This window comes from Homo sapiens, chromosome X (assembly GCF_000001405.40).
Source record: "Homo sapiens chromosome X, GRCh38.p14 Primary Assembly".
In the NCBI taxonomy this organism is placed as follows: domain Eukaryota; kingdom Metazoa; phylum Chordata; class Mammalia; order Primates; family Hominidae; genus Homo; species Homo sapiens.
The window spans coordinates 126,183,762-126,255,850 of record NC_000023.11 but is presented as its reverse complement, the minus strand read 5'-3'; the positions used below and the strand labels follow the sequence as shown (position 1 = coordinate 126,255,850).

General features: G+C 36.1%; 1 long non-coding RNA gene across 1 annotated transcript; it reads left to right on the top strand.

Moving 5' to 3' along the window:
* The first annotated feature begins 30,845 nt into the window (after positions 1-30,845).
* On the top strand, positions 30,846-60,221 carry LOC107985648 (uncharacterized). The gene is made up of 3 exons (XR_001755994.3): positions 30,846-30,943; positions 55,489-55,597; positions 57,264-60,221. It is a non-coding gene; the product is annotated as an uncharacterized LOC107985648 (long non-coding RNA).
* The last annotated feature ends 11,868 nt before the right edge of the window (positions 60,222-72,089 follow it).

Here is a 72,089-nt window from a genome sequence, read left to right as displayed (position 1 = left end):
GAAAACAACACCGCATGTTCTCACTCATAAGTGGGAGTTGAACAATGAGAACACATGGACACAGAGAGGAGAATAACACACACCAGGGCCTGTTTAGGGAGAGCATTAGGAAAAACACCTAATAAATGCAGGACGTAAAACCTAGATGACGAGTTGATAGGTGCGATAAACCACCATGGCGCATGTATACCTATGTAACAAACTTGTTTGTTCTGCACATGTATCCCGGAACGTAAAGTAAAATAAAAAAAAAAGGACATTCTGACACATGCTACAATATGGATTAGATATCTAAAGTAGTCAAATTTCATAAAGAGAAAATGTAGAATGGTAGTTGCCAAGGGCTGGAAGAGGGGAATGAGGAGTTACTGTCTAATGGGAACATTGTTTCAATTTTCAAAAATAAGAAAGTAGTGGTGATGGATGGTGATGAAGGTTGCAAAACAATATAAATGTACTTAAAACCAATACATTGAATATTTAAACATGTTTAAAAAGTATAAATCAAAACTGAGAAAATCCCTCAAAAGCATATAATTGCATGGAAATTAAACAAACTGCTTCTGAATGACTTTTATGAAAATGATAAAATGAAGGCAGAAATCAAGAAATTATTTGAAACTAGTAAGAAAAAATATACAACATACCAGAATTTCTAGGACACATCTAAAGCAGTATTAAAAGGGGATTTTATAGTGCTAAATGCCCACAAACACACACACACACACACACACACACACACACACACACACACACACGCATTTAAAGATTTCAAATTAACCACCTAACATTACCCCTAGAGAAAATAGGGAAACAAGAGCAAACCAACCCCAAAGATAGCAGAAGACAAGAAACATCCAAATTATAGCTGAACTGAAGGAAATTGAGACATGAAAAACCATACAAAAGATCAACAAATCCATGAGGTGTTTTTAAATAAATAATAAATGAGATTGACAGCTAGTTAGACTAATAAAAATAGACAATCCAAATAAACACAATGAGAAATGACAAAGGGGACATCACCACTGACCACACACAAATGCAAAAAAATAAAAATAAAAAAACTCAGAGACTATTATGAACACCTCTATGCACACAAACTAGAAAACCTAGAAAAAATTGATTAATTTCTGAAAGCATAAAACCTCCCGAGATTGAACCAGGAAAAATTGAATCCCTGAACAGACCAATAATGAGTTCTGAAATTGAATCAGTAATAAAAAAGCCTCCCTACCAGAAAAACCCCAGGACCAGAAGGATACATAGCCAAATTCTACCAGATGTGTAAAGAAGAGCTGGTACTGTTCCTAATGAAACTATTCCAAAAAATCACAGAGAAGGAGGAGGCCAGCATCATACCTATTCCAAACCTTGTAGAAACACAACAAATATCTTTGATGAACATAGATGCAAAATTCCCCAATAAAATTCTAGCAAACCAAATCCAGCAGCATATCAAAAAGCTAATTTACCACTATCAAGTAGGATTTATTCCTGAAATTCAAGGTTAGTTCAACATACACAAATCAATAAATGTGATTCATCACATAAACAGAACTAAAAACAAAAACCACCCAATCATCTCCATAGATGCAGAAAATGCTTTCTATAAAATTCAACATCCCTTCATGTTAAAAACCCTCAACAAACTAGGAATTGGAGGAACATACCTCAAAATAAATAGAGCTATCTATGACCAATCCATAGCCACATCATACTGAATGGGCAAAAGCTGGAAGCATTCCCCTTGAGAACCAGATTAATACAATAATGCTCACTCTCACCACTTCTATTCAACAGAGTACTAGATGTCCTAGTTGGAGCAATCAGACAAGAGAAAGAAATAAAATGCATCCATATAGGAAGTGAGAAAGCCAAACTCTCTCTCTTTGCAGACTGTATAAATCTATATCTAGAAAACCTCATAGTCTCTGACCAAATGCTCCTAGATTTGATAAACAACTTCAGCAAAGTTTTAAGATACAAAATCAATGTACAAAAATGAGTAGCATTTCTGTACATCCACAACATCCAAGCTGAGAGGCAAATAAAGAATGCATTCCTATTCACAGTTGTCACAAAAGAATAAAATACCTAGCAATACAGGTAACAAGGGAGGAAAAAGATCTCCACTATGAGAATTAAAAAATATTGCCGAAGAAAATCAGAGATGAAACAAACAAATGGAAAAATATTCCATGCTCATTGATGGGAAGAATCTATATCATTAAAATAGCCATACGACTCAAAGCAGATCCAATGATATTCCTATCAAAGTACTGATGACATTCTTCACGCAATTAAAAAAAATTTTAAAATTCATATGGAACCAAAAAAGAGCCTGAATAGCTAAGGCAATCCTAAGCAAAAATAATAAAGCCAGACACAACACATTACCTGACTTCAAACTGTACTACAAGGCTACAGTAAACAAAACACCATGGTACTGGCACAAAAACAAACACGTAGACCAGTGGAACAGAATGGAGAGCCCAGAAATAATGCCTCACACATACAACCACCTGATCTTTGACAAAGTCGACAAAAACAAACAATGGGGAAAGAACTCTCTAGTCAGTGAATGGTGCTGGGATTAGTGGCTCGCCATTTGCAGAAGATTGAAATTGGACCCCTTCCTTAAACCGTACACAAAAATCACCTCAAGATGGATTAAAGACTTAAATGTAAAGCCTAAAAATATAAAAATCCTGGAAGCTAATCTAGGAAGTACTATTGTGTAAATAGGCCCTGGCATCCATTTCATGACAAAGATGCCCAAAACAATTTCAACAAAAGCAACATTGACAAATGGGACTTAATTAAACTAAAGAGCTTCTGCACAGCAAAATAAGCTATCAACAAGTAAACAGACAACCTACAGAATGGGAGAAAATATTTGCAAACTGCATCCAACAAGTATCTAATATCCAGAATGTATAAGGAACTTAAACAGTGTCACAAGCAAAAAGCAAACAACCCCATTACAAAGCAGACAAAGGACATGAACACTCACTTTTCAAAAGAAGACATACGCTCAGTCAACAAGCATAGGAAAAAATGCTCAACATCACTAATCATAAGAAAAATGCAAATTAAAACCATAGTGAGATTCCATCTCACATCATTGAGAATGGCTGTTATTAAAAATTCGAGCAATAACAGATGCTGGTGATGTTGCAGAGAAAAGGGAACGTTAATACACTGCCAGTGAGAATGTAAATTAGTTCAGCCATTGTGGAAAGCAACTTGGAACTTTCTCAAAGTACTTAAAACAGAATTACCATTTGATGAAACAATTCCATTACTGGGTATATACCCAAAGCAATATAAATCGTTCTACCATAAAGACACACGCACACGTATGTTTATTACAGCACTATTCTCAACAGCAAGGACACTAAATCAACCTAAATGCCCATCAATGGTAGACTAGATAAAGAAAATGTAGTACATATATACCAGGGAATACTATGAAGCCATAAAAAATGAGATCATGTCCATTGCAGCAACATGGATGGAGCCGGGAGCCATTATCCTAAGAGAACTAATGCAAGAACAGAAAACCAAATACTGGATGTTCTCACTTATAAGTAGAAACTAAACATTGGGTACACATGGACACAAAGAATGGAACAACAGACATTGGGGCCTACTTGAGGGTAGAGGATTGGAAAACTACCTATGAGTTATTATGCCTACTCTTTGGGTGACAAATAATCTTTACACCAAAACTCTGTGACAGGCAATTTACCTATATAACAATCCTGCACATGTGCACTGAATCTAAAATAAAAATTAAAAAATAAAAATAAATGATCTCACTCGCATGTGTGGTAGCTGACAGACTGTTTACTGAAGTGTGTGTGTGTGTGTGTGTGTGTATATGTATGTATGTATGTATAGTTTCCTAGTTCTAGCTTCTTCATATGGAAGTCTCAGGATTCCAAATACAGCAAGAAAACAAGACCTAATGTGACAATGCTTTTTAACTTTCTGCTTATGTTGTATTTGCTAATGTTTTCTGGGATCGTAGAAGGCACATGACCATCCTTTATTCAAAGGATTGAAAAATAGTCCCTACCACTTGACTTAAGAAGCTGTAACATTTTTGTTGCTATTACTGCAATGTACCACAGAGCCATCAATTACAGTGAAATTATGTAAAAGAAAATATATTTGAAAACACTTTAGAGTAAGAGGCTTTACAATATTGCCAAATGTAGTCATTTATATTTACAATGCCCACATATAGGTCAGTCTTGAATATTATTTTAACATGTTTTATCAAATATTTTAAAGCAACTATGCAATGCTGGATGGTGATACTTTTCCCCTGATGTACTGTTTTTTTAAAATTAGAATCATTGTATTAATTTATCTTGACAAATATCAAAAATCTTACAATAGTTTACAGAAATAAAGCAAATATATAGTGGCTGTGTCTCAAAAAGATGATAAACATATACGTAGCTTTGTTATAATTGATTTGGGGTCATTACAGTAATTTACCATGTTCTATGGAATTTGTAATACATGTTTTCTTCTGAAAAGCTCATCTTGGAGACACAATTATGATTTAATATAAAGAAATCTAAGCTATTGTTGAACATTAACAGTAGACAATAGATTAACTTTATTGTTAAATGAAGACTAATTCTGTGAGTGAAGAATAATTCAATCATGTCATGTAGCACAGCATGGTGAATAAAAATACGCATTAACCGTGGAAACTTAAGAGGGCAGATTTAGTTTCTGATAATTGTGACGGTCGGTTGGATGGAATGTTCTGTTCTACCTCTTAACCACATAACTCTATCAATAAGCCCAACTGAAAAGGCTCATCAAATAGATGCCTTTCATGTTTGATGTTTGTAGAAATGTTTAGATGGATACAACAAAACCTTAATTAACTGTAATGATCAAAGAGTGTGGTGAAACATTTCCTTATTAATGAAATATTTCCCAAATGTCTTTTTTGTTAAATCTTGAAGTATTAATTATTTTTTCTAAATTGTGTAAGTCATGTTTTCTCCCTAAAATTTTGTTCCACAGAACTTTATTTCCAGGGAGGTAGCATGTGGAGCTCTGTGGATGCATTCCCCTGTGAAACAAACAAGGCTGCTGAAAATTATGAAAATAAATAACAATTTCAACTTTCTAGAAATTGTCATAAAAGTATACAGCAAATGAGGAAGCATTAATTCGTGAAAATATATTGTTATAGATTAAATTGTCTTCTCCTAAAATTCATAGGTGTAAGACAACACCCATACGTCAGAATGTGACCGTATTTGGGAATAAGGTTGTTGAAGATGCAATTACTTAAGATGCATTCATTAGGGCAGCCCCTAATCCAGAATGATTTGTGTCTCTGCTGAAAGAATGATTGTGATTTTGTACACAGACAAGAACACATGTAAACACTACCAGCAATTTAGGAGGCTAAGGGGGGTGGATCACTTGAACGCAGGAGTTCAAGACCAGCCCGGGCAACATGGTGAAACCCCATCTTTACAAACATAACAAAAATTAGCTGAGCATAGTGGCACTCACCTGTAGCCCAAACTATTTATGAGGCTGAAGTGGGAGGATTGCTTAAATCTGGGAGGTCAATGCTGTAGTAAGCCGAGATTGCACCACTGCACTGCAGCCTGGGTAGCAGAGTGAGACACTGTCTCAAAAACAAAAAACAAACAAACAAAAAACGTCTAAGGCAGAGATTGAGATGAAGCTTCCATATGGCAACGAATGCCAATGATTTCAGCAAACAAAATATGAGAGAAAAGGCATGGAACTGATTATTTCTCACAACTTTCAGAAGGAAATAACCCTGCTGACATCTTGATTTCAGACATCTAGTCTCCAGACCTGTGAGACAATACATTTCTTCTAAGGCATTCAGTCAGCAATACTTCGTGGTACTTTGTTACAGCCGCCCAAGGAAAATAGTACTAAAATAAGTTATGAAAAGAGGAGGTCTGTGGCATTTGAGTCATGATCCACCACACCCTCCAGCTCAAGTTGATTAAACTACCATTCTGGGAAGATGGGACCAGGAAGGCAGGGCTCATTCTCCTCTGAGCACCCAATAAAGAGCATCCCCCATATATCACTGAGAGGGGTAGTCTATCAGCATTTCTGATTCCCTAAAAGTCCAACTTGAAGAAGCTAAATTCCTGGTGAGTACAGCTGAGAGTTCAGGGTTTCCCTTTCTTAACCCTTCTCCATAGGACAGAGGCTCTACTCAATGTGTAGTAGGAAGAGAATACTGAGGCCCCAGTCATCCTTTGTCCAGCTTTACCTGTAGGGCAGAATTTCCATTCCAAGAAAGGAAGGTCAAAAATATCAGAGGCTACTACCTGGCCCAGTGCCCAGAGTAGTGGCTCAAGATTTTTCTCACGGGGAACAGGCATTTCATTTAAAAAGAGCTCTGAAGGTCTTTAACTTTACAATTTATTTTGGAGAAATAAATCTAACAAGAGGAGTCATTCTCTGAAAATGCAAACATGGTTATTTTCATATTCACTTCTTACTCCTTTTCAAATGTAAGAATTATTCTTTAATCAGTTTAATTACTATATTTCAATCTTTAGAGAATATTATTCATTATCCATTCAGATCCATCATGAGTTGTTCAATTCAGATGCATAAAATAAATAAGTTTCTGATACTCTGGCTGAATTTTCTGAAGAGTGCACAAGAATAAATATTAGGGAGCACACTGTATTTTTAATTGCTTTCTGTCTTTCTCCACTCTGAAGGAAGAACTTCCAGATATAAATACTCTTTAGACTTATGATCTTCATCATTTGTTTTTGCAACTCTCTGTATGCATGAAAGGTATTGCTTTGCCTAGTACAAGTGACATCAGGTTTGTTTTGTAACTTTGTTTTGTAACTTACAAGAGAAAAAACAAATACATATATGTCAAAATAACTGATCAGTGTTCTTAAAAAGAGTCAATGTCATGGAAGGCATAGAAAGATTGACGAAGTCTGACAGGCTGAGGGTAATGAAGCAGAAGAAGGAATCTTGGAAGAGAAAAAACACATTAGTTAAAACACGAGTACAATAGAAGTAAGTTCTGCACTTTATTAATAGCATTGTACCAACGTTAATTTATTGGTTTTGATCATTTTACTATTGCTATGTGTTGTGCTAATTGTAGGGGAAGCTGGCTGAGGGAAATTAAGGAACTCTTAATGATTTTATTAGTTTTCTCTAAGTCTAAAATTATTTCAAAATAAAAGAGCAGCAACAATAGCAACACGTAAAACCTCTCCAAGTTCTAGACTGAGTATCAGAGATTCATTAACAAAAAATTATGTTAGTAGCTAATTCACCTTATTTTACATTAATTTTACTCTAAATGCATGTGAATGACATTTTAAAATATATGCTCACATCGTATTTTTCATCTTAATCATAGCCACATAAAATATATGATAGTTGTGTCTAAAATGGCTGAAATTAATCATAGAACTAATCAAAATAATTAGGCCGTAACACAATGATGGGATTAACTGTTAAAGGCATGGCATTAGTCTCAGAGGAAAAACGAATTCCCTCCTTTCCTTTTTGTTTAACTATTATGTTCTTTAATGAGTAAATACAGGACAACAAATACATTCCTTAAAATGTAAGCATTGACTTACCTATGGCCTGGCAATTCCACTGCTACCCAAAACGAATGAAAACAAATGTCCACACAGAAACCTGTACATTAATGTTCATAGCGATATAATTCATAATATCCAAAAATTGAATGAACCCAAATGCTCAGCAACTGAGGAAAGAATAAATAAAATTTGATATAGTCATGAAGTGTAATACTAGTCAGCAATAAACAGAAATCGAGTACTTATACATATTGCAACAAAGATGGACTTTAAAAACATGCTAAGTGAAGGAAACCATTAGCAAAATACCACATATTATGTGATTCAATTTACATAAAATATCCAGAATAGGCAAATCCATAGAGACAGAAATTAGACTAGTGGTTGTAAAGGACTGAGGGCAGAGAGGAATGGATAATTAATAGCTGCTAATGGGTATGGTGTTTTTCTTGGGGTGAAAAAATTATTTTTTAATTAGTGGTTATGGTTGTATATCTTTGTGAATATACTAAAACTTCTGGATAGAACACTGTAAAGGGGTAAATTTTAAGATATGTGAAAATATATCAGAAAACATTACATGATTAAATAATCAGATCTTGCAGGACAACATTAAAAACACCAGAATTAATGATAATATATAGCATTTTTCTTCAGAGGGATCGTTAATGTCATGAAAACCTTGATTTTTTTCCACATTAAATATACACATTTTTTTCATTCTAATGTTTTAAAATTGAATGAAATAATATAAATTTTACATGGAACAATAAATATCATTAAATGCCAATAAAATTATATTAAAATTAACAAAATAGAATTACTGATTTAAGACCTTCTATATCAGATAGCTAAGTTACTCATAAGTTAGGTGGATAAGAATAGACAGATTAGTTGTGGAACATAATAGTGTAAAAATATATCTAAGAAATATTGAAAATTAAAATGTGACAAATTTGACATTTCAATTCAGTTGACAGAGCATAATTTACTTAATGGTGCTGGAAAAATTGACTATTCATTTGAGAAAAAAGTACACTACTTGACATAATCAAAAAACTAATTACAGATAACTAAATGTAACAAGTAAAATAATTAAAATATTTCTCAAAACTTAGGAAATGCTCAGACTATGGAAAGGGTAAAAGCTACTTAAACAAGACAGAAAAATAAAAGCCATTAAAATGATTAACAAATTCAATTCCCTAATAGTTTGGGAAAGAATATCATAAAATTCAAACAACAAACTGAGTAGTCTTGAGGAATCCCAGTTTAATTTGAATTTTAGACAAACAACAAATGTTTTTTAAAGTATGTCTCAATTATTTTCTAAGTTTGGTGTTAATTAGTTAATATGACTAGCCAAAAGATCTTGTGCTTATTAATAAGAAAACAACTAATTACCAAACAGAAAAATGCATAAAGATTATGAACAGCCAATTCAGAGAAGAAAATAAAAAATGCAAACATTTATTTGAAAAAAATATCCAATATCATGAGTGGTCAGGGAAAATTAAATTAAAGCAATGTAATTTTTGTTTAAACCTACCCAATGGTAAAAATTAACCATTTTTGCTGGTGACATTGAGAAATGCATGACTTAGAAAATCTTGCAATAACTAATAAAAGAAATATATACATATTGTTTGGCCCAGCAATCACTCTTTTAAGAATTTTGCCTACAAGAAAAATAAAAGTACTAGTATGTATGTACATATAGATATAGATATGCATGCATGTGTGTGTGTGTGTGTGTGTGTAATTTTTTTCAGCATTTTGGTAGCCCGAATGTACAATAGTGAATTAGTGGAATAAACTGTAGTTTATTTGGTGGTAATATTCAAAATATTTAGCAATCAGTATAACACAGGTATTGATAAGTCTCAACAGATACAGAATATTAACCTTGAGGCTTTCTATTGAATAGAATATTGTGCAGCTAATAAAAACAGTGAGCTGTATGTATATGTTGATCTGGATATATGTCAAAAATTATATGACTAAAAAATCAAATTGCAGAGTAATGAGAATAGTATATTCCTATTTGAATTTAAAATAAAGCAGCAAGAACAACTTTTGTGATCAGGTGTATTTGTGTGTGTGTGTTTGTGTGTGTGAGAGAGAGAGAGAGAGAGAAAGAGAGAGAATTAGTAGAAAAAGGATATGAATGGATACCATTACATTTTCATAATTAGTTACTTATATTCTGTAATTGGTTACTTTTGGGAGGATGGAATTAAAAGGTGATAAAGAAAAGAAAACAACAGATGCCCATGGAAATACATTTTTGAAAGTACAAAATGTATTAAATTAAAAGTTTTAAAAAATTCACCCCCTTCTCACATCACCAGTCTTATTACTTAATAAGTTTTCTGTTGCCAGTGATTTTCTTTTTTGTTGCCGGCGATTTTCACAATAACTATAAATAATATTCCTAAACTTGTATTTTAGTATGAACGATTGAGCTTAAGTGGCGTACTGAAGTCTTTCCATCTTCCAGTATCTGTTAACTACCTATCAGTTTTATCATTCTTCTGCTGGTTATCTTTATAAAGCCCTACTTCTTAATTTGCTAATTTTAAATGATAATCATTGACTCCCTAATAAATCGGATGAGAAAGTCAGTACAATCTTTATCCCGCCTTTTACATCTCTATTTGAGTCGATGTGAACTTTTTAAATAAATTGTTGATTTATAACCTATTAATCCTGCAATTTAAATATAGTTAAAATGTCCATATTTACCTATAGATTGTGAAAATTATATAAATATGTATATTTACACTTTTCCATATTATAATTGTGTAAATATTATTCCCAATAGAGCCAAGTAACGTGACTGGTTCCACAGAAATTGGATATAGCTTCCTAAAAGCGGATGCTTCAAGTATCAAAGTCAAATGAATTCTTTTATTTTACACCCCGTTTAAGGGTCAGAATCATGCCACATTTTAGTTGGCTTCATATTTGGATTATTACATTTTTGTAGAGGTTCTTTTTTTTATGTCGTAGAAGACCAGATTTTCTCTTCCTTTTGGGTTGTTGACATAATAAATATATGCCTTATTTGCCTAATGACTAAGATTATGCAAATTCTTAAATCATACTATTATAAGACTTCTTTATCCATATTTTAAAATAAAGTTTGCTTACACTGAAAACACTTAAAACATGAACCAAAATTTTATAGTCATGATAAAAATGGAAAAGGTTTTACTGAGATTTTGTTTTGGAAAAGAAATCTAAAACTTTTTTTATTTAATCTTGTATTGAACACAATTTATGCTTTAATTTTAAATATGCATATTTTTTGAGACAGGGTCTCACTCCTGTCACCCAGGCTGGGGAACATGGCTCACTGTTGCTTCGACTTTCTGGACGCAGGTGATTCTCCCAACTCAGCCTCCTGCGTAGCTGGGACTACAAGAGTGTGCCACCTTCTCCAAATTAATTTTTTCAAACAAAAAATGAATGAAAATGCATTGATTTATAAGGAGAGATTGGTGCAGAATTTTCCCAACCAAATTATAAGATGATATTCTACTATATTCCTCATTATACATTTAAATTCCATGGCACAAAAATAAAAAAAGGCAATTTTGCAAAAATAGTTATGAAGGCTTCATCTGTTTCTCAAAACATCTACCTAATAATTTGATACATAAATTATCCTCTTGTAAAACGCCTATCATGCATTATATTTATTTATTTTTCTTCAATTTTAACAGATACTCATTGACTAATGACTGTCACGTGATTCTTGCTATTTTCCAATAAAACTTTCATCGTGATGTCCGATATTTTTGCAACTTATTTTCCATTTAATTCTAATTTATTCTATTGATATTCTAATTTTAATAAAATTTAAACTTCTATTTCCTGCTTTCCAATTACTCTTTTCTTACAGCAACCTATTCTTTGTGAATGTAGGGATCATTTTGATTCTCCCAAGAATATTAATTAGAATAAATTTTAAAAGTTATTTTCTTCCAAGTAATGTCCAGATTAGTTATTTTTTTGCGTGTGCTTCTAGTTTTTCTCAAATGTCTGATGATGCTTGGTTTTCCACTCATACTCATAAGAGATGCACTTGATGCATTATTACTGGTAGCTACCAAGCAATTTTTCTGACATTATTGAGGTAGTCTTTTCTCACAGGCTTCCATCCTGAAAGGAAGTCACATATAACTTCAAACTAGTGGGTTATGTTTTAGTTTTTATGGCAGAAAACAAATGAGGATGGCTCTTCTCTGGAATATCAGCTACCATAATAAAAGCACTAAACTCTTCCTGGCAGGTTTCTCATTTCTTTGGAAAATGGCACTTCAGCCTCAACCTGCTGCTACTGCATATATAGAGGTGATGCTGACCTACATGGCCATAGCCATTTTACAGAAGCTACCAGTCTCAAAAAAAAAATCAATGATTTTACTATATTCTTTTTTATAGTATTTTATTATATATATCACATACATAGATTACTGTACATCTGTTTATAAAATATTGATAAACATAATATATTTCTTATTTTTGATATAAAAAAGTAAAACTGGACATTTTAATATGTTTTTTTGTGCCATATGAAATATGGATTGCCTGGGATGATCACACACAACCTTGGAGACCAATGCTGTAGGCCATCAATCATGTTGTTTTATAATTCTATTTCCTTTCCACTTATCTGATGATAAGCAACTCTTACCTCTTCTGCAGCACACTGTGCATGTCCTGAGATGTGGCTCTCTCCATTCTATATTGTCCATCAATATGGTCCCACCTTTCTCCATGTTCCAGAAATATGTCAAGGCTCTGGTCTTCTGATGCCTCTCATTGGGCATTCAGTGATGTCATTCAGTAAATTTATGGACTTAATGTCTTTAGTACTTCATTATTATTATTCAGAGGGGTTTTGCAAAAAAAAAAAAAAAAAGAAAAGAAAAGAAAAAAGACATATAAATATGTGCTGTCTGTCATCTTGAACCAGAAACTCTATCAAGTATTTTCATTCTTCTCAGATTAGAGGGCTCCATTTGTATTGTTAGACTATAGGCATTCAGTGATGTATCCAAAGGGAAAATCATTTTTATATTAATTAATAAAGATAAATACGCTAGTGTTATAACCTTGAATACAACTAGTAGGCAATGTCGCTAAATTGTGACATTTTTTATTTTAAAGAGATTATAAATGCTGAATTCAAGTAGTATTAAGAAACATACATGGTGTTAAGGAATTTTGTTGGATATAAGGAGCTTTATAATGCAGCATTTCTAGATTAAGATACAATATTAATTATTCAGTCTATTGTTAGTGTCCTCTCACACTTGCAGCCCCATAATAATAAGCATCCTCTTTAATGTTCAGGGCCCGCTGTGCCAATAGTACTTTTAACAAAATACATTGGCTTTAGGCTTGCTGACATGGCTTCACACTGAGATAAACACAATTAACAAGATCAATCTAAATTTTGGCTCTTTTGTAATTGTTTATTAATGGGATTTTGAGATTACTTTTTTTAATTTAATTTTTTTTCAAGCGGGGTTGTTATTTGCTGTGTGTTTTTATTTTTAATGCCCGGATATTATCTGTTTGATCCATTTCTCAATGGCAGGAAGGCAATAATTACCCTTGTAAAATGATCAAAGGATAATCTTTCCTAAGGTCTTTGTAGCAGAACAATTATAGAGAAACTAGGTTAGTTACAATAGGTTTGAAAAGCAAGTTATTCATAAATAAACTTAATGTTCAAAAATTATGTTAGGTTTTGTTTAACATATAGGAGCATCATATACTTTTTATTTATTTATTTATATTTAATTTTTGTGAGTGTGTAATAGGTATATATATTTATGGGGTATATGAGATATTTTGATACAGGCATACAATGTGTAATAACCACAGGTAGATAAATGGGGTATCCATTACTTCAAGAGGGTATCCCTTGCGTTACAATCTAAGTGTACTATTTTTTTTTATTTTTAATTTTTATGAGTGCATAGTAGGTGTATATATTTATGGGGTATATGAGATATTGTGATACATGCATATGATACATAATAACCACATCAAGGTAAATGGGGTATCCATAACTTCAAGAGTTTATCCCTTGTGTTACAATCTAAGTATACTCTTAGTTATTTAAAAATGTACAATTCAATTAGTACTGACTATAGTCACCCTGTTTTGCTCTAATTTTAAACCATGCTATCACTTGTCATCATTGAACTCGCAGTATGTAGCAAACCACATTATCTACCACAAACTGCCATGGGATAGTGGAACAGCCATTGGTTTTATTCTTTTCTTTTCTTTTTTTTTTAATTATACATTAAGTTCTAGGGTACATGTGCACAACGTGCAGGTTTGTTACATATGTATACATGTGCCATGTTGGTGTGCTGTACCCATTAACTCGTCATTTACATTAGGTATATCTCCTAATGCTATCCCTCCCCCCTTCCGCCATCCCACAACAGGCTCCAGTGTGTGATGTTCCCCTCCCTGTGTCCATGTGTTCTCATTGTTCAATTCCCACCTATGAGTGAGAACATGTGGTGTTTGGTTTTTTGTCCTTGCCATAGTTTGCTGAGAATGACGGTTTCCAGCTTCATCCATGTCCCTACAAAGGACATGAACTCATCCTTTTTTATGGCCGCATAGTATTCCATGGTGTATATGTGCCACATTTTCTTAATCCAGTCTATCATTGATGAACATTTGGCTTGGTTCCAAGTCTTTGCTATTGTGAATAGTGCTGCAATAAACATATGTGTGCATGTGTCTTTATTGAAGAAATGCTCATCATCACTGGCCATCAGATAAATGCAAATCAAAACCACAATGAGATACCATCTCACACCAGTTAGAATGGCAATCATTAAAAAGTCAGGAAACAACAGGTGCTGGAGAGGATGTGGAGAAATAGGAACACTTTTACACTGTTGGTGGGACTGTAAACTAGTTCAACCATTGTGGAAGACAGTGTGGTGATTCCTCAAGGATCCAGAACTAGAAATACCATTTGACCCAGCCATCCCATTGCTGGGTATATACCCAAAAGATTATAAATCATGGAACAGCCATTGGTTTTAAAGACAGTTGGATCTCAGCTCCACTAATAAGCTGTGTGACTTTGAGCAAGGCTTAACCACTATAAGTTTGAGTTTTCTCATATGTAAAATGGGAGTAATAACTATCTCTGAATTGCTCTGGTGGTTAAATGAGATAATATATAATATATAAAGTGATACAAAATCTTGGTAAATTTCTGGCTACTCAGCCATTCAATGTACTAGAATTTATTTTATTCTTCCTTCTTTAAGTGGTGTACTTGACAGTTCAGACAATTTTTTTTAAGCCATGCCACCATGTAGAGTTTCCAAGAACTCAGGCCAGTGGTAGATCTACTGTTTCACATTTTAAAATTTATGAAATTAGGATTCCTATAGGTCATCTGGAAAAAATATATCTATAATACATCTTGAAATCCAGAAAAAAAGATAAAATAATATCAGGTAAACATAATAATTTCATCAGGAGCAAACATACTGGTTGCAATCTGAGGAAAAAGCAAGCAAGGATGTCAAATAATCAAAAGAACGCAAAAGGATTTTTAAAAATATGGATTCCCTAGCCCCATCCCAAACATATTGAAACAGTATATTGAAGAATCAGAATGGGGCATATGTATTTTTAAAGACCTCCTGATTATTTTGATGATTGGCTTGGTTAGAAGTCACTGAAATAAGAGACATACAGAATGTCTGTGCTATAGTGCTCTTATCAAATCAGGTTGTCAGACCGCTGCATATTTAAATAATATTATAGTTCCCCTGTAGAAATTCCTAGATAAATGCAAAGTTTCATACTTTCTATCTACTTTTTTCCATGGTCACTATTAGTTGAAAAGTTTATAAATTCTGCCCTTACGTCTTTATTTGGTAAAATTATCCAACACAGTAATTTGTTGCCTAATACTTCTTTTTTGTTTGTTTGTTTCTTGAGACAGAGTCTCACTCTGTCACCCAGGTTGGAGTGCAGTGGTGCAATCTTGGCTCACTGTAACATCCACCTTCTGGATTCAAGAGATTCTTGTGCCTCAACCTCCTGAGTAGCTAGGATTATAGTCGTGTGCCACCATGCATCTAGCTAGTTTTTTTAAATTTTAGGAGAGATGGGGTTTCACCATGTTGGCCAGGCTGGTCTCAAACTCCTGGCCTCAAATGATCCACCCGCCTTGGTCTCCCAAAGTGCTGAAATTACAGGCATGAGCCATCATGCCTGGTGCCTAATACTTCTTATATGAAGTATTACACTAATATTTATCTCAAAGATAAGGACCTAGTCAGAGAGGTTGCCTTATCTGAAAACCTGTTCTGCTTCTTTTATTAGAAAATTAGAGTTAATGCATTATTATTTTTATTTCTTTAATTGCCAGTAAGCTAAATACCTCTCTGCTACCTCCATACTAACCCCCATCTATTATTGGCTGTTGTGTATTTCCCCTGCTTTAATAATTTTAATACATCTATAACTCTTGTTAAAAGTCAGCTAGCTAAAAACTATTTTTCAAAGAAAATATGACAGTAACAAAATATAAATGTAATGCATTGGTACTCCTAAGCACCACAAACCTCGCTAGCTAAAATTTTCTCTGTAAATTCACGCCCCAATATTGACTTTTTAATGCTTCACTCATTTTCCATATAGGCTGCTTATAAACAGATGCCCTAATGAAATTTTCTGATACCAGAGTCTTGTAGAACACTCACATGTTTAATTGTACCCTAATTTCTTTTGCTCTTAAAAAATAGAACTTTAAAACTTACTTAAAGAAATTGCCTTTAGTATATTATGGTGCTAGCATGTATGTAATCAAGATAGCTTTGGGAATCAGTGGTAAATTCAAGAAGGAATATTGGCAAGTTGAGTACCTTTGCATGTGGAATCACAGGAAGTCATTTAATCTTGCTTTATATCCAATACTCCTTAACTGTCTTGACAAGGATAATGGGGATTTCATTTGACAGCTTAGACCATAACCACTTGTTACACCACACTTCAAGAATGTCAATGCTACTCTACCAGCCCATGCTAATGCCTTTCCTTCCTCTCTTCTCCTGTCCTCTCTTCTCACTTTTTCCCCATCACCATTTTTCTCTTGTTCCTTTATGATTCTTGTTTGTCTCCTCTTTTTTCCTTTATACTCCATAATAATATTATGTTACAGGATCTTTGGGGTGTTGCTTTTCTGGCTGGAAACCTCTGTGGCCAGTGGTGTCTTTGCCCGAGTTCTTGTCCTGTATCCAGGAAAAATGAGGTACACAGACAAATGGAGGGTGAGCAACATGAAGAGAAGCCTTTTTGAGGGTTACAACAGCTCAGAGGAGACCTGCAGTGGGTAGCTCCTCTCTGTAGGCAGGTCGTCCCATCAAGTGTTCAGCTCTTAGGAGAGAGGAGGCTTTGGAGAGGGTGGATCCTCTCTGCAGGCAGGTGGTCTGAACAAGTGTTCAGCTTTCAGCAGAGAGGATAGCTCCTCTCTGCAGCTGGTCATTCTACCAACTGCAGCTCTCAGCAGAGAGGAGGCCTTGGAGAGGGTAGCTTCTCAGAGGAGAGGAAGTGTGTGCCAATAGGTCCATGGGAGACCATGGGCAGATTAGAAAAGGCACCACAAGTCCCCACTCTGGTTGGCAGGTCTGGCAACCCAGTCCCATGGCCTAAAGATGGGGCCTTTACTGGGGACCCACACCCTTCCACCCAGGAGCCTGCCTGCCTCCTGCCACCTACCATGGTGTGCAGGCCACTCATGCCAAGGGGCACCTGCAGACCAGCATCAAACTGCCCTCAGCAACCCTCGCTTCCCCCCGTGCTTGTCAGGCTCCCAATGCCTAGAGGGGGTAGGGCCTGAGCATGGGCATTACTGGCTGGGCTGTGACAGTGCCCAGGCTAGGCTCCAACCCTGTTCTGAGATTGGAGCAGGCACTAGGAGTGGGCAGAGGTCATGCAGCAGGACAAGGCACCTCCGAACCTACAAGGGTAAGGGCCCCCAAGAGCACATGGAGGCCCGGTTATACAACCCTGACTTGGGCACTGCAGTTGCATGGGGGAAGGAGGGCATGGTTCCTGCCCACTCCTGGTCCCCAAGAGAACAGGGTGGCCCGAGTCTACCACCCCTACTTGGATGGCTGCAGCTATGCCTGGGGGATAGAGCTCCTGCCTGCTCCCAGCCCCCAAGAGCACAGGGAGGCCCGAGTCTACCATCCAGAGTTGGGTGGCTTCAGCTGTGCCCGAGGGGGTGGGGCTGCTGCCTTCTCCTGGCTGCCACTGCTTTGTGGAGCATGCAGCTCTGGCTGTGCCCCCTCACAGCCTGGAGCAGAGTCTGGTGATCTTCGCTGGACCCAGGCCGGCACGCAGGGCAAGGACAACATGCCACGAGCTACCTCTGTTGCCCCAGTGCTCAGGGGCAGCCCAGGATGGTGCAAATCATGGCCCCAGCCCTGCCATTGGAAGTGGCAGGTTTGGTGGTCACCACGACATGGGGCAGACCCCGGGGATGAAGCCCCAAGTGACCCTGTGCAGAGCCTCCTCCTGAGGCTCGGGAATCCGGCACCCTAGGCGGAGTGGGCACAATGGCTTCCCTGCTGGCCAGGGCACCTCTCCTTCTTCCCACCCCAGCCCCCCAAGCATGATCCCAGGTCCGCATTGGCGCCCCTCTCTGCTCAATGGCTGCTCCCTGATGCACTGCTCTCCCACCAGTGGGCGACGTGGCCTGGCCTCATCATGGCAGCCCCCAGGACAGAAGGCTGTAGGAGGGGCTGCCTCCTCCCTGCACCCTCCCTGCAGTGGCCAGAGTGATGGCAGCAGCTGCATCAGGCGGCCCACCACTGTCATCACTTATATTACTCAATTAGGCTCATTAGAAACTTAAGGACAAAGAGGTGCCTAATTCTGAAAGGATTGCGAGTAAGCTTTCTCAGAGGCCTCAAAATTCCCAGAAATGTTCCTGGCTCTATCTTGGATGTTGGAGCACTGTTGTTTCACCTTGTTGTTACATTTAAATATTTATACCAGAAAAAGTTTGCCAAGTTTATAGTAAGCAGAAAAGAAAATAAATTCATTATGCTCAGTGCGATTAGTTTTACCACATTGTCTACCACAGGGCAGATGTTTGTTTTCAATATTCATTTTCTTGGATCAGTCAGGTAGACAGCTGTTTTTTTAAGAGTATGTCTGTTCATTTATGTTCCTTTGAATTGTAAATCTACCATCATATTTACTTTTAAAATTTCGGCCTAGAGCTCACAATTCTATCATTGAAGAAAATCTTTATATTACAATATATTCAAAAAAGCATATATAATTACCTGCTCTAGACATTTTAAACACATGCAAAAACTATGCACAATAAATTACCTTAATTTATCAGAGGTTAGATAAAACAAGTTTCTGTTTTATGTAGCTGCAGTATGTCCTCATAATTCCCATGCAAGATAAAATATTGCTACTGACACACCAGCATAAAATTATACAACTGTGCTTCACTTTATGCAAAGGGTATATTCCTGCCAGTCTGGGTGCGGGTAGGCATATGAATTTCCATCCTCTGATACAATCATTTGATAGTAAGTAGTTGAATACATTCTTAGGCTGTGTGTGCAAAATGCTAAAACATCTGGCCAATCCAATGGGGAAAAATCAAACTGATAATTTGGCATCATGTAGCCTAAACAGAGGGTTGATTGAACTTTTTCATTTTTGCTGTGAGTTGTGTAGACTTTGCATAGACTTACTTAGAAGCAGTACAAAACATATTTTTGTTTTGTTTTTAGTTGAGTGATGTGAAGCATGATCATTTAAACTAACCAGTGATTTAATAGAAAATTAAAGGAAATTACATAATATAAATAATAATAGATAAGTGATTATTGTTTTGCTAATATTTTATCTGTTTTTTTAAGTTTTATTTTTAATATTGGCAATGCCATGAAACATGACTTCTTTTTCCTGGAGGAAGGGGTTGGAAAGAATTTCAACCAACTTGTTCATACTTCCTAAGGAATGTTAAAAAGCAGAAAATTATATTCTTTTAGGTATTCAGATGCCTTCCTTTGTGACAACCAAATACTTGGACAGAATTGATCACTTGAACCCCATTATCATCTTATATAAACACTTCCAGTAAAAGGGACAAAATCAACCTTAAAAAATAAGATGCAATTATGTGTGTCAAAATTCAGATATGTCTGACATTAGACAGCATATGAAATTTTTGTATTTGATATGTAATTATAATTTTGCTATAATGTTTTATAAATACTGGGCATTTCCTCATTGCTTTCTCACAGAAAATTGTATTACTTTCAGATTAGTCTGTTTCCATTGAAAAGAGGAGAAATGGGAAGTGTATGCAATACACAGAATCTGTTTCTTATAGAAGGCATATGCTAAACACTTGCTAAATTTATTAACTATTCAAAATTTTGTCAAAGTAATGTGACCTATTAACCAAATAATTTATCAAAAAAATTAATGTAAATCATATTCCACCAACATACTGATAGAGGCCCAATGAAGGGACCTTGCCCCAAGCCAGATAAAAATGTTATAGTCAAGAAAAGAAAAATTCAAAGGAAAATAAATATTTGGGGGCATATTAGTGATGCTTTATTTGTTCTTGTTTTGTTTAAAGAGATTTCTGTCTCAGAGGAAAAAATAGATCAGAGCACCTAATTCCATTAAAAACCTAAACATATCTAAGCCTGTCAAACCAATGATATTTTCTATAATAAAAAATGATTTGAGGAGAGACGCAGAAGACGGGTGATTTCTGCATTTCCATCTGAGGTACCGGGTTCATCTCACTAGGGAGTGCCAGACAGTGGGCGCAGGTCAGTGGGTGCATGCACCATGCGCGGGCCTAAGCAGGGCGAGGCATTGCCTCACTCAGGAAGCTCAAGGGGTCAGGGAGTTCCCTTTCCTAGTCAAAGAAAGGGGTGACGGAAGGCACCTGGAAAATCGGGTCACTCCCACCCGAATACTGCGCTTTTCCAATGGGCTTAAAAAACGGCGCACCACGAGATTATATCCCGCACCTGGCTCAGAGGGTCCTACACCCATGGACTCTCACTGATTGCTAGCACAGCAGTCTGAGATCAAACTGCAAGGCAGCAGCGAGGCTTGGGGAGTGGCGCCCACCATTGCCCAGGGTTGCTTAGGTAAACAAAGCAGCCGGGAAGCTCCAACTGGGTGGAGCCCACCACAGCTCAAGGAGGACTGCCTGCCTCTGTAGGCTCCACCTCTGGGGGCAGGGCACAGACAAAAAGACAGCAGTAACCTCTGCAGACTTAAATGTCCCTGTCTGACAGCTTTGAAGAGAGCAGTAGTTCTCCCAGCACGCAGCTGGAGATCTGAGAACGGGCAGACTGCCTCCTCAAGTGGGTCCCTGACCCCTGACCCCCGAGCAGCCTAACTGGGAGGCACCCGCCAGCAGGGGCACACTGACACCTCACACAGCAGGGTACTCCAACAGACCTGCAGCTGAGGGTCCTGTCTGTTAGAAGGAAAACTAAAAGCAGAAAGGACATCCACACCAAAAACCCATCTGTACATCACCATGATCAAAGACCAAGAGTAGATAAAACCACAAAGATGGGGAAAAAACAGAACAGAAAAACTGGAAACTCTAAAAAGCAGAGCGCCTGTCCTCCTCCAAAGGAACGCAGTTCCTCACCAGCAACAGAACAAAGCTGGACTGAGAATGACTTTGACGAGCTGAGAGAAGAAGACTTCAGACGATCAAATTACTCTGAGCTACGGGAGGACATTCAAACCAAAGGCAAAGAAGTTGAAAACTTTCAAAAAAATTTGGAAGAATGTATAACTAGAATAACCAATATAGAGAAGTGCTTAAAGGAGCTGATGGAGCTGAAAACCAAGGCTCGAGAACTACGTGAAGAATGCAGAAGCCTCAGGAACTGATGCGATCAACTGGAAGAAAGGGTATCAGCAATGGAAGATGAAATGAATGAAATGGAGCGAGAAGGGAAGTTTAGAGAAAAAAGAATAAAAAGAAATGAGCAAAGCCTCCAAGAAATATGGGACTATGTGAAAAGACCAAATCTACGTCTGTTTGGTGTACCTGAAAGTGATGGGGAGAATGGAACCAAGTTGGAAAACACTCTGCAGGATATTATCCAGGAGAACTTCCCCAATCTAGCAAGGCAGGCCAACGTTCAGATTCAGGAAATACAGAGAACGCCACAAAGATACTCCTCAAGAAGAGCAACTCCAAGACACATAATTGTCAGATTCACCAAAGTTGAAATGAAGGAAAAAATGTTAAGGGCAGCCAGAGAGAAAGGTCGGGTTACCCTCAAAGGGAAGCCCATCAGACTAACAGCGGATCTCTCGGCAGAAACCCTACAAGCCAGAAGAGAGTGGGGGCCAATATTCAACATTCTTAAGGAAAAGAATTTTCAACCAAGAATTTCATATCCAGCCAAACTAAGCTTCATAAGTGAAGGAGAAATAAAATACTTTACAGACAAGCAAATGCTGAGAGATTTTGTCACCACCGGACCTGCCCTAAAAGAGCTCCTGAAGGAAGCACTAAACATGGAAAGGAACAATCAGTACCAGCTGCTGCAAAATCATGCCAAAATGTAAAGACCGTCAAGACTAGGAAGAAACTGCATCAACTAACGAGCAAAATAACCAGCTAACATCATAATGACAGGATCAAATTCACACATAACAATATTAACTTTAAATGTAAATGGACTAAATGCTCCAATTAAAAGACACAGACTGGCAAATTGGATAAAGAGTCAAGACCCATCAGTGTGCTGTATTCAGAAAACCCATCTCACGTACAGAGACACACATAGGCTCAAAACAAAAGGGTGGAGGAAGATCTACCAAGCAAATGGAAAACAAAAAAAGGCAGGGGTTGCAATCCTAGTCTCTGATAAAACAGACTTTAAACCAACAAAGATCAAAAGAGACAAAGAAGGTCATTACGTAACGGTAAAGGGATCAATTCAACAAGAAGAGCTAACTATCCTAAATATATATGCACCCAATACAGGAGCACCCAGATTCATAAAGCAAGTCCTGAGTGACCTACAAAGAGACTTAGACTCCCACACATTAATAATGGGAGACTTTAACACCCCACTGTCAACATTAGACAGATCAACGAGACAGAAAGTCAACAAGGATACCCAGGAATTGAACTCAGCTCTGCACCAAGCAGACCTAATAGACATCTACAGAACCCTCCACCCCAAATCAACAGAATATACATTTTTTTCAGCACCACACCACACCTATTCCAAAATTGACCACATACTTGGAAGTAAAGCTCTCCTCAGCAAATGTAAAAGAACAGAAATTATAACAAACTATCTCTCAGACCACGGTGCAATCACACTAGAATTCAGGATTAAGAATCTCACTCAAAACCGCTCAACTACATGGAAACTGAACAACCTGCTCCTGAATGACTACTGGGTACATAACGAAATGAAGGCAGAAATAAAGGTGTTCTTTGAAACCAACGAGAACAAAGACACAACATACCAGAATCTCTGGGACGCATTCAAAGCAGTGTGTAGAGGGAAATTTATAGCACTAAATGCCCACAAGAGAAAGCAGGAAAGATCCAAAATTGACACCCTAACATCACAATTAAAAGAACTAGAAAAGCAAGAGCAAACACATTCAAAAGCTAGCAGAAGGCAAGAAATAAGTAAAATCAGAGCAGAACTGAAGGAAATAGAGACACAAAAAACCCTTCAAAAATTAATGAATCCAGGAGCTGGTTTTTTGAAAGGATCAACAAAACAGATAGACCGCTAGCAAGACTAATAAAGAAAAAAAGAGAGAAGAATCAAATAGACGCAATAAAAATGATAAAGGGGATATCACCACCAATCCCACAGAAATACAAACTACCATCAGAGAATACTACAAACACCTCTACGCAAATAAACTAGAAAATCTAGAAGAAATGGATAAATTCCTCGACACATTCACTCTCCCAAGACTAAACCAGGAAGAAGTTGAATCTCTGAATAGACCAATAACAGGACCTGAAATTGTGGCAATAATCAATAGCTTACCAACCAAAAAGAGTCCAGGACCAGATGGATTCACAGCCGAATTCTACCAGAGGTACAAGGAGGAACTGGTACCATTCCTTCTGAAACTATTCCAATCAATAGAAAAAGAGGGAATCCTCCCTAACTCATTTTATGAGGCCAGCATCATCCTGATACCAAAGCCGGGCAGAGACACAACCAAAAAAGAGAATTTTAGACCAATATCCTTGATGAACATTGATGCAAAAATCCTCAATAAAATACTGGCAAAACGAATCCAGCAGCACATCAAAAAGCTTATCCACCATGACCAAGTGGGCTTCATCCCTGGGATGCAAGGCTGGTTCAATATACGCAAATCAATAAATGTAATCCAGCATATAAACAGAGCCAAAGACAAAAACCACATGATTATCTCAATAGATGCAGAAAAGGCCTTTGACAAAATTCAACAAGGCTTCATGCTAAAAACTCTCAATAAATTAGGTATTGATGGGACATATTTCAAAATAATAAGAGCTATCTACGACAAACCCGCAGCCAATATCATACTGAATGGGCAAAAACTGGAAGCATTCCCTTTGAAAACTGGCACAAGACAGGGATGCCCTCTCTCACCACTCCTATTCAACATAGTGTTGGAAGTTCTGGCCAGGGCAATTAGGCAGGAGAAGGAAATAAAGGGTATTCAATTAGGAAAAGAGGAAGTCAAATTGTCCCGGTTTGCAGACGACATGATTGTATATCTAGAAAACCCCACTGTCTCAGCCCAAAATCTCCTTAAGCTGATAAGCAACTTCAGCAATGTCTCAGGATACAAAATCAATGTGCAAAAATCACAAGCATTCTTATACACCAACAACAGACAAACAGAGAGACAAATTATGAGTGAACTCCCATTCACAATTGCTTCAAAGAGAATAAAATACCTAGGAATCCAACTTACAAGGGATGTGAAGGACCTCTTCAAGGAGAACTACAAACCACTGCTCAAGGAAATAAAAGAGGATACAAACAAATGGAAGAACATTCCATGCTCATGGGTAGGAAGAATCAATATCGTGAAAATGGCCATACTGCCCAAGGTAATTTACAGATTCAATGCCATCCCCATCAAGCTACCAATGACTTTCTTCACGGAACTGGAAAAAACTACTTTAAAGTTCATATGGAACCAAAAAAGAGCCCGCATCGCCAAGTCAATCCTCAGCCAAAAGAACAAAGCTGGTGGCATCACACTACCTGACTTCAAACTACACTACAAGGCTACAGTAACCAAAACAGCATGGTACTGGTAGCAAAACAGAGATATTGATCAATGGAACAGAACAGAGCCCTCAGAAATAACGCCGCATATCTACAACTATCTGATCTTTGACAAACCTGAGAAAAACAAGCAATGGGGAAATGATTCCCTATTTAATAAATGGTGCTGGGAAAACTGGCTAGCTATATGTAGAAAGCTGAAACTGGATCCCTTCGTTACAACTTATACAAAAATCAATTCAAGATGGATTAAAGACTTAAACGTTAGACCTAAAACCATAAAAACCCTACAAGAAAACCTAGGCAATACCATTCAGGACATACGCATGGGCAAGGACTTCATGTCTAAAACACCAAAAGCAATGGCAACAAAAGACAAAATTGACAAATGGGATCTAATTAAACTAAAGAGCTTCTGCACAGCAAAAGAAACTACCATCAGAGTGAACAGGCAACCTAGAAAATGGGAGAAAATTTTCGCAACCTACTCATCTGACAAAGGGCTAATATCCAGCATCTACAATGAACTCCAACAAATTTACAAGAAAAAAACAAACAACCCCATCAAAAAGTGGGCGAAGTACATGAACAGACACTTCTCAAAAGAAGACATTTATGCAGCCAAAAAACACATGAAAAAATGCTCACCATCACTGGACATCAGAGAAATGCAAATCAAAACCACAATGAGATACCATCTCACACCAGTTAGAATGGCAATCATTAAAAAGTCAGGAAACAACAGGTGCTGGAGAGGATGTGGAGAAATAGGAACACTTTTACACTGTTGGTGGGACTGTAAACTAGTTCAACCCTTGTGGAAGTCAGTGTGGTGATTCCTCAGGGATCTAGAACTAGAAATACCATTTGACCCAGCCATCCCATTACTGGGTATATACCCAAAGGATTATAAATCATGCTGCTATAAAGACACATGCACACGTATGTTTATTGCGGCATTATTCACAATAGCAAAGACTTGGAACCAACCCAAATGTCCAACAATGATAGACTGGATTAAAAAAATGTCGCACATATACACCATGGAATACTATGCAGCCATAAAAAATGATGAGTTCATGTCCTTTGTAGGGACATGGATGAAATTGGAAATCATCATTCTCAGTAAACTATCGCAAGAACAAAAAACCAAACACCGCATATTCTCACTCGTAGGTGGGAATTGAACAATGAGATCACATGGACACAGGAAGGGGAACATCACACTCTGGGGACTGTTGTGGGGTGGGGGGAGGGGGGAGGGATAGCATTGGGAGATATACCTAATGCTAGTTGACTAGGTAGTGGGTGCAGCGCACCAGCATGGCACATGTATACATATGTAACTAACCTGCACAATGTGCACAGGTACCCTAAAACTTAAAGTATAATAATATTTTAAAAAATAACTTGAACCATTTTGTTAAGCCTCAGTTAACTCCATCCTTAATAAAGACAAAGAAACCATCTCTAATCAATTTAGTCTGTTATTAATGGACTCATCATTGGAATAGAAGTACCATAATGACTAATTTCAGAATACAGATATATATTGTGTCAAAGAAGTCTTTCATATGTTCTTATTTCCTTTATTTCTACACAATTACTTATTCGTACAGATTAGTACACATGTTAAACAATGGTTTACTGTTTTATCTTATCATCTCTTTTAAGTGTGTAAGCTAGATGTATTAGGGTTCTCTATAGGGACAGAATTAATGGAAATATATATATATATATTTATATTTATATAACAGGACATTTATTAAGTATTAACTCACATGATCACAAGGTACCACAATGGGTCATCTGCAGTCTGAGGAGCAAGGAGAGCCAGTCCGACTTCCAAAACTGAAGAACTTGGAGTCCGATGTTTGAGGGCAGGAAGCATCCAGCACAGAAGAAAGATGTAGGCTGGGAGGATAGGCCAGTCTCTCTTTTTACATTTATCTGCCTGCTCATATTCTAGCTGGGCTGGCAGCTGACTAGAGTGTACCCACCCAGATTAAAGGTGGGTCTGCCTTTCCCAGCCCACTGACTCGAATGTTAACCTCCTTTGGCAACACCCTCACAGACACCACCAGGATCAATACTTTGTATCCTTCAACCCAATCAAGTTGACACACAGTATTAACCATCACCAGTCCATGCTTGTCAACGTGGACCCATACACATCTTATGAAATCATACATAATCTTCAATAAAGAAAATAATAAGGTTATAATTACATGTAACATAATACAACTGTCCTTCATACAACTAGAAATGCACCAATCCCCAACCCAAATACTATTACATAAAGTTAACAACACTTAAATGTTGATGTGAAGTCAATAAATCTTATGTCACATGTTAAAGTAGAAAGGATATAAAATGAAGATATTTCCTTGGTACAAGTGTATACATACACATACATGTTTTTACCAATAGAAGGAGGAAATACTCATGACAATTACAGTCCTTGTTTCTGCAGCTGGTCACGTGGTCATAGCTGGTATTGATGACTACCTACTTCTACTACCCATTCTGTATGCCCTTTGCCTTCAGCAAGCACTTCAGCACGTTGTTTTTTGTTGTTGTTGTTTGTTTGTTTGTCTGTTTTTTTCCTGGTGGAGTGACCCAAACCTTCATTCCTGAAGGGTCTGAGTCATTTGTAGTCCTGCCTGGATTTGGCTGCTGTAGTTTCCCAGTGACCTTAATCACAGGTCATGGTAATACTAAGAGACACTCTAATGGATCTCCTGCATTCCATATATATATACTTCCTTACCTCCGTTGTGGAGCAGTAGACTGATTTCATCTTGATAATCTGGGTCTATCATCCCAGTCAACACTGTAACTCCCTTCTTAGCCTGTTGACTTAAAGGTAGGAGGAGCCCAAAGTGTCCAGGTGGCAATCTTAACTTCCAGTTTAATGGAATCATTGTTGTGTCTCCTGGTGGGAGCGTTCCTTGCTCTGGAACTAAGACCTCTATGCCAGCAGCATATATTGTTGTGGGAACAGGAAGCAAAAATTTTACTAGTGGATCACTAGGGGGGATGGTGAGTGGTGCCACTTCCACTTCCACCTCTTGATTTCTGGACCCGTGAAACCTGGCTATGGGAGAAACAGTACCATATATTGGATGCTGACTCAGAGCATACAGGGCCTTCTGGAGAACTTTGCTGCAGCCCTGCAAAGTATTGTTGCCTAGACGGCATTGTAATTGTGACTTCAAGAGGCCATTTCACTATTCTATCAATCCAGCTACTTCAGGATGATGGGGAACATAGTAAAACCAGTGATTTCCATGAGCATGAGCCCACTGCCACACTTCTGTAACCATAAAGGGGGTGCCTTGGTCAGAGACAATGCTGTGTGGAGTACCAGGGCGGAGGATAAGGCATTCCGTGAGCCACAGATTGTAGTCATGGCAGAAGCATAGTGTGCAGGATAGGTAAACCCATATCCACAGTAAGTGTCTATTCCAGCAAGGACAAACCTCTGCCTTTTCCATGATAAAAGAGGTCCAATATAATCAACCTGCCACCAGGCAGCAGGCTGATCACCCTGAAGAATGGTGCCATATCAAGAGCTCAGTGTTGGTCTCTGCTGCTGGCAAATTGGGCACTCAGCACTGGTTATAGCCAGGTCAGCCTTGGTGAATGGAAGTCTGTGTTGCTGAGCCCATGCGTAACCTCCATCCCTGCCACTATGGCCACTTTTTTCATGGGCCCATTGGGCGATGACAGGGGTGGCTGAGGAAAGAGGCTGCATGGTGTCCACAGAATGGTCATCTTATCCACATGATTTTTAATATCCTCCTTTGCTGAGGTCACCAGTTGGTGAGCACTCACATTGGAAATAAATATCTTCACAATGTTTGACCACTCAGAGAGGTCCATCCAGAGATCTCTTCCCCAAATTTCTTTGTTACTAATTTTCCAATCAGGCTTCTTCCACATCCCTGACCATCCAGTCAAACCAGTGGCTACAGCCCATGAATCAGTATCTAATCGCACATCTGGCCATTTCTCCTTCCATGCAAAGTGCACAACTATGTGCACTCCTCGAAGTTCTGCTCACTGGGAAGATTCCCCTTCACCGCTCTCCTTCAGGGATGTCCTAGAAAGGGGTTGTAGTTCTGCATCTTTTCACTTTTGAATGGTGCCTGAATATCGTGCAGAACCGTCTGTGAATTTTCTGTTATTTGTATTATTGTAAGAGCCATCTAGCAATTATATAAAATCAAAAACACTAGATTTAGTTTTGTCAATAATGAAGCTGATTATTTTTCTGATACATGGGCACTAGCTAAGACTGAGATAATCCAAAATATCCATTCAGAAATTAATTTGCATTCTCTTCCTACAGCTTCTTTTTGAGATCTGGTGATGAATAATAAAACAACCTGATTTGATTCAACTTATTTTTGTTGCTTTCCTTGTTCACTGTCTGAGAGATGTGCTAATGAACAGCAAAATTGTTGAAGAGTTAACAGTAGCAGAATAGAAAAATAAGTCATGGATAAATTACAAAAAAAAATGGAAGCTAGATAACAGAATTATTATTATTTGGATGGGTGTTATGTGGAAAAAAACTTGATATGCTACGAGTTTGGTTCTATCAGTTCTCTGAAATACAAATATACAAGAAAAGAATTGACAAAATTTTCATCAGATATCCAGGTACATGTTGGTAAGTGGAAATAATACTTGCTTTAAAACCAACAATAGCAATGTTGTCTATGATTCAGATTTCACTTTCGTTTAAGAAATTCCATGCAGAAAAGAGTGAACATCTTGGAATCGGAGAACTATAAGGGATTTATAGAAGTCATATAATGCATTGCCTTTCTGGAGTGTACAACATCAAAAACAACCCAAACAATTTAATTTTTTTAGGTGTTACTACAGACATTACAATCAGAGATACACTAGTGTGTATGAGTCCATTCTTGCATTGCTATAAAGAAATACCTGAGACTGGATAATTTATAAAGAAAAGAGGTTTAATTGGCTCCCAATTCTGCAGTTTGTACAGGAAGCATAATGCTGGCATCTGCTGGACTTCTGGAGAGGCCTCAGGAAACTTACAATCATGGCAGAACTTGACGTGGGAGCAGGCACATCTTACATGGCAGGAGCAGGATCAAGGGTGGGAGGTGCTACACACTTTTAAACTACCAGATCTCATGAGAAATCACTCACTAGCAGGAGTACAGCACAAAAAGGATGGTGCTAAACTATTCATGAGAAATTCACCCTCATGATCCAATCACCTCCCACCAGGCCCCACCTCCAACATTGGGGATTACAAATCCACATGTGATTTGGATGGGGACACAGATGCAAACAATACACTGGAGTTTCACTACACAAATCCTCATAAAACTACTCTTGTCAAGATCAACTATTGCCACCATATTAGACAAATTTAATGTATTTTTTTAAGTTCTCACAATGAGATCTGTTTAAGCCTTTCACATGATTAGATACACTCTAGAAACTTACTGTATTTCTGGCTTAATATAATTCAAAAGCCTTACATGATGTTTAAAATAACATTCAAAATCGTTTACATAGCCTATAAAGGGCATGATGTAGCTCTTTCTTACGTTAAACACCTAATCTTGTGCCACTTTCTCCCTTATTCACTACACAGCAGCCACAGCCACGCTAGCATTTTAAAATTTTCTCTAATATACCAACCTAGGCCTTTGTCTATGATATTTAATATGTTAATATATGTAAAGCCCTTAGCGCAGAATCTAACTTGTAGTGAGATCCCAATAAATAACTTCTGTATTTTATTATTTATTTATTAATAGTTAATAATCATAAAATCTTATGAAGTAAGTCTTATTCCATTTTATAGGAAAACTACTACACAGAGAGAGCAAGTAACTTCAAAGATGGCATAGCTGATAGATGGTAAAATGGTGGGGCTGGAATACAACCCAAGAAGACTACTAAGTAAGTAATATATTAATTCCTTTTTGTAGACAAAGACTCTACAAAGCCAACTCTTAAGTAATAGCTGTAATCAGGTGTATCTGATTCTAGAAGTTAGGTTTCTTAATGAAAAAGGAGATGATGAACAATATTTATTAGCCAGAAAATTCTGTGTGACCACTAGCACTGTTGCACAAATGTATTTTAGATAAGGGGAAAGTTTGATAACCTATAACAGCTGTGTAATAACTCTGAGGCTAAATAAAGGGAAAATTGGTGGAATGTACCTAAAGTAAACTGGGCCTTGGTGAGGAGGAAGAGGGAATTGCTTTTAATAGCTTCCATACAACATTCCCATCTCTACTCATGATTCTTTCGGAGGTCTGAAAGTGGAAATGATATTTTGTGGTTGGAAGAAGAATTAAGGAGAGTGTAGGCATGCTGCTAATCAGTTTATCTCTGCCTTTATAATCTATAATTCTCAATGAAGATTACTAAGTTCAAATCAGTCGGCTCACCATTTGGAAATCAGAAATAACATGGTCATCGCTTGTCATTCTGGAAATTTATAGATGGCTGCTTTCACATTGCCCCTGCCTTCGCCTAAATTGTGCTAAAATTACTGTGGATCTTATCAAAAAGTTGTGGATTTACGTAGCACATCTCTGCATCATCAATATAAACACACACACACACACATAAAACAAAGTGATGTTTAAAGTTATCCCAATATTTAGGCTTCTATAACAAAATAGCATAAAGTGGGTGGATTATAAACAACAGAATTTTATTTTTCACTGTTCTGGGGAGTCTGGAAGCTCAAGATCATGATGTCACAATGACTAGGTTCTGGCGAGGTCAGTCTTCCAGTTTTGAAGATGGCTATCTTCTCATTTTATCCTCACATGGAAAAAGTGGTGAGGAACTTCTTCAGTCCTTTATGTAAGGGCATTAATCCCATTCATCCTATGACCCAATCACTTCCTAAGGCATTACCTTCTAATACCATCATAACATAACCACATAGGGGTTGGGATTTCAACATGTCAATCTGGAGGGAAGACAAACATTCAGTCTATTGCAGGAACATTATTTTAAAAATACAGAAAGTACTAGGGGGTGTATTTTAATGACGTTGACGCTTATTCCTGGAAAGCCACTGGAGGGTTTTGAGCAGCACATTCACATTATGTGACTTACATTTTGAGTGGACCACTAATGAGTCCTCTCTGGAGAAGGTTAGGTGGAAGCAGAGGGACTAGTTAGGAGGCTATTGCAATAATCTATATGCTGAAAGATTGTGGCTTGGACTAAGATGATGGCAGTGGAGGCAGTGAGAGTTCTTTGATTCTGGATATATAATTTTATTCTATGTTTTAGAAATATGGAACTCTAAAGAGTTATTGGAAAAAATATCCACATAGCATTCACTAGGAACTCATTATTAAAAAATTCAATTTATTGTCATTGTTATTCTTTTTTTATGCCCAAATTATCTCAACTGTAACCTGTGGGAACCACCTCAAACTGGCTCCTATGTCCATTTGGCACGACACCCTTAGGTTTTCAGTACTTACTTTTGGTTACAAGGTTTTTATTTTGTTTGTCTTGTTTTGTTTTTTGTTTTTCCCAAAAAAGAAACAGAAAGGATAAACCAGAAACCAATTAAAATGGTAACCTATAGGATTAGGGTGAAGAGTGGAGGAATGGAAAGGAAAATTTTCTGAGTATAAAAGTTTTGATTTTTGCACCATATAAATTTTTTAATTCAAGCAATAAAATAAATCAAGAAGATTAATAAATGAGACTCTAAAATTAAAAACAAAACCAAAGGTCATAACAGTTCTCAAGTAAATAACTTAAGCATATGGAGAAAAAAAAACTGAATTCAAGTAACATTTGAAATTGTACTCTGGCAAGGATATAGTCTAAATACACATAAAACAGAAAGAAATCTTGAACTTTACTCGTCATGTTTGTCTTTTGGAACTCATATTGGCTTCATATTCTGAAATTGTATATTCTAGGATAGAATAAATATGAATATTATTTGAAGGCAGGGTTCTCACAGTGGAATAAAGGAAATACAAATATTGAATGGGGGCAGGTTAGGAAGAACCCTGTGGTAGCTTTAGCACTGACCACTGAAGAAGTCTAATATCAATGACACCCCAGTAGCAATCAGTATATCTAGTAACAAGATCTTAGTGCCTAACATATTCTCCACTAAAAGGAAGCAGGATTTCCTGAAGAAATGTTTGGATCCAGGTTTGAGGCAGAGAAACTATACGGTTCTGGATATGTTTTGAAGCTTGAGTTCACTAGATTTACAGAAAGTTTAGTTTGGAGGAGGTAAAAAAAAAGTCAATAATGACTTCAGGTTTGGGCATTTACTGAGTTTAAGGAACACTGCAAGAGGAGCATATTGGGTTGGGGAATACAAACATTTAGTTTGGTCACATTAATATTATATGCCAATTATATCTTCATGTATGCATGATGTGTGGGAAATTAAATTCCGTCATGCATCACATAACAATGTTTCCATAAATGAAGGACCACAAATATGGTGGTGGTTCCATAAGATCGTAATGGAACTGAAAAATTCTTATAGCCCAGTAATGTGGAAACCATCATAAATATCATAGCACAACACATGACTCATGTGTTTGTGGTGATGCTGGTGTAGACAAACCTAATGCATTGCCAGTCATATAAAAGTACAGCACATACAGGCCAGGTGCAGTGCATCACACCTGTAATCCCAGCACTTTGGAAGGCTGAGTTGGGCGGATCACCTGAGGTCAGGAGTTTGAGACCAGGCTGGCCAACATGGTGAAACCCCGTCTCTACTAAAAATACAAAAATTAGTTGAGCGTGGTGGTGGGTGCCTGTAATCCCAGCTACTTGGGAGGCTGAGGCAGTAGAATCACTTGAACCCAGGAGGCGGAGGTTGCAGTGAGCCAAGATCGTGCCATTGCACTCTAGCCTGGGCAAAAACAGTGAAACTCTGTCTCAAAAATAAAATAAAAATGTGTAGCACATATGATTATGTATAGTACACAATACTTGATAATGGTAATAAAAAGCGATGTTATTGGTGTATCTATTTGCTATACTTTTTATCATTACATTAGAGTGTACTCCTTCTAATTATATGAAAAAAAAATTGACTGTAAAACAGCCACAGGTGGGTCCTTCAGAAGATATTCCAGAAGAAGGCACTGTTATGAGAGATAATAGCTCCACGTGTTATTGCCCCTGAAGACTTTCCAGTAGGATAAGATGTGGAGGTAGCAGATAGTGATATTGACCATCTTGACCTTGGGTAGGCCTAGGCTAATACATGTGTTTGTGTCTTAGTTTTTAACCAAAATGTTTAAAAAATAAAAAATATAGAAAATTTTAAAAATAGAAAAGAGCCTGTTGAAAAGGGATATAAACAGAGAATACTTCTGTATAACTGTACAGTGTTTTGTGGTTTAAGTGTTATTACTGAAGAGTCAGAAAGTTAAAAACAAGTTGAAGGTTTGTAAAGTAAAAAAGTTACCTTAAGATAAGGTTAATTTATCGTGGAATAAAGAAAAAATATATTTTCATAAGTTTAATACAGCCTAAGTATATAGTGTTTACAAAGTGTACAGTAGTGCACAGTAATGTCTTGGGACTGCACATTCCCTTACCACTCACTCACTGACACCCAGAGCAACTTCCAGCCCTGTGTGCTCAATTCATAGAAAGGGCCCTATGTAGCTTTAATGTTTTTGATATTTTACACTCTAATTTTACTGTACCTTTTCTATGTTTAGATATATAAATACTCACCTTTGTGTTACAATTACCTCCCATATTCAGTATAGTAACATGCTGTACAGATTTGTAGCCTAAGAGCAATAGGCTATACCATATAGCCTAGCTGTGTAGTAGGCTACACTATCTAGTTTTGTGTAAGTACACTTTATGAGGTTCACACAAAGACAAAATAACTTAATGCATTTCTCAAAATATATCCTTGTCATAAAATGACACATGACTGTATGTGAGTTCAGGTAACAAATGGGAGTTGATATATAAATTTTGAAATTATCCACATATATATGGTATTTAAATTCTTGCAACTGAATAAAGTCATCTAAGTAATGAGTTTAAATGGAGAAAAGAAGATTGAGAATTGAGCCCTGGGATACTCTAATAGCCAAGGTTTAGAAAGAGAATGAGTGCCTAGCTCAGGAGGAAGAGGAATAGCCATTAAAGTAAGTGCAAATCCAGGAAACAGTATTTCTCAGAAACCAAGAGAAGAAAGTCTTTCAAAAAAAAAAAAAAGCTTGTTTCTTCTCTCATCTCCATTTTCTTCTTATTGATTGTTTTTGGTCTAATATGCATTTTCCATGTTTTAAAAGTGTTCTCTTATAGTTTTCGTTGTTATCTTTTTGCAATGTATTTCAATAGAATCCTTTTCTATAGTCTTCTAAATCATAAAATTTTGTAGTTAGGTATGCCAATTCTACCATTTCAGCCCTTCCTACTGATTTATTTAAAATACCAGCTATCATGTTTTAATCTCCCATAATTAGAGCTTTCTGCTTGTTTCTTTATCGTAGAAGCCAATTTTTGTTTTTAAAGTCACAATGCCCTCTTGACTTTAAGTATAGATGAAATGGTTCTATAAGTTCTCATAAGTTAGAAAACAAATTACTGGGGAACCATTAATGTGTTTTGCTTAGGGACTGATTTCACTGATCAATGTATGCTTTCCATTGTGTTCCTTCAAAAGTCTAATGAATCTTGGTTTTCTGAAAATTTTCACAAATGAGGGCCTTATTAATCAGAATTAGGAGGTGGGGTGAGTTTTTCTAGTATTTTTGATATTAATTCTTTCACTGGTAGTGAATTGGACTGATGCTAAAGGAATAGACAGCTGTGCAGGCCTTTAGTGTGCCAAAGACCTTGCCCCAAGGGTATCATGTTTCTGTGCCCATGGTGACATATTCTGTAGGTAAGATACCCTATTTTAAAATTAATTATCCCTTTGGCCATCCCCATCAGCTACCTATCTATGCCTAATCTCTTACGTTTCTAATGTTGGGGTTTCTCCATGATTTCATGTGAAAACTCAGTTTCCTTCAGTGTCTTTTTCCACCTGTATTGCACTGTGGTTTCTCAGTCCTGTGGGTTTTCATGTCATACTGGTCTCATTTACATGATAATATGTAGATATTTCTCATAGTTCCTGACTCACTAATGTCACCTACTCAATTTTCCAAGATTGTTACTGATCTATACATATTTTTTTCTATTTATGCTATCATTTTGGTGAGATTTGGGTATATAGAATATTTAGCTACCATTTTAATAATAATAGCTAACACTTATTGAGTACCACTCTCCACGTATATTCCTAGGAGGGGAGTTCATTAAATCTCCTACAACTGTACACTGTAATAGTAACAACTGACCCTTATATAGTGCTCTCTATTTTCCAGATGATGTTATAAGTATGTGACATATACTAACTCATTTAATCTTGGCACAATCCTAGGAATTAGGTACTAATATTTTCCACATTTAAAAAATGAGCATGTATCTAAACAGATACATTTTATTCATTTATAAATTATATGCATGTACTAGTATACTAATTATTAAGTGCATCATAAAACCCAACAAAAATATTAATCAAAAGAGGGGAATACAAAAATTAAAGATAAATTCTAATATTTTATTCCCACACTTTGATGGATCTTCTTGACTAGGACTTCAAATGCCTACAAACCACTTTAGAGACTATTTCTGTTAGAAGACGTTCAGTTTTTTACCAGACTGTGGCCCTAGAAAGGCACTGAGGCAAAACAATTGTAATTTGCATCTCTCAGGTCTTCTAAAATAGGTTGTATACTGGAATTGTTCTTCACAGGATTTGTTTCCTTTTGTCTTACCTTGTCAATCTCCAAAAAATATACGGATATTTTTATGTGAAATATTTAGGTTAGTCTTCCATGTTAACTATTCTGAATGGGTTAACAACTACTTCTGTGTTTGAATTCTGGAGGGTTCTCTAAGAAAACTATACTAATTATATTATTTCTACCTATTCTACCTCCATATCTATAGAGCATATATTTTCTCACAGGGCTCAGTAATTGGTTGAGTATATTAATTAGTCAAGAACTAATGGCTTAGTGGCTACCAAAGGCATCTTATCCACTGGTCACATTTAAAAAGTATCTGTCAATCAGATACTTATTCCAAGAAGACAAACACAGTGCCAGGATGGCTGCCAAGATGAACAAATATTTCATAGATGTCACTGGCTTGCTGACTGGCTGCCTGCCTGCTTTCCCCTTGGATTCGTTATTCACCTAGGAAGTTTTTTCAAAAATCCATCAGACAGAGCTAAACAGACCTAAGTTGTAACTACTAAAATGTGTAGAACTACTGGACATGTTTAATGCTGCCACAGGTTTCCAGCTATGTACAGAGAAACTTTTGTTTGTGTGTTGTTCTCTAAAATCAAAACTGTGAGAATATGTTTACATTTTTATTATAGAAGTAGAAAATAAATACATCAACCTCTGGGAAAGAATGTAAAATATTTCTTAAAATTATTATGGTGCATATATATATGTTAATATTAACATGTCAGTGGTACAAATACAGGACATCTAATAAAAAAAAGTATACAGAAAAGTGGGTGAAGATTAAAAACAAATTAATCATTATTTTTGCTTACTGGCAATCAGTTCTTAAATTCAATTCTTCTTGTTCCCTCGAGCCAAAAACAACTCCAAGTGCAGGAAGCTAAAGATTTGACTGTTTTCTTGGTTTTTCTGAAGCTGTAATTTTTTTTCTGGGCCAGAACTACCACTAAGAATCATTGAATAAAAACATGGAAAATTAACCATCATAACCAGCCTGTCCACTAAGCTACTCTTCCCTTGGTTCCTTGACTGCTCTTCAGTGGTTTATTAGTTTGCTAGCCTTGCTATAACAAAGTATGACAAGACTATGTGGCTTATAAAGACAGAAGTTTACTATTTTGTAAATCTGGAGGCTAGAAGTTTGAAATCAACGTGTCAGTAGAACCATGCTTCTTCTAAATTCTGTAGACAAAGGATCCTCCTTTCTTCTTCCAGCTTCTGGTAGCCCCAGACTTCCCTTGGCTAGTGGCAGCATAATTTCAACCTTTGCCTTCATCGTCACATGACATTCTCCCTGCACCTCTTCACATCATCTTTCCTCTACTCATGCCTGTGTCCAAATTTCCTTTTATTTTTTTTAAATAAGGACGTCAGTAATATTGGAGTAAGACCCACCCTAATTACCTCATTTTAACTTGATTGGCTCTGTAAAGACTCTATATTTAAATAAGGTCACATTCTGAGGTACTAGAGGTTAGACTTCAACATATTTCTTTTGTTTGAGGGGGGACACAATTCAACCCATAATAAATGGTATGATCCTGTCCTCTTCACCATCCTAGCCACCCTTATCAAATGATCCTCCTAGAGCATGGTGTCTCTGTGACTGAACAAGCCACTTTAAGTGAAGTCCAACTCATGCAGAAGACAGTGGACTGATACCTCTTATCTTTACTTTGGACACTAAATATTCCTCAGTAGAACCAAGAGTGGCACTGAATTTTCTCTTTATCAGTTTATGGTCTTGAACCCCAGGCCTTTTGCACAGACTTTACTGTAAAGCCAGGTCACCCCCAAGCAAAATACATAATGTTGAATATTTTAATATAAACATATGATTTTACCTTTTACCTGCCAAATTCCCTTTTATTACTACTTTTTAGTCTTCAATTTTTAGTCCATCACTCTAGCCCCTGAAATTATATGCAAATATTTTGCATATAAAAGTATGTGCTTTCGTCTCCTAATCAGAGAGGCTAGAGATTTGTAAATGTTGACTCTATGGTCTAACATCTAGTTACCACTCCAGCTTTGTATAACCTGCAGATTAGATAACCTGGAAATTTTGTGCTTATTTACATTATTGATACAAATGTTGATCAGGATAGGTCCAAATCCAGAACCAGACAACATATCAGGAGATCTCCCCATAGATCGCCACTGATCCCTTGATCAGCAATTTTGAGGAGCAGTACAAATTCATCTTACTCTATTATTACCCATTTATCACTGTATCCATCCCACAAACATCTATAAAGCATCTATATGTTCCATTCACTGTGTTACCTGTTTTGGACCTCCTTATTGTAAGAAAAAACAAAAGTAGCATGGTAACTATGAACAAAATATTGTAAAATACAGCAAGGAAGCAGCTTTTAATATGTGAAGAGAGGGTAAGATAAACAAAAACTAAGACTGGGGAGACGGTCAAGAGCCAGATATTTGTTAGTATTACAGACAGCAAACTTGTTAAAAATAATCTACATTTCTTGCCTCATTATATTCGCCACATTATAGCTTCTTAATTGCTTACAAACTGTCCCTTGCCCCTTACAACTCTGCTGGATATGTGTTATTGAATATTATATAATATCTTCTGTCTTTTCTTGAATTATTTACAGCTAACCATACCCTCCATCAAATTCTCTCCCTTCTTTCTTCTTAAACCGTAAACTATTTTGAATGTCTTCCCACTCTTTGACCACATCATTCATGTTTGCCTTGTTGCCTGTTATTTCTCTTTACACCCCCAAATATGAGTATTGACGAGTTCCATCCTCAATTTTCTTTAAAACTCATAATATTATAAAATAAAATATGGTAGAAAACTTAAGAGTTCATCTTCTCCAATCTCCTTATAACAGAGAAATAACTTTTCCAGCTGTCAAATAGCAGAAACTATTTCCTTTATTGCAGATTCTAAACTAAATTATGCTGCACAACTCTACTCCTTCTTTGTGAATGGATGTTAACCATTCAGATTCTCCAATTTACATATAGATATATATGAAAATTACTTTATGACCTTCATCTCTAACGTGTCTTTTCCAAGTACTACAGTTTCATATTTCTGTCCCATGGGAAGTTTTCATGTATTATCTTTTAACCCCCACATTTAACAGTCCTCCTAAAAAATCTATATCTCTGTCTACATAGAACTAACTAAATCTGCTAAGTACTAAGGAACAAAGCTTCAAATTATTTTAGCTTATTTTATTTTTTCTACTTTCTATATCTAGACATCATTGTTTCTTTATTTCACCTGAGGGTTCTTAACCTGAAATCAAAGAGCCTATGGCCACAGAAAGGGAAATAGTAAGTATTTATTTTCACCGATCTTTAATCAAAATTTAGCATTTTCTTCAACAACAGATGTAGGCATCATCTCTTTAATACTTCCAATATACATTTAGTCAACAAAACCCGACAATTTTTTCCTCCGGCTATTGGCAAAAGACAACTTAGGGTCTTCAGAATACATTGACTAAAGTATTTTTAATGTTCCAAATATTGAAGAATATTCCATTCCCCTCAAAACAGTCTTAGGGAAGTATACATATGGTAGGAATCCCTCTTGCCCTTGATAACACCATCAACAGCAATGACAAGAAGAAGAAAAACCCACATTATCAAGCATCCATGTGCCAAATATTGTGCTAAACACTTGTATTATTTCATTTAATTCTCAAAACAGTGTATAAATTAGGTGCTAAAATGATTCTAATTTCAAAAATAATGAAATAAATTCAGAGAGATAAAATAGCTAGTGAAAGTGAATTGCCTAAGATCACATAGGTTTTTTCTTTTTCTGAACAGGTATTTTTTTATCTTTGTTATGTCTAAAATATAAATTTTGGACATTTAAAAGTGGTAACAGTTAATATGCCTGTGGATAATATCACAGTAAAAATTATATAAACAAAGTCAGTGATAGTTTTTCATGAATGCTCTAAAGTTCTGGCAGTATTCTCCGAGTCTATATATATATATATATATGGAGAGATGTATAATATCATGTTAGCTTATGTTCCTCTTCACAAAAATTGGACCATTTTTTGTACAAAGTGGCAGACTACATCTTAAGTACATCATGGATCATTTACTAAGTCACAAATTGTGTTTCTTAGGCTAGTTTGATTGTCATCACAAATAGAAAGCAGTGGGTATTGACAAATTATCTTCTGGGGACTTTGTAGGAGGTCAAAAATAAAACAAATCGGGGTACAATGAAAATGCTGTTAAAAAACGCAGTCATACAAACTCAGGTAGGAGCATTTGTTACGACTGGAGATTGTTAGTATGAGAATTTTCACCCAGCTTCAGGATGTCACACAAAGCTGAAAGCAACATCAAAATGCAAAGCACCAACAAAATAAGGCTTTACAAAGGATAGTAAGTGCTTGAGCTGTGATCATATAGGTTTATAGGTTACAGAGCTTGGAACTGATTTCTGTGCCACTCTCTGCTTGTCTTCAGGTAACTTTTTAAAAATATATTTTTTAAAGTGATAAAATATATGTAACATAAAATTTATCATTTTAAGACTTCGATTCTATGGCCCATTAAGTACATTCACACTGTTATGCAACCATCACCATCATCCAACTCCAGAACCTTTTCATCTTTCCTGACTGAAACTCTATACCTGTTCAACACTACTCTTTAATTCATAGAGACAGTAGAATGGTGGTTGCCAGGGAATGGAGTGAGGGTAGAATGGGGAGTTCACATAAGATAAAATGATATTACACATCTCTCTCTCTCTCTCTCTCTCTCTCTATCTATATATATATATATATATATACACACACACACACACACACATATATATCTCCATATCCATATAGATAACAAACACATATATGTATGTACTTCTATATTGACTTGGAGAATACTGCCAGTTGTTATGTGACTATCTGATTTCACTTAGTATACTGTCTTTCAGCCTCATCCATTTTGTAGTATCTGTGAGGATTTCCTTCCCTTATAAGGTTGAATAATATTCATATATATAATATATATAATATTCATATATATTACATATGTTAAGATGTGGATATTATATATACCACATCTTAGTCTGTTCATTCTTGTATAGAAACTTGGATTGCTTCCATTTTTTGCTATTGTGAATAATGCTCTTATGAACACAGGCATATAAGTATGTATTTGAGTTTCTGCTTCCATTTCTTTTGGACATATACTCAAAAGATAAATTGCTACATCATATGGTAATTTATGTTTAATTTTTTGAGGAATAGCCATGCTGTTTTTCACAGCAGTAGCATCATTTTACATTCCTGCCAGCAATGCACAAGGATTCCAATTTCTCCACATTCTTGCCAATACTTTGTATTTTCTGTTATTGATTTATTAATTGTTATAATAGCCATTCTAATGGTTGTAAATTACTAATGAGGTTTTATTTTACATTTCTCTAATGATTAATGATATTAAACATTTTTTTCATGAGTTCATTCTCCATTTGTATACAGTATTTGGACAAATGTCTATTCAATTATTTTGTCTATTTTTCAATAGGATTGTTTTCTTGTTGCTGAGTTATAGGCATTCTTCATGTATTCTGGATATCAATCCCTTTTCAGATATATGATTTGAAAATATTTTCTCTGATCCCATGAATTGCTGTTTCATTCTGGTGATAGTTCCATTTTATGCAAAAAGTTTTAATTTTGATGAGGTCCAGCTCCTTTATTTTTCCTTTTGTTGTTTGTGCATCTTTTGATATATCCAAGGAGTTATTACCAAACCCAATGTCATAAAACATTCACACTATGTTTTATTTAAACAGTTTTATAATTTCAGCTCTTACATTTAGGTCTTTGATCCAGCTTCAGCTAATTTTTGTATATGGTGTAAGATGAGGTTCCAACTTCATTCCTTTTTACATTTAAAAAAGTCATTTTATTAGTGAAGACAGTAATGTGAAATGAAACAGTTTGAAAACAGTTATATGGTTTCTTAAAATGATAAACATGTGCCTACTCTATAACCCAGCCATTCCACTCCTAGGTATTTATTATAGTTACCCAAGATAAATAAAAATATATGCTCATACAAACACTTGTACACAAATGTTCATAGCAGCTTTATTTGTAATGGATGAAAATTGAAAACAATCCAAATGTCCATCAGCAAGTTAATGGATAAATAAATTGGGGCATTTCCATTCAACGAAATTCTCTCAGCAGTAAAGAAGGAATAAAATATTGATTCACTCAATGAAATGAATGAATTGTAAAACAACTGTTCTGAGAAAAGGAAGCCAGACAAAAGAAATACATACTATATGATTACATTCATAACAAATTCTAGAAAATGCATACTAACTCATGTTGACAGAAAGCAGATTATGAGTTACCTAGGGATAGAGTGATGGGAGAAAGGGTAATAAACAAATAATTTATTATAAAGGGGCATGAGGAAACTTCTTGGGGGCCTTGAATATGTTCATAATCTTTATTTTATTTTTAACTGACATCTAATAATTGTGCATATTTATGAGGTACACAGTGATGTTTTGATACATATAATGTATAGTGAACAATCTGAGTAATTAGCATATCCATCATCTCAAACATTTATCATTTCTTTGTGTTGGAAACATTCAATATCCTCCTACCTCTAGGAGGTACCAGCCTCTAGTTAACTCTTTTCTACTGTTTACATCTCTGAGATCAACTTTTTTTTAGCTTTCAGATATAAGAACATACATAGTGTTTAACTTTCTGTTACTGTCTTATTTAACTTAACCTAACGTACTCCAGACCATCGGTGATGCCATGAATGGAAGGATTTCTTTTTATTGCTGAATGGTATTCTGTTGTGTATAACAGTTTTCCCAACACCATTTGTTGAAGAGACTATCTTTTTGATAGTCTCAAACATGATTTTTAAAAAAATCATTTGAACATATATGCAAGGGTGTATTTCTGGACTCTCTATTCTATTCAATTCGTCTATGTGTGTCTCTATACTGGTAGTACACTATTTTGATTACTATAGCTATGATGTATGTTTTTAAATCAGAAAATGTGAAACATCCAACTTTGTTCTTTCTCAAGATTTCTTGGTTATTTGGAATCCCTTGAGATTTTGTTTGATTTTTAGGATGGATTTTCGTATTTATTCAAAAAACCTCATTGAGACATTGATAGGAATTGGATTAAATCTGTAAATAGCTTTGGGTAGTATTGACATATCAACAATATTAAGTCTTGCAACCCATTAATACATATTTTTTTCCATTATTTCTGTATTTTACAATTTATTTTGGCAATGTTTTGTAGTTTTCAGTTTATAAGATTTTGATTTCTTGGTTAAGTTTATTCTTAAGTATGTTATTATTTTTGATGATATTTTAAATGGAATTACTTCTTTAACTCAGATTTGAATTGCTCATTGTTAGTGTACCAAAATGGAACTGATTTCTGGGTGCTATATTTATATCCTGCTATTTTGTTGAATTTGTATTAGTTTTACCAGTTTTTTCAGGGTAGAATCTTTATAGTTTTCTATATATAAAATAATGTCATCTGCAAACAGAGATAATTTTACTTGTTCCTTTCCAATTTAGATGCCTCTGCAGGTAACTTTTATGGAAAATCTATCATTAATCTCTAGTCATTGGGCTTCATTCTCAAAAACCCTTCTGCAGAAATGTGTCTATTTGTTTATACACTGTTTTTTAACATTATTTTTATTATTAATAACTCATTCCATTAATTCATCCAAGAACTACTTCTTATTGAAAGCCTATTATATGTCAGACACTGAGGCTCTTGTGATACACTAGTGATCCCTCTTCTCTTCTGGAAGGATCCTGCATATACTCTATCCAGAGCATAGCACCACAAAATTTGAACAAGATCATCTCTTGTGGAGACTAGAGATCCTTGAAATTGTTGGTCATTATTGTGTGATTGATAGTTTTTATTGATGTATAAATAATAGAAACACAATTTTATTTATTAGTAAGAAGGGCTCCTGACTGTATCCTGTTTTGGTGCTAAAATATTGCCAATAATTTACTCTGCCTGAATTCTAACTGTATTCATAAAATAGATGAATTTATTGTATCCAAATTTGCTTCAACGGAGTGGAAGGAAAAATATTCTCAATAAGAAAAATATCCCATTTTAATAAAGGATAATGCATATTAGAAACTACCAATGCTGGGTACCAAGCTAAAACCAATTTGAATTAGCAAGAAAGACTAAATTATAGCAATTTGAAATGAAACAGATAGCTAGGTAGATAGATAAATAGAAAGACATAGTTATATGCAGATAGCTTTCCGATATATATGTGTATATATATATACACATAATTGCATTTTTATTTAAAAATTTTATGTATAAGTTCTACAAAATCCTAGTTCAAGAAACAGATAAGACAGTTATGATTGACCTAATTGGTGACTTGCAAATAAATGATGCATTTAAGACAGCTTACTTTTTTTCACTTTTTATTTATTTTTTATTTTTTTCTTTTTATTATTATTATTATTATACTTTAAGTTCTAGGGTACATATGCACAATGTGCAGGTTTGTTACATATGTATACATGTGCCATGTTGGTGTGCTGCACCCATTAACTTGTCATTTACATTAGGTATATCTCCTAATGCTTTCCCTCCCCCCTCCCCCCATCAATGATAGACTGGATTAAGAAAATGTGGCACATATACACCATGGAATACTATGCAGCCATAAAAAAGGATGAATTCATGTCCTTTGTAGGGACATGGATGAAGCTGGAAACCATCATTCTCAGCAAACTATTGCAAGAACAAAAAACCAAACACCGCATGTTCTCACTCATATGTGGGAATTGAACAATGAGAACACTTGGACAGCTTACTTTTAAGTAAGATAAATATTCTTCTTTCTGTCTCATTTACACTTCTAGTTTGCTAAAACAGAATATTAATTATCTAAACACAATGTTAAATTTAGTTAATCTAACTATGACAGTGTAGAGTGATAAATAAAAGCATCAGCTTTCTCAGTAAGAAATATTGAAGAGCTCAAGTGTTGCCTTTACCACTTACTAGGCATTTGATCTTGGGCAATTTACTGACCTTATTGTGCCTCCATTGCCTTACTTCTAAAGTCAGGAAAATACTACCACCTTCCATACTGGGCCATTAGGATAAATAAATAGATTTGAAGCACTTAGGACAATAACCAATGAATCGTAAGTGCTCAATAAATACTAACCACTATTTGTAGTTATTTTGCAATCACTTGAGACTAAATGATGCATTATCTTAATTTGAGTTTTAGTTCTGCCCAGAGAATGGAGAACATATATTTTCAAAATCATTTGGTCAGATTTCTTTAGAGTTATTTTAGAAACGTTTTCAATCCAAGGAATATTGAAAAACTGCAAAGGCTTCTATTTTACTAGGTTTTTCTTCTAGTGTTTTCTTTGATACATGGTATATCATTTATAAAATTACAATTGCCTTATCCTCCAGTTGCTTATAATGCAAATAAGACATTTGACCAAATATCTCAATTTTGCAGGCCACCATATGAATTTTGTTTTACTGCCAATCAAACTGCACCACATTATTCATTGGTTCCACTCAAATGTTTTCCACAATCAGTCTAGTTAGTACCTTTGGCCTTCAAAGCAAATTAAAGTAATGGACAAGTTTCTTTGATAGGTTAATTAAGCCACACTGATCTAAAGCTGGTTTCTGAAAGGTTTTCTTTTTATGTTTTAGTCATTCAGTTTAAAAGGAGAAAAATTCAAATCAAAACATCAAACTTGATAATGCAAAATGTGTTTTGGGTTCAAAGATTGGGCATTTATGACCAGGCATGGTGGCTCATTCCTGTAATCCTAATGCTTTAGAAGGCCAAGGTAGGCGATTGCCTGATCCCAGGAGTCAAATACCAGCCTGGGAAACATGGTGAAACCCAGTTTCTACAAAAAATACAAAAATTAGCCAGGGGTAGTGGTGCACACCTGTAGTCCCAGCTATTCAGGAGGCTGAGGCAGGAGGATCTCTGCAGCCCAGGAAGTCAAGGTTGCAGTGAGCAGAGATCACGCCACTGCACCCCAGCCTGGGGCAACAGAGTAAGACTCTGTCGCAGAAAAAAAAAAAAAAAGGATTGCGCATTTCTATAAGTCTTTATACAACTACAGACACTCAGAATGTTAGAGCCAGAAGCAACTTAGGGCTTATCTAGCCTAACCCTCTTATTTATATTTTGCAATATTGAGATCTACGGAGGACAAGAAAAAGGTCTAGAGAAAAATCTATGTCTCTTAAGTCCCAATTATTTTAAATCTCTACCTTTTATTAGTACTTTTATTAAGAACCTGGAAAACATTCATGTGTGAGGGTGTGCACAGGTGTGTCTGTTTTGTCTTCATAATTATTTTATAGATTTATAAAAGGCTTATGACTATCTAGTGCCTAAATCCATTGGCTCACAATGCAATGAGGGTCTCTGTATTAGATCCTTCATTCCTAGACTTGACGTTTTTATAATTATATCACCAATGGGGTTAGAAATATAGAATAACAAATAATCTAGTGCCTAAATCAGTTGGCTCCTAATGCAATGAGGGTCTCTGTATTAGATCCCTCAGTCTCAGTCTTGACGTTTTTATAATTATATCACTAACGGGGTTAGAATAACAGAAGCTTCAGCTCCAGTACACCACAGAAGGACTGAAACCTCATTCTGCACCCATCTAGTCTAGGTGTGGGCCCACTAGTGCACATAAGCCAGAATCCAAGCACTATGATTATTGTGCTTTACATATAAGCAAGCCCTTTTGGCCCTTACTTGGATCAGATTAACTTTCACTTTAGACACAAAGCAAAGGTATTTGTTTTTGTTTTTAACTTTTATTTTAAGTTCAGGGGTACATGTGCAGGTTTGTTACATAGGTAAAGCTGTGTCACTGGAGTTTGTTATACTGTTTATTTCATCACCCAGGTATTAAGCCCAGCACCCATTAGTTATTTGTCCTGATCCCCTCCCTCCTCGGAGCCTTCTCCCTCCTATAGGTCCAGTGTGTGTTTCTCCTCTCTATGTGTCCATGTATTCTCATCATTTAGCTCCCATATACAAGTGAGAACATGTGATATTTAGTTTTCTGTTCCTGCTTTAGTTTGCTTGGGGTAATGTTCTCCAGCTCAATAAGTTTCCCTGCAAAGGACATTATCTCATTCCTTTTTATGGCTGCATAGTATTCCATGGTGTATATGTACCACATTTCCTTTATCTAGCCTATCATTGATGGACATATAGGTTGATTCCATGTCTTTGCTATTGTGAATAGTCCTACAATGAACATATGTGTGCAAGTGTCTTTATAATAGAAATATTTATATTCCTTTGGGTATACACCCAGTAATGGGATTTCTGGGTCGATTAGTATTTCTGTCTTTAGGTCTTTGAGGAATCGCCACGCTGTCTTCCACAATGGTTGAACAAATTTACACTTCCACTAACAGGCTATATGCATTCTTTCTATCCCACAACCTCACCAGCATCTATTATTATTATTATTATTATTTTACTTTTTAATCATAGCCATTCTGACTGGTGTGAGATGATATGTCACTGTGGTTTTGATTTGCATTTCTCTTGTGATCAGTGATGTTGAGCTTTTTTACATATGATCATTGGCCACGTGTATGTCTTCTTTTGAAAAGTGTCTACTAATGTCCTTTGCTCAGTTTTTAATAGAGTTCCATTGGAAAATCTTATGAACATCTCTATGCACATAAACTAGAAATTCTAGAGGAAATGGGTAAATTCCTGAACATATACACTCTTCCAAGACTGAACCAGGAAGAAATTAAATCCCTGAACAGACCAAAAATAAGATCTGAAATTGAGGCAGTAATTAATAAATAGCCTATTAATGAAAACAAGCCCAGGACCAGACAGATTCATAGACGAATTCTACCAGATGTACAAAGAAGAGCTCTTACCATTCCTACTGAAACTATTCCAAAAATAGAGGAAGAGGGACTCCTCCCTAAATCATTCTATGAGGTCAGCATCATTCTGATACCAATACCTGGCAGACATCCAACAACAACAACAAAAAAACTTTGGGCCAATATCCTTGATGAATATCGGTGCAAAAATACTCAACAAAATACTAGCACACCAAATCCAGCAGCACATCAAAAAGCTTATCCATCATGGTCAACTAGGCTTTGTCTCTAGGATGCAAGGTTGGTCCAACATATGCAGATCAAAAAAATGTGACTCATCACATAAACAGAACTAAAGACAAAAACCACATAATTATCTCAATAGAGGTAGAAAAGGCTATTGATAAAATTCAACATCTATTCATGTTAAAAAAAACTCTCAATATACTAAGCATTGAATGAAAACAAAAAATAATAAAAGCCATGTAAGACAAACCCACAGCCAACATCATACTGAAAAAAGCTGGAAGCATTCTCCTTAAAAACTGGCACAAGACAAGGATGCCCTCTCTCACCACTCATATTCAAAATAGGGTTGAATTTTTTGGCCTGGGCAATCCGGGGAGACAATGAAATAAAGGGCATTCAAATAGGAAGAGAGGAAGTCAAACTATCCCTGTCTGCAGACAACATGATCCTATATCTAGAAAACCCCATAGTCTCAGTCCAAAAGCTTCTTAAGCTAATAAACAACTTCGGCAAAGTCTCAGGATAAAAAATCAATGTAGAAAAATCACTAGGATTCCTATACACTAACGACAGTCAAACCATGAGCCAAATCAGAAACAAACTTCCATTCACATTTGCCACAGAAATAATAAAATACATAGGAATACAGCTAAAATGGGAAGAACTACAAACAACTGCTCAAGAAATCAGAGATGACACAAACAAATGGAAAGACATTCCATGCTCATGGACAGGAAGAATCAATATCGTTAAAATGGCCATACTGCCCAAAGCAATTTATAGATTCAATGCTATTCCTATGAAACTACCATTGACATTCTTCACAGAACTAGAAAAAAAAATTCAAAGTTCATATGGAAGCAAAGAAGAGCCAGAATAGCCAAGGCAATCCTAAGCAAAAAGAACAAAGCTGGAGACATCACAGTACCTGACTTTATACTACAGGACACGGTAACCAAAACAACATGGTACTGGTACAAAAACAGACATACAAACCGACGGAGCAGAATAGATAACCCAGAAATAAGATCGCACATCTCCAACCATCTGATCCTCAACAAACCTGACAAAAACAAGCAATAGTGAAAGGATTCTCTATTTGATAAGTGGCTCTGAGATAACTGGCTAGCCATATGAAGGAAATTGAAACCAGACCCCTTTCTTATACCATAAACAAGAAGTAGCTCAAGATGGATTAAAGAGTTAAATGTAAAGCTGGACCTTATTAAATGGATAAATAATGATTAACACCTTGTTAGGAAAGGAAACCAGAAAAACTAAAACTAAATCAAATGTATCGTTTTAAAAATTTATCCATTTAATAAGGTCCAGCTCCAACAAATATCTCATTTTTCAGTAGTTCCTTTGAGTCTCATAAATACTGTAATAATTAATGTTAAAGCAATAATTTGAGGCTATTAGGAAAGCACTGAATTATGTACCTTTTTTCCTCTATACAGCAAGCCCAAGAGCATAAAATAGGTTTAAGAAGCCCCAAATGGTTAAAGTAAATAAGCCAAACTGAAAGAGTGCTTCAGCTATAAAAGATAAAATTCACTTGGGTATATTATCAACATACTAATTTCTTTTGCTTTGGATATATATTCACTAGTGGGATTGCTGGATCATATGGGAGTTCAATTTGTAGTTTTCTGAGGAACTTTCATATTGTTCTCCATAGTGGCTGTACTAATTTACCTTCCCACCAACAGTGTGTAAGAGTTCCCCCTTCTTCACATCCTTGCCAGCATTTATTATTTTCTGACTTTCTGATAATAACTATTCTAACTGTGGTGAGGCTATGTTTATTGCAGCACTATTCACATAGCTAAGATATGGAACCAACCTAAGTGTCCATCAACATATAAATGGACAAAGAAAATGTGATATATATATTATATATATGTAATATATAATATATATATTAGAATACTATTCAGCTATACAAAAGAACAAAATCCTGTCATTTGTAACAACATGGCTAAACCTGGAGAACATTATGTTAAGTGGAATAAATCTTGCACAGGAGGACAAATACCACATGATCTCATTCATATGTAGAATCTTAAAAAGTTTATCTTATACAAATAGAAATTAGAATAGTGGTTAGAGAAGGTAGGGTGTATTAGTCTGTACTCGCACTGCTATGACATACATGACACTGGGTAATTTATGAAGAAAAAGATTTCATTGACTCACAATTCCACAGGCTGTATGTGAAGCATGGCTGGGAGACCTCAGGAAACTTACAATCATGGCAGAAGGAGAAACTGAAGCAAACACGTCTTACCATGACGGAGCAGGAGAGAGCAAAGGGGGAACTGCTACACACTTTTAAACAACCAGATCTCATGAGAACTCATTCACTATCACGAAAACAGCTAGGGGGAACCGCCCCTATGATTAATCACCTCCCACTGGGCCTGTCCCCCAACACGTGGGGATTACAATTCGACGTGAGATTTGGATGGGGACACAGAGCCAAACCATATCATAGGGAGAAGGATGGGGAAAGGCTGGTCAATGAGCACGATGTCACAGTTAGATAGGAAGAATAAATTCTGGAGTTTCATTGCATGAAACAGTCAGATGAATATAGTTAACTATAATGTAGTTTATATTTTTAAATAGCTAGAAGAGAAGATATGGGATATTCCCAACACAAAGAAATAATGTTTAAGGATATAAATATGCTAATTATCCTCATTTTATTATTACAGAGTTTACACATGTATTGCAACATTACACTCTACCCCATATATATGCGCAATTATTATGTACCAATTCATTTTTTAAAAAAGAGAGAAAACATGGAAAACTTCAACATGGAAAAATGCCTTAATTTCCAGTGATTCCCAATAAATATGGATAAATTGTGTGCTACTGTGAGTCTATTATTCATTATATATGTACATATTGAGAGGGGGATGGAGATTGAATGATCATGTACACTATTTTACTATTTTAAATGGTCTTTCGAAAGAAATACACATAAATACAAGACGAAATCATTAATTGTATATCATAGCCAACTTTTTTGATTCACAGGTCAAGCAATTATGACTTGGATAAAACAAGTAAATTTGAAAGTGAATTCCATTTAGACTCAGTCTATGGAACAATAGGGGAATTAAGCACAATGTTGCTTAAAGCCAACTCTCCTAAGTTCTGCAAATGACAGTAAACCAAAAGAAGAAATAAGAAAGAAAAAAGTACTTTGTACTTACAAACATTTCTTCATGAATTCTAAGTAAACTATGATTCTGTCACAGCTATACACATGTCGACAATAACTATGGTGAGGAATTATTTTTAGACCTAATACAGTATTTGTTTAGCAAGAGAGGCTGATTCAGGTCAATTGGTAGTCAGATGTGTTGTGTAACCTACATGGAAGATGTATAGAAAAAAGTAATTTAAACAATGTGGTTATAAACTGTATGATTGTGATTTCCCACCACATCATAGCAATCAACTCTAGTCAATCCCCCCTCTATAATATAATTTTGACCTGTCCCCTATTTTCATTATTTATACCATTAATATCTTCGTTTAAGGTCCTCCTCATTTTTATTTGGAATTTAGAAGTAGATTCCTATTTTCTCCATCTACAATCTCCCCCCACTCTAATTAATCCTACATTCCTCTACAGTATTAATATTTTAAAACAAATCTAATCAAATCACCCTTGTATACAAAAGCTTTCATTTGTTTTCCATTGACTTCTAAATAAATCCGTGTCTTATTTTGGTTTTCAAAAATGTGTACTTATTAATCCTAAACTACATTTGGTTTTGCACCTCCCACATTTTCCTTTTTGTTCCAGCAAACACTGGTAAGATTTTCACACACACCACACTGTTAACTGCCTTCATATCTTTTCTCTTTTTGTTACTTCCATTTAAAATATTGCGCCTCCATCTGGCAAATATTTCCTCATCCTTTAAAACTCAGGCCATGTGTCAGCTTCTTTTCAGACTTGTTCTTTGACTCTGTCAAGATATATCAGGTTCCCTGTTTGTATAATTACATTAATACAAACTACAATTATTGAACTTTCCATATTTAATTATAATTCTTGATTAGTCTCTCTCTCCTATAAGAAAATTACCTGAGGCAGGAGACTGTATAGTATTTACCTTTATACTTTCAATACCCCATATATATTAGGTATTCATTAAATGTTAATTGTGTGAATAAATGCAGATGCTTTTGACATCTATTTATGCAGCCTAAAACTCTCTGGACACCAGTTATACCTTTCCACATGCTTCAGGTCATCTTTTGCCAGCACTACAAATTTAAAATAAACCAAATTTACCTCCTATTCTCTTATTTACCAAAACTACTAGTTTATTTTTGTATTTTCCATCACTATTAATGATACTGCTATACTCCCAGTTCTCCAGGTTCAGCATTTTAGAAGCATGTTGTCTGCATGATGTACCTACAGAAAGCATTTTTCACATTTGTTCTATCTTTTTCATTTGTGTTGCTTTTGCTTGAATTCACACCCGTAATATCTCTCATATGGACCATCACAAAAGCTCCCTAATTGCCGCCACACCCTCCCTTCTGCTTCTATTTCAAACTCTCAAATCTATCATTTATACTTCTGAAAGATTAATTTTTCTAAAGCAAAATGCTATCACATCACTCCCTGCTGGAAAACTTCAGTGAGTCTTATTACCTAGAGTAAGGAGTTCTACTTCCTAAGGCTTATACTTAAAGGTCTCCACTGTCTATCCTTCAGGACCTACCTCAACTACAACAATACATGTATCAAATAATTTAGCTAAATAATGCTGCCTACTAGTTTCCAAATATGCCCTGCACTTTCCTTTATTCCTGTACCTTTTCATCTTTTCCCATGCAGTTTTCTGTCTGCCAAATATGTCGTTTGGTCTTTAATTGCTCAAAGCTTTAAAGACCTGCAGAAATTCTACATCTTTCACAGAACCTTCCTTGATCCTCACAGGTGAAAGCAAACTTTTTTTCTTCTATTGTAACGTTTTCCTCACTATGCTTCTTATTATACTCATCATATTCTACCTTCTCTTTTAGTAATGAATTGCCATCTCCCTTGCTTGACTGTAAGCACCTTGAAGGGAGAATTCATGTCTGATTTTATGTTTTTATTTTTATTTTACATGACACCTATAATATTTTGAATGATCAATAAGTATTGGTTGAAAGTAAATCTGAATGTGTTTATCAAAATGCAAAATACTGTTATAATATTAAGATAATATGTTAGAGATAACAGCTAGAAGCAGAGGAGAGTTGCAATCATGTTGATAATCTTTTAGATACATCTACTCATTCACATATGACAGAATATATGCAATACAACAGCAGGTTATAATTGATAGAATACACTTGAAGAAATATGTAACCTTTTAAATGCCACTAGTACAGGCTTTAGATTTCTCTGCTTAAATGTTTACCAGTAAATAACCATTTTAAATCAGTGTGGCAAGGGGAAATAAAGACAATTTTTAAGGTTTATACTCTATATCATTTTTCATTGTTTATGTTCGCTACAGAATAGTAAAAAGAGACGCATAAAAGTGGCATGTATTTATATAACATGTCATGAAATATATGTATCTAATATATGCATACTTTAGTACATATGAAATTGCAATTGTAAAGCAATTATAAAGTAAAATAAAATGCTACTTTCTCAGTTAATCATTGCTAGCTTCATTAATATGTATGGATCCATTCGTAGTTGTTAAATTTGCAGTTGATCCCCACCACTAGATTTAAGCTCTTCAAGATACTACTTTTGCATTACTCTTAAGCAAAACTGGGTCCAGAGCTGCTTAATAATTGTTAGTTGACCAAATGCACAATGAAGTGGTCTTTTAGATAGGATCATAAATCTTTTATCCCCCTCAATGTGTCTTCCGTTTGTTTTATAGTGCACTGTAGTCATGTGCCTGGTATAGCCTATAACTCACTAGAAGGTTGTGTTCATGATTTTCTTTAATCGTAGCATTTGTAATTAGAGTTTTTCAAGTTTCCAGAGATATGACATTTCTTTCTAAACTTTGAGCTATGTGGCAGCTTGAATCATTTAACATTGTGCCTTAGTTTTGCTTGGGTCATATTGAAATATCTCTGTAGTACTTCCAGGATTGCATTAAGCAACATACTAAATATGTACTGTTAACATTGTAAGGAAACATGAGGATTAATGTTGACATAACAATGCTAATGTTTTGTAAAAGGAAAATTCCTATAGATTTTTTATTAATTGTTTGATACTTGAAACTTTATAAGGGCCTGAATTTCATTAAATAACCTTAATATGGCACAACTAGTGAATTTTACATTTTGCAATTATGGCTATAGGAATCTCATGGGAGAAAATAATGGAGGTTTCTTAACATATATCAACATAGTGTCATCTGGGAAATGCATTTTATTAATGATTTAATTTCTTATTTTTTCACAGGATTTGAGGTTCCAATTAAAACTGTGTTTGGGCCATTGCATTACTGCCTGCTAGTGCTTAATCTTCACCGAAAATCTCGTCACTTATTTTAAAACAAAAGAAGAACAAAGTAAGGAGAAAAGTAATGAAATGCAGCATAACAAATCATTCAAAGTAAAGGGAAGTAGCTTTTTAAAAACGATCTAGGATCAGTGACATTCAGAAATTATTTGCTGAACACTAAATGTGTTCAAGTGTGGCATCTCAATTCCAAGGACTCTATGTCTTCTCTTATGAAATGAACCACGTAGGCTTTTTTTTTCCTTCTTTGCTGTTGCAGTAGCCTAAGGTAACTATTACTGATGTTACTGATATACCTCAAATAGTAATGTGAATTACAAAATGAATCTTCTTCTTTAACTAATGGAGATTCTGTGATGCTCTGGTGCTGAAATGATGAGTATAATCAACATTCTAAAATGCTATTCTTTAAAAATGTGCACAATTTTATTGTTATTCTCATAAAACACCATGTCCACATTTGCTTATACCATGGGATCATACTTAACAGCTTTCTGTCCAATCCATCACAATGTCCTTTAACTCTCTTGTTGTTAATCCATCCTTTTTGAAATACTTAGTCTGACAGTTCTTTCCAGTGTTGTGTCTCACTAAGTAAAACTGCCTATATCAGAGGAATGATATAATCAGAGATGTCATTTACAGATACAGTATCAGTCTGTAAATCCAAACACAATGAAACATACACATTTGAAAGGAAAGCATAAAAGTATCTATGCTTTTACCTTGTAGTCTCTAATAATATTTTCATTAAAGTAAAAACTTGAATACATAATTATTTGCAACAAAAGATCACTCCCAAATGAACTGATATGAAATGCTTATATTCATACCAACTAGGACTGACTTATGAAAGAATAAAAATACCTTATTAATTCTGAATTGTCAATGTATAAACAAGTACAGCTTTGTCTATAGTAATGGTAACGTTATGAATTTTTTTGAACCTGTTAGTTTTAGACTGAACTATACTTTTGGATCTCTCTATAAGTCCCATCATGTGCAAGAAGATTTAAAGACTATATATTATTCATTTCTATATCTTAACCCTCCCTTTAGGGTCTATCAAAGTGCCTGTGCTTCTTAAATGATAGAAAGGAGGGAGTGAGAGAGCAAGGGAGAGAATAATTATGCTTCACAGGGGCCAAGGAAATGTTCCATTGTCCTTTTTAAAAAAGATTTACTGTATATTTATAGGAATTAAGGATTTCAATAAAATGTTTTCAAGTTTAAATTTTCTTTCTTATGCTAGTTTCCACTTAAGAGGCTGTTAATGAGCTATGCCCATGTTCATCATTAATTTATCAGCATCTTCTTTCGTGTATTTAACTCTCATTTAAGCCCCAGATCACAGCTGCTGAGAGCACCAATGGGAAAAGTTTAACAAACAGCATTCCATGCTACTTTCTATTTAAATAAATATTTATTTTATTCTATTTTGAAAAGTTAACTTAAATGAGATTCACCTTGTAAGTTCACTGTAACCTTTTTAGTTGTTCTATCATAAAATAAATCCATCTTCATACGATATAATTTACTATTATCAGAAATGTTATCACTGCTCAGATGTTTATGAGGTATAATGGTAGCTGGTTTATGTGTTGCTTCTTTGTATATCACCTAGTCTTAAGACTTCAAACTAGTACTTTGTCTTACTAATTCTCATATTTTTCTATAAGGTAAAAACAAATACAATGTCATTGTCCTCTCTTTAGGATGAAGTAAAGAACAACGCCGAGTCTATGTCTTCCACAGATCACCATTTAAGTTAAGTTTATCAAATTTGTGTTGATTACTTATTTCATTCTAGGCAATGCCTCTAGGTTTGGGGATATAGGATGAATAAAACATGACTTTTATCATCTTGGATCATACAATTATTGAGGAAGCCAAGCATGTATATCATTTGAATACGATCTGTTGAGCATTCTGAAAGAGATCTTTGCAACATGGTATTGGAAACTTAAAGAGGGAGATTCAACCCACCTTGGCAGGGAGGTTAAGCCAATGAAAAGACACTTGAAAAGATAATGCCTAAGCTATCAAAAAATGAGTGGAAAACAGCCAGGCAAAAAAAAAAAAAAAAAGATGCAGAGTTTTATAGAACAGCAGGAAGAAGAGTACAAAGGCACAGATATAATTAAAATGAAGGTCATCTCCCTTGGTGTGTGATATGGCAATAAAACAAGAATATTTCCTGAAGAAAAAGGAAGGTTTCCTGAATGAGTTAAAAGTTGATAGAAGTCTTAAAGCATCAGTATGAGTGATCCAAATAAAGATGTAGGACAGAATGTTTTCTAAGTGGAAAACATAACATTTGAAACTAGTGTTTGTTTATAACCTTGCTGGACATCCATTTGCAAGGCATAAATCAAAATGAATTTAAGAATCAATGGTCTTTTTTTCTTTTCTCTACATTGTAAGTAGATGATGCATTTATTCCCACTTCTTTATACTCTGGGAAAGTCATAGAAACATAAAATTGTAAAAGTGAAGGAAATTTACTTACTACCATATTCATATCCCCATTTTCTGGATGATGAAACTGAAGCTCAAAGGGTTGATGCAACTTGTTCAAGGGTAAGCCATTTGTTATTTGTAGAGCCTTGATAAGATCCAATATCCTTTGTATCAGCTGGAATACTTGAAAACTGAAGCATTTTAATATTCCTTCCCTCAATTCAAGTGGATAGCCATTAGAGCAGTACAGTATACTGGTTAACAGTGCTGGTTCTAAAGTTGAAATATCTGCTTTTCACCACTTAGGTGCCAAGTGACTTTAGGCAAGTGATATAATGTTTTTGCTTCAGATTCCTCATCCACAAAGCGATACTTAATAATGTAAAGTGCTTAGATCAATGCTTAGCACATAGTAAGCATTATATAAGTGTGCTATTATTATCTGTATTTAGGTAGTCAAATATTAACATGTGCATAGATTATGGTGTGGATAATCTTGCAAATGAGTCCACTATCCAATTTTTTTAGAATATGTTAAAATGACTACCACATTGCCAATTTAATCAAAACCTTTTTGATTTATTTTTTTTCTTAATTTCCACTTTCATTTTAGATACAGGGGTACATGTGCAGGGTTGTTATATGGGTATATTTCACCGATCTAGTGAGCATATGTATTAGTCCATTCTGACATTGCTATAAATAAATACCCGAGAGTGGGTAATTTATAAAGGAAAGGGGTTTAATTGGCTCATGGTTCTGTAGGCAGGCTGCACAGGAAGCATGATGGCATCTGCTCAGCTTCTGAGGAGGTATTTAAAAAAACTTACAATTATGGTAGAAGGCAAAGGGGGAACAGGCATGTCACATGGCTAGAGCAGGAGCAGGAGAGAGTGGAGGGAGGTGCTATATTCTTTTAAAGGACCAGATCTCATGAGAACTCACTCACTATCATGAATACAGTACCATTAGGGTGCTGTTGCTAAATGAATGATGCTAAGCTATTCATGAGAAATCCTCCTCCATGATCCAATCATCTCTCAACAGGCCCCGCCTCCAACACTGGGGATTACATTTCGACATGATATTTGGGTGGGACATCCAAACCATATCAACATAGAAACCAATAGGTAGTTTTTCAACCCACACCCCCTTCCCTAACTTCCCTCACTAGTAGTCTGCGGTGCCTATTGTTCCCATGTTTATGTTGCCACGTGCTCAATGTTCAGCTCCCACTTTTAAGTGAGAACATGCAGTATTTGATTTTCTGTTTCTACATTTATTTGTTTAGGATTATGGCCTCCAGTTCCATCCATGTTGCTGCAAAGGAAAAGATTTCATTACTTTTTGTATTCCATCGTGTGTATGAACCACATTTTATTTATCCAATCTATCATTGTTGGGCACCTAGACTGATTGCACATCTTTGTCATTGTGAATAGTGCTGCCATGAACATGCATGTGTCTTTTTGGTATAATTATCTCTCTCCTTTTGGGAGTATGACTACTAATAGGATTGCCAGGTCAAATAGTAGCTGTGTTTTAAGTTCTTTGAGAAATCTCCAAACTATTTTCCACAGTGGCTAAACTAATTTACATTGCCTCCAACATTATATAAGCATTCCCTTTTCTCTGCAACGTGTCGACATCTGTTGTATTTTTTGACTTTTTAATAATAGCCCTTGTGACTGGTGTGAGATGGCATCTCATTGTGGTTTTTATTTGCATTACTCTGATGATTAGGATGGTGATCTTCTTTTCATATGTTTGTTGTCTTCTTTTGGGAAGTGTCTGTTCATGTCCTTTGCCCATTTTTTATTGTGGTTCTTTGGTTTTTGCTTGTTGATTTGTGTAAGTTTCTTATTGATTCTGCATATTACATAATCCCATTTACAATATCCACAAAAAATGTAATAACTAGGAATACAGCTAACCAAGGAGGTGAAAGATCTCTACAATGAGAATTACAAAACACGGCTGAAAGAAATCGGATATGACACAAATAAATAGAAAAACATTCCGTGCTCATGGATTAGAAAAATCAATATCATTAAAATGGCCATACTGCACAAAGAAATTTAAAGATTCAATTTTATTCCTATCAAACTGCCAATGTCATTCTTCACAGAATTAGAAAAAAACTATTCTAAAATTCATATGTAACCCCAAAAGACCCTGAATAACCAAAGCAATCTTAAACTAAAAGAAAAAAAGCCAGAGACATCACATTACCCAACTTCAAGCTATACTGTAAGGTGATAGTGACCAAAGTAGCATGGTACTGGTACAAAACAGACACATAGACCAATGGAACAGAATAAAACATTCAGAAATAAAGCTGCACAACTACAACCATCTGATCTTCAATGAAGTCGACAAAAACAAGCAATGATGAAAGCAATGAAACTGGACCCTTACTTTTCACCATATGCAAAAATTAACTCAAAATGCATTAAAGATTTAAATATATGATTTTAAACTTTAAAAAGCTGTAGAAGAAAGCCTAGGATATACCTTTGTTAACATCGGCCTTGGCAAAGAAATTTTGGCTAAGACCCCAAAAGCAATTGCAACAAAAACAAAAATTGACGAGTGAGACCTAGTTACACCCTAAAGAGCTTGTGCACAGCCAAATAAACTTTCAACAGAGTAAACAAACAACTTGAAGAATGAGAGAAAATATTCACAAACTATGCATCCAACAAAGGTCTATAATGTTTTAGAACTGCCACATGCACAGTATCAAAATTATATTATTTCTTAATTGTCATCATTAATGGAAAACAGTAAATTTTTACAAATTAAGTAATATGAAATACTAGCTAAGGGATACTAGATTAAGAATTGGAAATCTACCTAATACTTTTAAATGTAAAAAAATTACTACTTTAAGCAAAATTGCCCAAAAACATCTGTTTATTGTATAAGGATATAGAAATGGCTGTGTGACATTGTATCAGATCCCAGTCTTATGTTCCAAAAACCCTATTATGCAAACACCACAACAAATTAAATCTGAAAGCAAAGTGACATAATTATTTTACTCTTGGAAACAAGTATCAGTACTACCCTACATGTCAAATGGATGATGAGCTTTGTTCATTTGATAAAACAAACTTTAAGGACACCTTTTTTTTTTTTATTATACTTTAAGTTTTAGGGTACATGTGCACAACGTGCAGGTTAGTTACATATGTATACATGTGCCATGCTAGTGTGCTGAACCCAGTAACTCGTCATGTAACATTAGGTATATCTCCTAATGCAATCCCGCCCCCCTCCCCCAACCCCACAACAGGCCCTGGTATGTGATGTTCCCCTTCCTGTGCCCATGTGTTCTCATTGTTCAATTCCCACCTATGAGTGAGAACATGCGGTGTTTGGTTTTTTGTCCTTGTGATAGTTTGCTGAGAATGATGGTTTCCGGCTTCATCTATGTCCCGACGAAGGACATGAACTCATCATTTTTTATGGCTGCATAGTATTCCATGGTGTATATGTGCCACATTTTCTTAATCCAGTCTATCACTGATGGATATTTGGGTTGGTTCCAAGTCTTTGCTATTGTGAATAGTGCCGCAATAAACATACGTGTGCATGTGTCTTTATAGCAGCATGATTTATAATCCTTTGGGTATATACCTGGTAATGGGATGGCTGGGTCAAATGGTATTTCTAGTTCTAGATCCCTGAGGAATCGCCACACTGACTTCCACAATGGTTGAACTAGTTTACAGTCCCACCAACAGTGTAAAAGTCTTCCTATTTCTCCACATCCTCTCCAGCACCTGTTGTTTCCTGACTTTTTAAAGATCGCCATTCTAACTGGTGTGAGATGGTATCTCATTGTGGTTTTGATTTGCATTTCTCTGATGGCCAGTGATGATGAGCATTTATTCATGTGTCTTTTGGCTGCATAAATGTCTTCTTTTGAGAAGTGTCTGTTCATATCCTTCGCCCACTTTTTGATGGGGTTGTTTTTTTCTTGTAAATTTGTTTGAGTTCATTGTAGATTCTGGATATTAGCCCTTTGTCAGATAAGTATATTGCAAAAATGTTCTCCCATTTTGTGGGTTGTCTGTTCACTCTGATGGTAGTTTCTTTTGCTGTGCAGAAGCTCTTTAGTTTAATTAGATCCCATTTGTCAATTTTGGCTTTTGTTGCCATTGCTTTTGGTGCTTTAGACATGAAGTCCTTGCCCATGCCTATGTCCTGAATAGTATTGCCTAGGTTTTCTTGTAGGGTTTTTATGGTTTTAGGTCTAACATGTAAGTCTTTAATCCATCTTGAATTAATTTTTGTATAAGGTGTAAGGAAGGGATCCAGTTTCAGCTTTCTACATATGGCTAGCCAGTTTTCCCAGCACCATTTATTAAATAGGGAATCCTTTCCCCATTGCTTGTTTTTCTCAGGTTTGTCAAAGATCAGATGGTTGTAGATATGCAGCATTATTTCAGAGGGCTCTGTTCTGTTCCATTGGTCTACATCTCTGTTTTGGTACCAGTACCATGCTGTTTTGGTTACTGTAGCTTTGTAGTATAGTTTGAAGTCAGGTAGCGTGATGCCTCCAGCTTTGTCCCTGTTTGCAGATGACATGATTGTATACCTAGAAAACCCCATCATCTCAGCCCAAAATCTCCTTAAGCTGATAGGCAACTTCAGCAAAGTCTCAGGATACAAAATCAATGTGCAAAAATCACAAGCATTCTTATACACCAATAACAGACAAACAGAGAGCCAAATCATGAGTGAACTCCCATTCACAATTGCTTCAAAGAGATTAAATACCTAGGAATCCAACTTACAAGGGACATGAAGGAGCTCTTCAAGGAGAACTACAAACCACTGCTCAATGAAATAAAAGAGGATACAAACAAATGGGAGAACATTCCATGCTCACGGGCAGGAAGAATCAATATCGTGAAAATGGCCATACTTCCCAAGGTAATTTATAGATTCAATGCCATCCCCATTAAGCTATCAATGACTTTCTTCACAGAATTGGAAAAAACTACTTTAAAGTTCATATGGAACCAAAAACGAGCCCGCATTGCGATGTCAATCCTAAGCCATAATATTAGATTATGTTCTTTAGGGATCAGAATTTGTCAATTCCTTTGCATTTTCTTTTCTTTTTTTTTCTTTTAGAATGAATTGAAAAGGAAACCAGTCACTATCGAAATTTGTTTTAGAAACCTGCTTTCAAGTGCCAGCCAGAGTTCTGTGAAGTATGTTTTCTCTATCCACACTATTCTATGAGAACGAATATACAAATCTATTGTTTTATATAAAACTAATATGTAAAAGTAATTTAAAACTAATATAGAAAACTATATTTTCTCCACACTCTTGTACTATGAGAACTAAGACATAAAATATACTTCTCTATATAATGAAATAATTACATAATCAGGCAAAAATTTACATTTATGACATGATTATTTTATGACTTTATGCCCATAATACCTTACCAAGACAAGAACATAGACAATTGAATTTAGAAAAGTCTTCAACATCTGAGATTGAAACAAGAAGTTTATTCTAATCAAGACAAAATAAAGCAAACTACCAAAAAAACCCAAAAAACAGCAACAAACAAAACCCAAAACCTTCATTACTACCTCTTTCCCCAAGTGTTCTTATTAATTGAACTTTTACTATGTCCTTTATGCTCAAAGTGTTTTATTTTTAAGCATTTTAAATGTGCCTTTTCATATCAGAAGTCAGTCATCAATTTAAAAGCAGTTTACTGACATCTAATTTTCTGTTTACTATTTATGATTATTTAATTTTCTTATGTATCATTTTATAATAACCCTCCTAAGTTATTCTGCCACTGATTATTAAATTTGCATATGAAACTTTTTGAACTGGGATAGAAAAAGGATTATGTAGGCTATAAGCATTATCCTCACAGTAATTGGTTTTCTTGACACCAGATGTGTGTGGGGGGCATGTGTGTGTATTGTGTCTGTGTGAGTCCCTGACTGTGTTTATTGTACCTATGTGTATGAGTGAATGTGTGTATGTCAGCATGCTTGACAGTGGAGAGAGAGAGAGCACATTCACGATAACTTTCATTAAAAAGAGAATTCAAGAAAGTGAGGTATACTAAAACTATATGAAAATTGTTCATTGTGAGCATGATTTCCCAGGAATAATTTAATGAGACTTTGTTAAATTTTAATTTGAGGCCAGGTTTGAATAAATTTATCTAGTAAATTTTCTTTCGTACCCATTAAACATTAAATATACTGACCTATTAAAGGTTTAGTTTCTTTCAAGAATAATTGAATTCCTCAAATATGAAAAACTTTTGGCAACTGTCTTTGATATAATTTACATAAAAAATATTTGAGTCTTTAAAAGCACAAGTCCATTTTTGTAAATCCTGACCTTTCATTCCATTAAAAACCCTTCTTTGGGCCTCCATTATATTATTATTATTGTCATCATCATTTTGACTTAGCTAAACATTCTTCTGCAGCATCCTAGCAAAGGCAAAAAAACATTAACTTCCTTTTATTGGAAAACTAAAGATATAGGTGCATTCAAAATTGTGGTAAGAAAATTCTCATGTTGGAACATTTAAGATGGCCGAATAGGAACAGCTCCGGTCTACAGCTCCGGTCTACAGCTCCCAGCGTGAGCGACGCAGAAGACAGGTGATTTCTACATTTCCAGCTGAGGTACCGGGTTCATCTCACTAGGGAGTGCCAGACAATGGGCGCAGGTCAGTGGGTGCGCGCACCTTGCCCGAGCCGAAGCAGGGCGAGGCATTGCCTCACTCGGGAAGCGCAAGGGGTCAGGGAGTTCCCTTTCTGAGTCAAAGAAAGGGGTGACTGATGGCACCTGGAAAATTGGGTCACTCCCACCCGAATACTGCGCTTTTCAGACCGGCTTAAAAAACGGAGCACCAGGAGATTATATCCCGCACCTGGCTCGGAGGGTCCTACGCCCACGGAGTCTTGCTGATTGCTAGCACAGCAGTCTGAGATCAAACTGCAGGGTGGCAGCGAGGCTGGGGGAGGGGCGCCCGCCATTGCCCAGGCTTGATTAGGTAAACAAAGCAGCCGGGAAGCTGGAACTTGGTGGAGCCCACCACAGCTCAAGGAGGCCTGCCTGCCTCTGTAGGCTCCACCTCTGGGGGCAGGGCACAGACAAACAAAAAGACAGCAGTAACCTCTGCAGACTTAAATGTCCCTGTCTGACAGCTTTGAAGAGAGCAGTGGTTCTCCCAGCACGCAGCTGGAGATCTGAGAATGGGCAGACTGCCTCCTCAAGTGGGTCCCTGACCCCTGACCCCCAAGCAGCCTAATTCGGAGGCACCCCCCAGCAGGGGCACACTGACACCTCACACGGCAGGGTATTCCAACAGACCTGCAGCTGAGGGTCCTCTCTGTTAGAAGAAAAACTAACAAACAGAAAGGACATCCACACCAAAAACCCATCTGTACATCACCATCATCAAAGACCAAAAGTAGATAAAACCACAAAGATGGGGAAAAAACAGAACAGAAAAACTGGAAACTCTAAAAAGCAGAGCGCCTCTCCTCCTCCAAAGGAACACGGTTCCTCACCAGCAACGGAACAAAGCTGGATGGAGAATGACTTTGACGAGCTGAGAGAAGAAGTCGTCAGACGATCAAATTACTCTGAGATACGGGAGGACATTCAAACCAAAGGCAAAGAAGTTGAAAACTTTCAAAAAAATTTAGAAGAATGTATAACTACAATAACTAATACAGAGAAGTGCTTAAAGGAGCTGATGGAGCTGAAAACCAAGGCTCGAGAACTATGTGAAGAATGCAGAAGCCTCAGGAGCCGATGCGATCAACTGGAAGAAAGGGTATCAGCAATGGAAGATGAAATGAATGAAATGAAGCGAGAAGGGAAGTTTAGAGAAAAAAGAATAAAAAGAAATGAGCAAAGCCTCCAAGAAATATGGGACTATGTGAAAAGACCAAATCTACGTCTGTTTGGTGTACCTGAAAGTGACGGGGAGAATGGAACCAAGTTGGAAAACACTCTGCAGGATATTATCCAGGAGAACTTCCCCAATCTAGCAAGGCAGGCCAACATTCAGATTCAGGAAATACAGAGAACGCCACAAAGATACTCCTCAAGAAGAGCAACTCCAAGACACATAATTGTCAGATTCACCAAAGTTGAAATGAAGGAAAAAATGTTAAGGGCAGCCAGAGAGAAAGGTCGGGTTACCCTCAAAGGGAAGCCCATCAGACTAACAGCAGATCTCTCGGCAGAAACCCTACAAGCCAGAAGAGAGTGGGGGCCAATATTCAACATTCTTAAAGAAAAGAATATTCAACCCAGAATTTCATATCCAGCCAAACTCAGCTTCATAAGTGAAGGAGAAATAAAATAATTTACAGACAAGCAAATGCTGAGAGATTTTGTCACCACCAGGCCTGCCTTACAAGAGCTCCTGAAGGAAGCACTAAACATGGAAAGGAACAACCGGTACCTGCTGCTGCAAAATCATGCCAAAATGTAAAGACCATTGAGACTAGGAAGAAACTGCATCAACTAACGAGCAAAATAACCAGCTAACATCATAATGACAGGATCAAATTCACACATAACAATATTAACGTTAAATGTCAATGGACTAAATGCTCCAATTAAAAGACACAGACTGGCAAATTGGATAAAGAGTCAAGACCCATCAGTGTGCTGTATTCAGGAAACCCATCTCATGTACAGAGACACACATAGGCTCAAAATAAAAGGATGGAGGAAGATCTACCAAGCCAATGGAAAACAAAAAAAGGCAGGGGTTGCAATCCTACTCTCTGATAAAACAGACTTTAAACCAACAAAGATCAAAAGAGACAAAGAAGGTCATTACATAATGGTAAAGGGATCAATTCAAAAAGAAGAGCTAACTATCCTAAATATATATGCACCCAGCACAGGAGCACCCAGGTTCAGAAAGCAAGTCCTGAGTGACCTACAAAGAGACTTAGACTCCCACACATTAATAATGGGAGACTTTAACACCCCACTGTCAACATTAGACAGATCAACGAGACAGAAAGTCAACAAGGATACCCAGGAATTGAACTCGCTCTGCACCAAGCGGACCTAATAGACATCTACAGAACTCTCCACCCCAAATCAACAGAATATACATTTTTTTCAGCACCACACCACACCTATTCCAAAATTGACCACATACTGGGAAGTAAAGCTCTCCTCAGCAAATGTAAAAGAACAGAAATTATAACAAACTATCTCTCAGACCACGGTGCAATCACACTAGAATTCAGGATTAAGAATCTCACTCAAAACCACTCAACTACATGGAAACTGAACAACCTGCTCCTGAATGACTACTGGGTACATAACGAAATGAAGGCAGAAATAAAGATGTTCTTTGAAACCAACGAGAACAAAGACACAACATACCAGAATCTCTGGGACGCATTCAAAGCAGTGTGTAGAGGGAAATTTATAGCACTAAATGCCCACAAGAGAAAGCAGGAAAGATCCAAAATTGACACCCTAACATCACAATTAAAAGAACTAGAAAAGCAAGAGCAAACACATTCAAAAGCTAGCAGAAGGCAAGAAATAACTAAAATCAGAGCAGAACTGAAGGAAATAGAGACACAAAAAACCCTTCAAAAAATTAATGAATCCAGGAGCTGGTTTTTTGAAAGGATCAACAAAATTGATAGACCGCTAGCAAGACTAATAAAGAAAAAAAGAGAGATGAATCAAACAGATGCAATAAAAAATGATAAAGGGGATATCACCACCGATCCCACAGAAATACAAACTACCATCAGAGAATACTACAAACACCTCTACGCAAATAAACTAGAAAATCTAGAAGAAATGGATAAATTCCTGGACACATACACTCTCCCAAGACGAAACCAGGAAGAAGTTGAATCTCTGAATAGACCAATAACAGGAGCTGAAATTGTGGCAATAATCAATAGCTTACCAACCAAAAAGAGTCCAGGACCAGACGGATTCACAGCTGAATTCTACAAGAAGTACAAGGAGGAACTGGTACCATTCCTTCTGAAACTATTCCAATCAATAGAAAAAGAGGGAATCCTCCCTAACTCATTTTATGAGGCCAGCATCATTCTGATACAAAGCCTGGCAGAGACACAACCAAAAAAGAGAATTTTAGACCAATATCCTTGATGAACATTGATGCAAAAATCCTCAATAAAATACTGGCAAAACGAATCCAGCAGCACATCCAAAAGCTTATCCACCATGATCAAGTGGGCTTCATCCCTGGGATGCAAGGCTGGTTCAATATATGCAAATCAAGAAAGGTAATCCAGCATATAAACAGAGCCAAAGACAAAAACCACATGATTATCTCAATAGATGCAGAAAAAGCCTTTGACAAAATTCAACCACGCTTCATGCTAAAAACTCTCAATAAATTAGGTATTGATGGGACGTATTTCAAAATAATAAGAGCTATCTATGACAAACCCACAGCCTATATCATACTGAATGGGCAAAAACTGGAAGCGTTCCCTTTGAAAACAGGCACAAGACAGGGATGCCCTCTCTCACCACTCCTGTTCAACATAGTGTTGGAAGTTCTGGCCAGGGCAATTAGGCAGGAGAAGGAAATAAAGGGTATTCAATTAGGAAAAGAGGAAGTCAAATTGTCCCTGTTTGCAGACGACATGATTGTATATCTAGAAAACCCCATTGTCTCAGCCCAAAATCTCCTTAAGCTGATAAGCAACTTCAGCAAAGTCTCAGGATACAAAATCAATGTCCAAAAATCACAAGCATTCTTATACACTAACAACAGACAAACAGAGAGCCAAATCATGAGTGAACTCCCATTCACTATTGCTTCAAAGAGAATAAAATACCTAGGAATCCAACTTACAAGGGATGTGAAGGACCTCTTCAAGGAGAACTACAAACCACTGCTCAAGGAAATAAAAGAGGATACAAACAAATGGAAGAACATTCCATGCTCATGGGTAGGAAGAATCAATATCGTGAAAATGGCCATACTGCCCAAGGTAATTTACAGATTCAATGCCATCCCCATCAAGCTACCAATGACTTTCTTCACAGAATTGGAAAAAACTACTTTAAAGTTCATATGGAACCAAAAAAGAGCCCGCATCGCCAAGTCAATCCTAAGCCAAAAGAACAAAGCTGGTGATATCACACTACCTGACTTCAAACTACACTACAAGGCTACAGTAACCAAAACAGCATGGTACTGGTAGCAAAACAGAGATATTGATCAATGGAACAGAACAGAGCCCTCAGAAATAACGCCGCATATCTACAACTATCTGATCTTTGACAAACCTGAGAAAAACAAGCAATGGGGAAAGGATTCCCTATTTAATAAATGGTGCTGGGAAAACTGGCTAGCCATATGTAGAAAGCTGAAACTGGATCCCTTCCTTACACCTTATACAAAAATCAATTCAAGATGGATTAAAGACTTAAACGTTAGACCTAAAACCATAAAAACCCTGGAAGAAAACCTAGGCATTACCATTCAGGACATAGGCATGGGCAAGGACTTCATGTCTAAAACACCAAAAGCAATGGCAAGAAAAGACAAAATTGACAAATGGGATCTAATTAAACTAAAGAGCTTCTGCACAGCAAAAGAAACTACCATCAGAGTGAACAGGCAACCTACAAAATGGGAGAAAATTTTCGCAACCTACTCATCTGACAAAGGGCTAATATCCAGCATCTACAATGAACTCCAACAAATTTACAAAAAAAAACAACAAACAACCCCATCAAAAAGTGGGTGAAGTACATGAACAGACACTTCTCAAAAGAAGACATTTATGCAGCCAAAAAACACATGAAAAAATGCTCATCATCACTGGCCATCAGAGAAATGCAAATCAAAACCATAATGAGATACCATCTCACACCAGTTAGAATGGCAATCATTAAAAAGTCAGGAAACAATGGGTGCTGGAGAGGATGTGGAGAAATAGGAACACTTTTACACTGTTGGTGGGACTGTAAACTAGTTCAACCATTCTGGAAGTCAGTGTGGCGATTCCTCAGGGATCTAGAACTGGAAATACCATTTGACCCAGCCATCCCATTACTGGGTATATACCCAAAGGACTATAAATCATGCTGCTATAAAGACACATGCACACGTATGTTTATTGCGGCACTATTCACAATAGCAAAGACTTGGAACCAACCCAAATATCCATCAGTGATAGACTGGATTAAGAAAATGTGGCACATATACACCATGGAATAGTATGCAGCCATAAAAAATGATGAGTTCATGTCCTTTGTAGGGACATGGATGAAATTGGAAATCATCATTCTCAGTAAACTATCACAAGAACAAAAAACCAAACGCCGCATATTCTCACTCATAGGTGGGAATTGAACAATGAGATCACATGGACACAGGAAGGGGAATATCACACTCTGGGGACTGTTGTGGGGTGGGGGGAGGGGGGAGGGATAGCACTGGGAGATATACCTAATGCTAGATGACGAGTTAGTGGGTGCAGCGCACCAGCATGGCACATGTATACATATGTAACTAACCTGCACAATGTGCACATGTACCCTAAAACTTAAAGTATAACAAAAAAAAGAAAATTATCATGTTTTATCAAATATATTTTTGTTTGTACCATTAGCTGTAAGTCATTTAGAGCCACAGAAAATAAAATGTATGCGTGTCACATACTGATTATCAGCAAGGCCTCTTCATTAAGATGAAAAATGATTTTCAAAAATTCTAACTCCCAAATCTTTTGTTCCTCCCAGTAAATAAACGCAGTCATCTTTCAGTAATATTTTTCATTTTGCATGTTCACCACAAGGACAGTAATTTGTACAAGGTAATTTTTTCAGTCTTTCTTATTACCTATTTCTTGGACCCATTTGACTTCCCAAGTATAAGGCAAAGACCACTGAATCACCATCATAGCCTGCTTTTCTGGCTTAAAGATTTATTTTAAAATCCCCTTTGTATTTATACATGATGTGCTTGACAGATATGTTGTGATGATTGTTATACATGCAGTAGTGTGCTTTAAAAAAATTACTCACTTTGCTTATGTGCCAGTTTATTGTTCTTTGTGCAAAGTAACAAGCCATTCTGCTGTGGATGAAAGATCTTGATTTGAATGTTCACAATGTACAACTCCTTCATGGCTGAAAGCTTCCAGTGATTTCAATCTTTCTGTCACCCACACAAATCCCACATCTACATATAGAGTCTTATTACAACAGATAAGGATTTATTTTTCAATTATTCGTTGTAAGAGTTTACTGATTAAATGTCTCTATTACTAACCATGTTCCATCCCTTTGTAAACTCCATTTCTCCCCACAACCACCATTTACGCAACTGTCATCAGAAAAATAATGTTACTTGGCAACAAAACATCATTTCAAATTTTAGTATGAACTGAGGCTTTGTGCTAGCAATTTATGCCAAACAATACGCAAAATTAAGGTTCTTTGGTTCGACAACTATTTTGAACTAATACTTCGATTTTTTTACAAATTGCTGAAGTTTGAAGACATTATGTATGACATTTCTCAATGGTTATACATGTGCATAAATGCTTCATGAAACATTTTAATGGTTAATTCTTGAAGTATTCTTATTGTGAATGAACTAGCCAGATTCTCCCAGTAGAAAGTCTACTCCCTGAGAGTAAGCTATTTATATTGACATTTTGGAACTACTACAATTCCATTTAATAAAATATTAACACGGAAGTTTAATGGCAGGGGAAAATCTGACTCAGTGCCTTTCTTAGCCTAAGAAACAGATGAGATCGTGAAAAATCCTTATTGTCAATGGGAAACACTCTGATACATTTGCAGTTACAGTATTTCTCTTAATCCAGTATCTCACTATGTGTTACCACCCTTGCAGTATGCATATTAACCTGCACTAATTGAAGTTGTTTTTGTTCCTATCTTGAGACTTTGGAAATAAAAAATATATATAATTTTTAAGGGCATGTATCATTTCTGTAGTAGAGACTGAAATAAAAATTTATCATTGTTGATGATGTGTTTACTAAGCAATTTTTGTC